This window comes from Medicago truncatula, chromosome 6 (genome assembly GCF_003473485.1).
Source record: "Medicago truncatula cultivar Jemalong A17 chromosome 6, MtrunA17r5.0-ANR, whole genome shotgun sequence".
In the NCBI taxonomy this organism is placed as follows: Eukaryota; Viridiplantae; Streptophyta; class Magnoliopsida; order Fabales; family Fabaceae; genus Medicago; species Medicago truncatula.
Window position 1 is genome coordinate 28,059,989 of NC_053047.1, and position 72,089 is coordinate 28,132,077.

At 36.0% G+C, this 72,089-nt stretch overlaps 2 protein-coding genes and 2 long non-coding RNA genes across 4 annotated transcripts; 1 reads left to right on the forward strand and 3 right to left on the reverse strand.

Moving 5' to 3' along the window:
- Nucleotides 1–6,894: 6,894 nt before the first annotated feature.
- On the reverse strand, nt 6,895–12,437 carry LOC11442434 (probable fructokinase-7). Its single transcript, XM_003620676.4, has 7 exons — nt 12,221–12,437; nt 10,234–10,451; nt 9,668–9,880; nt 9,380–9,577; nt 9,089–9,229; nt 8,225–8,341; nt 6,895–7,276 (listed from the first exon to the last, which is right to left on the reverse strand). Exons 1-7 carry the CDS (start codon nt 12,243–12,245, stop codon nt 7,139–7,141), a joined length of 1,050 nt encoding a protein of 349 aa, XP_003620724.3. The 5' UTR covers nt 12,246–12,437; the 3' UTR covers nt 6,895–7,138.
- A 6,244-nt stretch (nt 12,438–18,681) lies between these two features.
- Nucleotides 18,682–30,208, reverse strand: LOC120580836 (uncharacterized). The gene is made up of 3 exons (XR_005646600.1): nt 30,069–30,208; nt 29,699–29,725; nt 18,682–18,968 (listed from the first exon to the last, which is right to left on the reverse strand). It is a non-coding gene; the product is annotated as an uncharacterized lncRNA (long non-coding RNA).
- Nucleotides 30,209–32,184: 1,976 nt separating this feature from the next.
- LOC120580843 (uncharacterized) lies at nt 32,185–35,504 on the reverse strand. The gene is made up of 3 exons (XR_005646612.1): nt 34,059–35,504; nt 32,929–33,088; nt 32,185–32,799 (listed from the first exon to the last, which is right to left on the reverse strand). It is a non-coding gene; the product is annotated as an uncharacterized lncRNA (long non-coding RNA).
- A 6,041-nt stretch (nt 35,505–41,545) lies between these two features.
- LOC120576077 (uncharacterized) lies at nt 41,546–47,135 on the forward strand. The gene is made up of 4 exons (XM_039827048.1): nt 41,546–41,908; nt 42,066–43,004; nt 43,299–43,398; nt 43,513–47,135. Exons 1-4 carry the CDS (start codon nt 41,546–41,548, stop codon nt 47,133–47,135), a joined length of 5,025 nt encoding a protein of 1,674 aa, XP_039682982.1.
- Nucleotides 47,136–72,089: the final 24,954 nt, after the last annotated feature.

Consider the following 72,089-nt stretch of genomic DNA (forward strand, 5'->3'; position numbering starts at 1 on the left):
GTTTAAACATTTCAAGCGCTTCATTTTTATTTCTCATTAAATACACATATGTGTAATTCGAGCAGTCATCTATAAAAGTGATGAAATATCTTTTTCCATTTCTAGTCAAGTTTCCATCTAATTCGCATAAATCAGAATGAATTAATTCGAAAGGTTCAGTTATTCTGGTTACTGATTTATGTGATTCTTTATTTATTTTTGCTTGACTACAAAATTGACATTTTTCAAAATCGTTTAAAGATATTTTAGGAATTAATCATAAACCGCTCATATTTGAAATAATTCTTTTGTTAACGTGACAGAGTCTAGAATGCCAAATATTAAAATCACACAACATATAAGCAGAAGAAGAAATTTTATTCATATCAATGTTCAACTTAAACATGTCATCAGTGGCGTACCCTTTCCCAACAAAAATACCATTCTTAGTGATGGTGTACAAATCAGCCCCTATGCTTTGAGTAAACCCAGCCTTATTCAAAAGAAAACCTAAAACTAAATTCTTCCTAATTTTAGGAGTGTGCAGCACATTCTTCAGTATCAGAGTCTTTCCAGAGGTGAATTTCAGCTCTATATCTCCGATTCCAGCAACATCAGTGGAGTGGGAGTCTCCCAACAACACCTTCTGATCATCACAAGCAGTATATGTTTTGAACATATCTCTATCATAGCAGACATGGCGAGAAGCACCGGTGTCTACCCACCAGCCATCAGAACCTGCAATCATATTAATCTCAGTAATCAAAGCCACGTAGGGCTCATCAGGTGCAGCAGCAGTAGCCATGTGAGCCTGTGCTGGTCGGTTGGTTCTGTTTCTGCACTTGCGTGCCATATGACCTGCTTGCCCACAATTGTAACAGTTGAAAGATGGAGCAGCATCATTCTTTGGTGGCTGTTGAATCTGGGGTCTTGGATTGTTCCCAGTCTTATTCCTGTTGGAATTCTTATTCATAGGGCGGTTCTGATTCTTAAATGGTTTGCCAGCAGGCTTCAGAACAACACCTACAAATTTCTTTTTATTGTTGTTGTTAGAAACAACAAACACCTCTTCATTCTGGTCCTGCTTTCTCGCTTCTTCTTCAATACGAAGGCGAGTGATCAGACTTTCAAGAGAGAACTCCTTAGTTTTGTGTCTAAGAAGACTCTTGAAGTCCTTCTAGGCAGAAGGCAGCTTATCAATAATCACAGCTATTTGGAACTGTTCGGGAAGTGCCATCCCTTCAGCTATGATCTCGTAAGCAATTTGTTGCAGCTCATGTGATTGTGCCTCAACGGACTTATCATCACTCATTTTGAAATTCAGATAGCGGCTTACGGCGTATTTCTTAAACCAGCCTCTTCAGTATCATACTTCTTCTGAAGTGCTTCCCATAATTGTTTAGCAGTATCACAGAGTCTATAATAATCATACAGAGGGTCTGTGAGTCTATTAAGAATATAATTCTTACAGAGGTAGTCATTTTCCTTCCATATAGCAATATCTATGGCTAGCTGTTTATCTGGGTCAGCTTTCTCAGGTTCAGCTTTCTCAGCAGCAGTAGGGTCTGCTGCCTTACCACTATTATTCGCTCCAGCAGGAGTCGAACTCGTAGGTGCTACAGGCATAGCGTCCTTCAAAACGTAGGAAACCTTTTTAGTGGTCAAGAAGAACAACATCTTTTGCTGCCAATGTTTGAAGTGGCTACCCGTAAACAGAAACGGTTTGTTAAAGTCATCAGCTGAAACCGCGGTAAATTTTTCAGAACTCATCGTATCGTATTCAAAACGTCTTAAAAATGTTGTATTTGTAATTTGAAAATTACGACAGAGCTTTGAAACTATTACCGGGGTGAGTCACGACCAGGTCGCTTTCTTTAGGATGTTTCGCGGCACTACCTAAGTTGTGCAAGGTAGACTAGCAACCGCGCCGTCTCCAGGATAAAACAACCCAGATTCTAACTGTACGATTAAAGGCTGCACTGCCAGAAATCGCTCGAGAATAACACCTCAATATGGTTTTCGAAAAGTTTCGAAAAACCACTCTAATATGGTACGTAGACCACTCGATAAACCAAAGAAGGAGGAAAGAAAGAACGGTTCGTCAACACAAACCGCGGGAGGGAGAAGAGAGGAGAGAAAACCAGAGAAGAGTATTCGATTCTCAGTTTTGGAGTGAAGAATACTATTCCCGAGCTCTCAATTTATAAGGAGGATTTCTACTAGAGTGTGTGATCTACCCGATGTGGGACATAAAATTTTCAATTCACACTTTACACTAGTTTCTCCATCCTTGTGTTTACATTCCAAAGGCTCCACAAACTCACTAGTATACTCCAAGTTTTTTTCATTATACACTAGTGTTCCAACAGGTAGCTTGTCATCTTTGATCAATAGCATTGTTCTTGGTGGCTGGACAGGTTTTTTATGCGCTGAGGGGTGCCTTTGCTTGCTGTCCTGCGTTTTTGCTGATGTTGATGTGTATCTGTTACTCTTTTGGTTGTATTTTAGGGCATTTAGCACAAGTGGCAGTTGGATTTTTGTTCCATGCGTCTGTGTTACAGCGTGGAGTTTGTTCCCACTTGCTGTTAGGCGCTGGTTGGGGAGGAGTTATGGGTTTCAATTTTGGTGCTACTAGCTAGAATTCAATGTCATACCTTTGTTTTTGGTGGTTTTTCTTTTTTGTTAGATGTTACGCTTATATGCTGCATCTTTGTTTTTCTCCACCGCCTCTAAGCGTCTTGCTAGAGGGTTCGGTTTCAATAATATTTGCCGATTCAAAAAAAAAAAAAACATTGTTCTGGTTTAGGCTTGCTGTGGTGGGTGGCGGCGTCGTCGCCGGTGATTTTGGGAGGTTTTAGCAACACAAAACGCGGTGGTTTTCATAGTTTCTTCCTGGTGGCTGGTTTTTTGGGGGTGATGGTTTGCTATTCAGGGAGGTTTTGTGGGTGGTGGTGCTTTTCGTGGAGGTGTTAGTGGTGGTTTGTGGTGGTGGATTTGAATTTGTAACCATATCCGGATCTGGATCTGCGTTGTTTTTGAATTGATGACCAAGGGAGACGTTTCGGCTGGTGATGTTGAAGTGGTGGTGTTGTTTAGTGAGCTACTGTTTTTGGTGAAGTTTTGAATGGAGGTGATGTAGGGAGCAGTGTTGCTGTCTTGGGTGATGTCCAAGTGGCGGTGATGCAGTCTACGTGTGGTGATCTCAGATCTAAGGTCATGGATTATTGAGTTGATGGTGATGGTTGTTGGTGATCGGTATCACAAGTGGTGGTTGTTGGTGTTTAGCTGGGAGGCGAAATGTTCACTGTCTCTTTCTTGTGTGGTGGTGAGTTTGGGGGTGTGGCGATGATCATGATGATGAGCTTGTGGGTTGTGTTCTGTTGGGAGTTTTGTGATTTTCTTCCTTGCGGGTGCTGAGTTTGCGGCTGTTAGAAAAACACAGGTTATCTGGTGTTTATGTGTGGTGGTTGTTTCCTTCCGATCCAGATCTATGTGGAGGAGGTGATGGTGGTGCAAGGTGGTGATGTAGGCCACGTTTTTGGTGGTGTGAGGAGGTGCTGGTGGGTCTTCAACGGTTGGGTTCGATCATAACCTTTTCATCCGGTTCGACTACTCTATTATCTGGTGGTTTGTCGATATGGATCGATGGTGTTGCTGCTGTGAAGGTGGATTTTGTTGTTGAGCTGGTTGTTGTTACAAAAGTGGATTCGTTAAGATGACATCAATTGTTTTTGTGGCGAAGGTGGTTGTCGTTGTTTCAATCGTTATACTTACAGGTTGGTTTTCAAAGGTTATTGGTTGTTGTGTTGGTTCTTGACGTTGTTGTTTGGGGGTTGTGTGCGAGCAACAAAATGTAGGTGGTGGAAGTTGTTTTTTTGGCAACTTGTGACATTGGTTAAGGTGTTTTTTTAATGTATGGTGGGTGAGGGTTTTGGTACAACTTTTGTTTTCTTTTGTATGTTGCTACTTTACAACTCTTAGTCTAGCATTCCTTGTACTGGATATGATTCATTGTGATTTTAATAATTTCATTTTGGCTTCTTCAAAAAAATTATTTTAAAGGATCTTGTTAACGAGTGCCTCTGATGCACTCTTTAAGGATTCCAAAAGAAGAAATTATTTTATAAAAAAATCAAGGTTTAAATATGCCTTTAGTCCTTGCACTTTCATTAGATTTTGGCATTGGTCTCTACACTTTTTTTTGTTTGGAATTGGTCCCTGCACTTTGTAAAAATATTTGTATTGGTCCCTCTATTAACTTTCTGTTAAAAAAAAAACACAAAACTATAGGTATTGGTCCCTGCACTTTGTAAAATTATTGGTATTGGTCCCTGCACTTTGTAAAAATATTGATATTGGTGCCACGTGGCGTGAAATGATTGGGCCACGTGGCACTCGGTTGGTTTTGTGTTTTTTTTTAACAGAAAGTTAACAGAGGAACCAATACCAATATTTTTACAAAGTGCAAGGACCAATGCCAAACAAAAAAAAGTGCAGGGACCAATGTCAAAATCTGATGAAAGTGCAGGGACCAATGACACATTTAAACCAAAAATCAAATATTTCAATTTTCGATGCATTGATTACACATATTTTTAATAAAAAGTTACCATTTAAAAGCCTTAACGAGTGTCCGGGGCACTGGTTAACATTTTGCTATTTTAAAAGGTACATGAAAAAACTAACCTATTATACACAGTTTGAATATCTTAATATATATCGATGTTGTTACTAGGTTGAGACACGATTATGTTGCTCTCTTTAACACGTTTCGTGACATTGCTCAAAATTGTGCAAGACATACAATCAATCACACCGCCTCCACGATAAAACAAGTACAGCTACAACTGTGCGGTTAACCACTGCATTGTAGAAAACCATTCAAGTAACCACTTTAATACTGAAACCACTCTTTAAAACTGAAACCACTTTAATATGGTGTCACCACCATTCTAACTTTAAGTTCTCCAAACTATCAACATGATACTACAACCACTCAAATATGGTGATACCACCAATTCGACTTTTTAATTTCTCCTTAATTAGAAAAATATTGAAAGAATATTTCTATACTGTTAAGATCATTCTTAATTTCGACGGGACATTATTGTTTCAAAAGGGACTATGATCTTAAAAGTACTCTTTATTCCGAAGGGGCATACATTATTGAATGAACTATGTTTTTAAGACCTTTCTTAATTCTTAAGGGACATTATACCGAATAGGGACTAAGGTCTTAAGAACACTCTTAATTTCGAAGGTGAAGGAAAGAGTTCTCGACAAGTCAATAGAAACTCTTTGGTGTGATTTTTGAACTTAGTGGAATCCTCTGTTTATATAGAGATTTTGTAACTGTTTTAGCAAAAATTGCGGCAACAATTACTCTAATAGATAAGATCAAAATGGAACTTATCCATGAATAGTTCAACGACACTTGTTGAAAGAAACAAATCTACAAAAGTGGAGGAAACAAACTCATTGGATTTGAATGAAGGAAAAATAAGAAATTCAATTGAATTCTTATTCTTATTCTTATCACAACCATCATAAGCTAAATATATGGTAAGTGATATTCACGAATAAAAATTCATTATCAAGTTTTTATAATTAAATACGGCAATTTAAACACTCTAGATGTGTGTGTTCTATTTTATGTGGGACCTCCAAACTATTTTTTCAATTCACACAACATTAGATCAAAGTATAATTACTTGGTGTTTAATCTTCCAATTTTTCTTCCAACATCACACCAATGTTCTATAAGGTTGCTAATAAACAAAGGTGTTGCCTACAACATGAACTTTTCATAGCGGATAATATTCTGATTTAACATGAGTTGCTTACAACATTGAACTCTATCTCAGACATAGAACATGCACACAAACCTTTCCTAAGGTTTATTCTAAAAGCCCATGCATTTATGACCCTGCACATCTATCCTAGTTTTAACGAACGCTCTAGGTATTTTTCCCCGAATTCCATAGGAACCGGCCTGAGTTCGACATTCGTATAGGCGAGTTTCAAGAGTACTTCGTGTAGCTATGTACCCCACTCCACATAGAGTATAGATCTCATTAAGAGTTTCTATTATCTCATCATCCTGTCGCTGCAAGATTTATGCTTTCTTAATTTTCTCATAGCACGTTCTATTACTCATGACTTTTTCTTACCCATTAATCCTTTGGATCTCTAGTCATTTAGGTCGGGTTACCATCACTTGTGATCTTTAGACATTAGTCTAATACTATTGGATGTGTTTATGACTTTCTTTCTTTGGTAAGGGGGAAAGTGCCTCACTCATGAAGTAATTAAGGGAGGTGAATGTTTTTTTTTTTTTTTTCAAAATAGAGGGGGGTGAATGTTTTTTAATAGAAAAATGATAGGTTGACATCCTTTTTATGTACCACTCATGTACACTCTCAGGTGGAAAGGGTATTTTAATAATTTTACATCACACTTTTTGGATGAATTTCACTCCTTTTATAAATCGCCTTATGGGGCAAATTTCTTCACCCTCAACTATACTTCCGATGTACAGTTTAAAAGAATGTGAATTTTATGCTGCCTAAGTATACTTTCAATCGTCCTGGAATACACTTCCAAAAAGAACTGTTATTTTTTAAGAATGTTGAGGGTGAGGAAAATTCTTCCCTTCAAATGAAGACATTTTGATATATGCCCTCAACATTAAAAAATCTAGCTCAATAGTATTATGTGCTCTTAACATTATAAAAGCTAGTTACTTTTCTATCTTATTCCTTGAGTATATATTGATGAATACAACAACAAAGCATTTTCCCATTATGCGTAGAAAAAATTACGCCATAATGTTTTATCATAATTACGTATTTGGTCAATCATAAAGATTCGACAAAGTTTTACGTTGGTTGTCGAAGCCTGACACAACCCACTATATTGATGAATACCTTGATTTTATTGCTACTCTCAACTCTAGAGCACCTTCAAAAACTAAAAGGTTAATTCATGTGCTCATATGTTACAACAAGAACAAAAAATTTGGCAAGTGCGAATTTATAACAAAAAATCACATGACCATAATTTTGGAAGGAAAAAAATTGGAGAAGCTTAGCATAACCTAAGCTATATTAATAGCTTAACAAATCATAAAAACTAAAATAAAATAAAAATGTCAACTCTTTTATATTACAGCTGCTTCTAGTAAGAATTGTAAAACAGCTTCCTTTGTAGGAAGTGAAGGAATTGCACCTCTTTCTGTAACTGTTATGGCACCACATACATTAGCAAAATACAAAGCTTTTCTCAGACTTTTCTCATTCTGCCAAGAAAATATAAATTTCATAAGAATGATTAAGATTTGATATAATTGTTAACTAAATAAGTCATTTAAATAGAACTCAATGACACATGAAATTGATTTTGTAAAATTGAATCTTGCGAAAAGTGAATTAAATTTAAAGTGATTTATGCTTGCATGCATTTATATACAAGTGGGTTAAACAATAAATTCGAGGCTAAAAATTAATTCTAGATGCAAAAGCTACAAATTTTAGCATGAAGCTAAAATCAATTATGAAAGCACAAACATGCTTAAGCGTTTTTTCAGTTCCTTTATCTTTATTTCCTTCATCAAGAGTTGATTCTATAAACCAGTAAAAATACTCTTCTTTATGAGGACGGTAAAATATTCATGGTTTTTGTTCTGGACTGGCCAGAAGGCCAAGCCAACGCTGACACGTGGACCAAGCGTCCACCAGACCAAGGCGCATCGTCTGAGGGAGCACACCAACAGCAATGCATGCCACCTCACTGAAGCACGCGTCCGCGCATCAGACACCGGCACACCGCACACGTGTCCTCCAATGGGTTCCTGATGATGCGCCACATCTCACGGGGACGGTTATTCTCACACACACCTATATAAAGGTGACTTAGCTTCACCCTCAAGTTATGATTCACTTTTCCCACACTTTTCACACATTCCATTTCATTTCCCATACTGACTTGAGCGTTGGAATGCTAACGCACCTTTCGTTCCACCGCGAAGACTCATCGCCACCGAATCGGAGCACTTTCCGCCACCATTGCTTCCATCAGTTCCTCACCGGACAGATCGATTTTTAATCCCCAGTAAAAATATTTTTTGACTAAGGTATATATAACTTTCAACATCAATATTAATGAAAATTAAGCAGAAATGAGCAAATACAAAGGTAAGGAATTTAGTTTTATCTACTATAAGAACGAGCGAAGATTAAAAACAAACCTGAAAAATACTCGGGTCAGAAGCTATACTGTACAAAAATCCACTAACAAATGCATCACCAGCACCAGTTGTGTCAACAGGTTTAACTTTAACACCTCCAACCCTGCCTCTAAATTCCTGCAAAGAAATTTGGCACCACAATTATTAGGCCTTGTTTGGATAGACAGCTTAATTAAGCGCTTATCGCATGAGCACTTATCATAAGCCTGTTTATGTGTAAGCTATTTTTGTAACAAGATAACATAAATTCAAATTGTTTTCATATAAGTTATAACCTATTTTCATAACCTATCCTGGAGAGTCTACGAAAATATACTGAAATAGCTTATGAACATGTCCTAAGCTCTACAATAAGTCATACAAATGTTTATGCTAATAGGTATGTTCAAATAAGTCAATTGAAATAAACTTACAATAACTATGAGTATTTTACTATCAGTTTCTCACAAAAGATGAAATTAGCTTCTTATCTCAATTTTTTCAAATATTTTCTCATTTAACTTTCCCCTGAAATAGGCATCTACAACCTTATAAAGACTTATCCGTAAGTCAATAATCATAAACTTATTTTCATTCAAAAGCTAATCCAAACAACACCTTAGGCAGCTCTGTTTTAAGATATGATAACTAATAGTAGGACCGACACGACACGGCACTAACACATGTCATTACATTCAATTATTTGCATTTTCGCAAATTATTACTGATTTGGTGTGGTAGTGACATGTTCAAGCTCATTGTCTCTGTCGACTGTCGGTGGACACAAGTGCAAACAGCAGCATAAAACAAGCCAAAGATGAAATCAGAAATTATGCATCCAACAAGACGTGTGACATCATATTCAAACTGATATGGCAGGCATACCTTTGTGTAATATCTACAACCCTTAGACCCTTCAGTAACAATTAAGAGTTTGAGATTACGATGAAAAAGTTTCTTCAAAACAACATCATCATCATAAGGATCATCACCTCCAGTCAAAAATGTAATCTCCTCCTCACTGATCTATACATACATAAAAAAATACAATATCAGGTCTATGATTGAACGCTGCTGCAATTTGTTTTACATTGACGATGCGTACTAATTAAACTCACTAGGAAAAATGATAAACTTATTTATACTGCCACTACATCATGTGTATAATTTCTTTACCTTAATGACATCAGCTTGATCCCATATACTCATTATGCCATTCCGAGCAGCCTCGGCAGATGGCCATAACGCCAATCTTAAATTCGGATCGTACGAGAGAATGCAACCAGAACTTTTGGCAATCCTCATAGCAGCAATGTGTGCTGATTTGCAAGGATCATCAATTAAACTAATTGATCCATAATGGAAAATTCTAGCCTGAAAAATCAATGTTATCATCAAAATCATAAATTAAACCATAGGACTCGAACCACATTTCATGAAATAAAAAAATGAAATTCAAAATACCTTCTTTAAGAGATCTATATCAAGTTCTGATTCGTGAAGAAGCATATCAGCACTTGGATTCCGAAAAAACAAGAACTCGCGCTCGCCGTCGGATCTAAGTGTGACAAAAGCTAATGCAGTTCTTGCATTAGAGTCAAACCGCATTCCAGAAGTATCAACGTTGTTCTGCTTTAGAATATCAGCCAACATGTAACCAAACTCATCTGCTCCAACCTAATACAGAGATAATAAGGAAATAAGATATGATTTTCAATATCAAATCTAGTTTCAAATTGTGAATCCGAAGACCTATTTTTAAGTCATGAATCGAATCTTGTTATGAATCAGACACGAACATCAAAATATTTCAAGATTCAAGTCATAATAAATCAAATGACAAAAGAAAAATGGTTAACTATACAAATTTGACACAAAAAATTAGCTTACTACATTATACAATAGAACTAATCAAGAATCTCAGTTTTGAAACATGAAAACAATCATGAAGATGTGCAAATAGATTGTAACAAGAAAATGAAGAAATCAAATAACAAACTAAATGAACAGAAACTTATTTAAAATTATACCTTGCCTATAAAAGCAGATGAACCTCCCAATCTAGATATACCAACAGCAACATTAGCAGGAGCTCCACCAGGAGATTTCTTGAAAGCCGGTGCCTCGGCGAGCGACACTCCTCCCACAGTTGGCACAAAGTCTATCAACATTTCCCCAAAGGAAACAACCAGTGAACTTGTTTGAGTTGTTTCCTTATGGTCTTCTTTTATAAGATCATTGGATTCAACTGCAAAAAAAGCAGTAGCTTTAACCAGTATAAACAATGGTATACAACATTTTACTAGTAGCAGGTAACCTATGAAACACGGACACAGTATCGAACACCGTATATGCTTTCAAGCCTAAATGTTGGCGTAGCTAGTAACAATCTAATTGCAGAGAGTTCAGAATTGAACACTTCATACTGTGTCACTGTCAATAAGAGTCATACTATAAAACATTTTGTATGCTTACTCATTTAAACTAGAAGAACCAACATAAACATGTTCTCCTATAAACTGTTAGCGAACAGAACAATCAAATGCATCAGTAGTTCAATCAATCCAATTTCCAGATACTCGCATTTCTGCCACTAATGCAGGATCCATGGTCAAGATCATATGAAGTTAATTCACTGACCGGGTAATTTAAACCGTTAGATCTCAAATCAATAGTTAAGATCATTAAAGTTGATTCTGACTGTGTTATTTGAACCTTCTGATCTCAAATAAGTGGTTGATATTGATTAGCGTGTAACTACGTGATATTTTAACTACAGGGAATCTGAGTCCTCCCCCCATCTATGAAGCACCAACACCCTATGTCTATGTGTCAATATTGTGTCTAGTGTATGTGTCATCATTTCATAGCCCCACCCTCCTCTAAAATCCAACGAAATTTTTCATATCAACTGCTAAAAGGATAAATAGTACAAAGAAAGGTCACGTTTATCATGTTGACGTGATCTGGTGTATACCGGATCAATGTATATTCAATTAACGTAAAGTTTATAAGTGGTTTTCCAATGCGACAGAGCTATCCTAGTAGAGGAGAAATTGGCAGAAGTATTTCTCGAGTGAGGCTACAACGATATTACAGGGAGCTTCTAGAGAGAACTTGAGAGAAGAGTCGGTGAAAGTGGTGAAAAATGTGCAACTTGTGCTTGCGATGGCGCACAACCGCCTTTATATAGGAGAGCTCACGTGTAACCGTTTCCATGAAACCCAGCAACGAATGCGAGATAATTGGAGATTACCTCAATTGTCCTGATCGCCAAATATGGGCTTCTATGCGGCCAATTGCATGGGAGATCCTTTGTAGTCTATTATGAATCATGAAATCATAGATAAGAAGATCACAATGATCAAGCTACTAACTCTAACCAAGCTACTAACTCTAGCTAATCTATATATAGATATTAGTTCAATTAACCAACTCTAACCAAGCTACCAACTCTAGTGTAATCCCTAATCCAGCGAGGATTATGGGTTATTGGGCCACTATATATTGGGCTGGTGATATGCAATGGGCCCAATCTGGAAAAAAGGACACAGAAATTGCTCTTTTCCCTTTCAAATTTGTTCATTCCTTTAATTCAGCGTGAACTAACTCAGGTTGGGCATTTTTTGGCGGAAGTTAACTAACTCTTGACACTTTTAAGATCGGTTGAACCAACTTAAAAAATGATTGAACAGGATCTTAAAAGTGTCAGCATCAGCGTGAGTTGACTCGCATTGAAAAATGTCGAGTATGAGTTAACTCAAGGTGAATTAAGGGAATGAGCAAAAACAAATGGGAAAGCAATTTTCAAAGGTCACATCAAATCAGCAGCACAAAACTCTGAAAAAATTCTCAAATCAGATTCTGTGAAACAAATAACAAATTGATCAAAACCATATCAAAAACACCACAAAGATTCAAACTTTATCTTAAATTTCTAGTTCCAACATAGGTAAATAAAATCCTTAAAATTCTCAATAAAAAAAAAAAAACAGTAAAGGAGAAAGAAGAAAAAACCTGATGGGGTAGCAGAGTGAGCCATTGATCAAAAACAAGGTGGTGTTTGATTTTGTAACAAAAAAAAAAACAATGTTTCAGAAAAATAAGAAAAAAGATATAAACAACTATGTTGTTGTTTGAAGAGAGAAGAAATTAATGGACTGAAAAGGGTAGATGAGAATATTTAAGAATGAAAGGAGACATAAATTCAACAACGTATGTTGTAGTAGCACACAGATTTTTACTACTTTATAATTATATTTTTCAACTTTCTGCCTACACTTTTTCAAAGTATTTAACGTAGTACTCCCTCCCTCCTTAAATTAAGTGCTACCGCCCAGGTCATAAACAATGGAAAAGTTAATATAACATTAACAATATTTTAGAACATACGATAGGTGTTTACACATTTTCGAATATCTCTTTATACACTACATTTGAAGTGGTGTAATTACAGTCCCCATTGTCATGCGTTAATAATATCTTCAGACCATCTCTTAATGTAACTCGAGATACTTACTTAAAACTGAGTTGATACTGACACTTAATTATCTGAAATTACATGCATGACAAAAGAAATATTATTCTGAACAGTTTCCATGAATTGAGTAATAAAAAAATTAAAACACAGGGAAAAACTACTATGCTATATAAATATAAGCAACAAACGATCAACAAAGATAAATTTAATCCATGCCAATGCCGTCAATTGAAGATGTATTTTGATGGGAAGCACTTCAGTGCCATAGTGCCATGGTGCCATTGCCCAAATCAGATTTTGACACGTGGCAATGCTAATTAAAATAAAATAAAATAAAACAGAAAAGGCAAGTTTAAATGAAATAAAAAAAATGTGATGCAGAAAAAACAGTCCTCCGCTGGTTTTCTTCAACCCCAAAGGCGATGCCGCAGAAAAACCTCTCTATCGGTCTCTAGCATAATGTTAAACCAAATACAGTGTTGTACTAAACTTATAGAATCAGACCTCAAACTTATAAAGCAAAAGCTATATGTATTACTTGCAACATCTTCAAAGATGTATCTAAACTTGTAGAACAATTTGATTCATCTATCTAAATGATTCAAAATAGCACCAATAACATTGTTTTAAACCAAGAGTAACCATTGTTATGAAGAAATCATGAGAAAGCATAATACTGACCAAAAAATAAATTGAAAAAAATGATTTTATTGATGGATAAAACTTAATTTCATATACACATTGAGATCCAAATTACATAACAGATTACATGATAGAGACTTAATCTAATACTAGCGTCCAGACGGGCACGGGTGCCCGTCTGTCTGCTTTTTCTACTGCGCTAACGTGTGCAACGCATGAACATTATGTTTTTGTTAAATGTTGGTTTTTTTTTTTTTATATATTTCTTGGACAAAATCATCAGAGTTAAAAGAAAGATCATACATGTAATTGATATAAAAAATCGAACTTGTTAAAAAATGTAAGATGATGCATGTCCACTTTCATTAGGTTGTCGTAATCCACTAATGAATTTTGATTAATACCGATGTTTTCATCCATCGTTGAATCAAGTTTTGAACTTTGTCCTCTTCAAATCGATAAAAAGGCAATAGCAAAAGATCATCAACACTTATTATGATTCATTTTGTCTGGATGGTTTCAACATCTTTTCTGTTTTGATTTAAATTTTACTCTTATTTTTTCCATTTCTCAACTTTAAATCGAGTACAAAACCAAACCAACATACACTTTAGACTTGAAAAATTGTATAATCAGATGTCAACAAAATTTAAATAAAAATGCTTTGGAATTGAACAACTAAAAAGACCAAGAGAAAGAAAAGAATGAAAACCTAATTGTAAATGCCTCGCGTGACTCCTATATAATGGGTTGGTAAAATAGAAAAAAGTGAACTACTATATAATTGAAGGATACCTTCATGGCCTATGTGACTCCTCCACCACATGCCGGTCCTTGGAAAAAATGAAGAGAATGAGGACCAAACTATGAGATACACCAGCATAACAAAGAAAACCAAAACGCAAACTATGAGATACCTTCATGGCCTATAATTGAAGTGTTGTAACAAATGTGTTTAATAAGGAATGTACAATGAGTTATGTCGACAAAAAAAAAAAAAAAGCAATGTACAATGAAAATCCCTTACATATTCAATGCCTAATAATTATGTTTACCTATCATTATCTCCCCATTGTTCTTCTAAAAACTTTCTCTTGCAAGACCCCATTCTCATAGTCCCCCTACTGCAACAAAAAAGTTAGAAGAATAATTTTCATGAAAAAAATGCTAGACAAAAAGACTCATTGCCTTTATCTATTGTTGTAGATTTATGTCAAATTTTGAGAAAACCCTTTGAGCAAGTGTCAATATGACATTTATATGTAAAGAACAGACAATTCCACTTGGAATGTGACTGAGAGCAATACTTTAATTGTTATTTATTAATAAGCTAAAAAAATAAACAATACTAAATTGGAATGTGACTGAGAGCATCGGATGCATGATAAAGTGTGATGCCAAAAAGAAAATCATTGTCCATTTATACAAATAACAGCGACAAATTACAAATTTCACTTTTAACTATAACTTTTACATATCAACACAAAAAATAATTGTGAATGCCAAAAAAAAAAAATAGCAATGGAAAGCCAATATTTTGATTAATTAACTTTCAATATGTTGAAGTAATGTTAATTACAATTTCATACCATCGCTTCTAGGTCTTTATTCCTCACCATATGACAATCTCAATCTTTCAGTTATTTGCACCTTCTCTTGAAAATTTCAACTATCTAATGCCTCATTTATCAAGTTTGCTCTAATTCAAGAAAACTACTACTTTTTACTTAATAAAATTAAATACCTTTAATACATCAAAGCAAGAAGAAGACAATCAGATAAAAATGAATTTATGGCAAAAATTACAACATCTCGATGATCATTACAATGAATATCTCACTCTCACTATTTTGCTAAATTAAGAGAAAGAAGAAAACTTGTTAGAAAAAAGTATAGGAATATAACTTGATGTTTTCGGAAGAAAGTAAATATTGTGGCAACATTCAATGTTGGTAAGTTGCATTGAAAACAATAAGTAAACCCTTATCTCGGTCTTTGGCTCAACTTTCTCGCTTCCATCCTCTTGTATGATAGCCACAGGAGTCTGTGTTTAGACCGCCGTTGGAGGATGGTCTCAATAGTCCTCTATTTTCTTACCGTTTTCCTTACTCTCTTTTTCTTTTTACTTCCTTCCATTTTCCCTGACTAAATATTTCCTTCAACATTGTAGAAGTTACAAAGGGTCATGAAATTAAGAAGGAAACCAACATATGAAATAAACATTCCCTTAACAACTTAAAATCAAGCACAAAGGGTCATGAAATTAAATTAAATATGTGGTCCATAACCATAATTTTTCTATATTCAGCACCATGTGTCAAACAATAAAGTAGAAGTACATTACATAATTACCTGATTAGATTAAAGCATTTTAATTTAACAGTAGAAACGTTGGTTTCGTATAATTGCATTTTTTTCAAACTAAACATCACCGTATTATATCAAATCAAAAATCAACATAAAACATACAAAATCAAATTTGAAAAGAGGTAATGGAAATTTGTGGTTATCAAAGTCAGGAATTCTTCCTCATAGTAACTTCCATTTATCTTTGTGCAATTAGACTGCCTATTTGAGAACAAAGCCATAGACTATTACACACTGAACTTTTTAAAAAAGAAATATAGGAATTAAAAAAAATGCAAAACTGTGGTAAACATTTGGATTAAGGAGACATGCAACTGCTCCATAAAGCTTGTGATTGATATGGCTATAAGAGTTATCCATTTAAATCTATGACAACGGGAAACCACACTTACCTCTAAAGAAAAAAAATGAAAACAAAGGAAGGTTAGAAGATTGAAACATAATAGAAGTTACATTATTTTTTCACACTTAAAAAGGGATTAAAATATAAAGGAAATTGCATGAATATTAAGGAAAAACAAATGAATAATAAATCAATGCAAGGGAAAATTGAAGAAAAAATCAATGAAGGATATATTGAAACAAAAAAAAAATTACAAATAAAATCGTTGACTAAATAATCCATTCATACTGAAATTGAAATTAAAAATAAGTGTAAGATGAAAGTATGTACCTGTTGTTACCAGATGGATGAAATGTATCTTTCTCTATGTTCTGAAATCAATGGATGATAAAAGAGATAAGAAATATAGATGTTTGGTGAAGACATGAAAATAAGGTGCAAATAACCAAATGCAGTAAAATAACACCACGGTTTGAAAGAAAATAAAATAGAAGAATTGGGTAGAAAATGGAGAAAAAGAAAGTAAGAGATAATAGAGAAAAAATATGGTTTACCCATTTATTTTCTTGTAGAAGTTGTAGAGAATCAACCCACTTCAAAATAATAAATCTGTGCAATATACAAAGAAGAGACATACGTTCAAAATAGAAAAGAAAACAAAGATGCTTACAAAAGACAATTTCTAATGAAATGACCTAAATATTAATCCCAATGGTTTTGAAAAGTGATATCGGAGCACCCATGAAATCCATCTGGCAATTAGAGAGAGAAAAATCAACAACCACTTCAACTTAATATAATCAAGAATTTTCTAAGCAGAAGATAACAAAAAAAAAAAAAAGTATCTAATCACAACGATGGCATGCCAGAATTTATTTACGTAACTGTTTGTTTGGAGCAGTTTTATTTCTAACGTTGTGGAGCAGTTTAGTAAAAGTAAAAGCCAAAAAAGTAAAACAGGGTATTTAAAAAAAAACCGCAAAGGACAAAACTGGAAAGATAAAAAGGCTACACCAAAATAAAAGTATTGCCTTTATTAATAGGTATAGATACATGTAATCTAATTGATCCCAATAGCAGCTGTCCAGTCTTCTTGTTCAAAATCCTTCAAACAGATCCAACCCTCCTGCAACCCTTCTTTAGAGACTAACCTTCCCAGTAGCCGGTGACATGACAAATTGATGTTCGACGGTGCGGCGGAGGGCGGTGGTTGCAGGTCATGGCAGCAGCCGACGTAGAAAACCAGTGGAGGTGCCTTTGGGGTTGAAGAAAACCTGCGAAGGGGAATGTTTTTCTGCTGCATCGCCTTTGGGGTTGAAGAAAACCGGCGGAGGACTGTTTTTTCTTCATCATGTTTTTTTTATTTCATTTAAACTTGCTTTTTCTGTTTTTTTATTATTTTAATTAGCATTGCCACGTGTCAAAATCTGATTGGGGCAATGGCACCATGGCACTGAAGTGCTTCCCTATTTTGACATCTTTTGTTGGATTTATGCATAGGAGAAGTGTGAACCATAATGATTAATAAGCGAGAGCTGACATGTAACCCTTAAAGGATTTCGACCTAAACAAAGGAGGGATGTTGATGCCAATTGAACATGTTTGCTTGCCAATTTGCTGAGAAAAATAAATGTATTATTATATATTAGGTAATATTACAAATGTTACATTGGCATATTAGCCTCTTCCTGATTCACTTTGGCACACTAATATCATATCATAGTTGTTCTAAACCTTGCAGTAAGTAATGGTACAAACTCCGATATATATGTCTCAATTTGACTTGTAAAAATACCATAAGATCAGATATCATCCCTTGATCATAAACATGATGAGTGAAAAATGCTACATAAGTTTTGTTAGATCTCTTGTCAAATTCTAGATACTAATCTCAAACTTAATACTCCTCTAACTGTATGAAAGTTTCTCTTGCATACCATGTGGTTGTCCTTATTAGAGTCTCGTCATTTTCTGTTTTAATTAGAGAGACATGTGTCTGTCCTTATTGCAGTTTCAACCCGAACTAAATGAACGTCCCTCTTGCATAACATGTGGATCTAATTTGACCCTTGCAACACCTTATGATCATGAGATTTGGCAGCAGCAAAATATGACGACAGACTGAAAACAAAAAATGCAATCCGTTAAAACCGGTAGATGAAAATAAAAAAAAATAAAAAAATCATCATTGGAACAATCCGAACTAATAAATCATTGACAGAGAAGAGAGTTATTTATCTATAAAGTGTACAAATGAAAATCACACCCAACATATCCCAATTGAACCTACGCATCAAAAAATGACTATATTAAACAGGATCAACAATTAAGTGACTGGCTATCCAGAGAATCATGCCACTATTTTATTTTATAACATAATACATTCAACTGATCCTTCACACATTCCAAAAACTCACCTTTATGGTCCAATCATCCTTCAAGTTTGTAAAAGTGGAGGATTTGTAAGGCATATCAAAACTATACTCAGCTCCTTCCTATACAGCCAAACAAAGGATTTTACCTACAAAGAATGATTTTTTTTTTTTTAATCTTAAATGCTATGATGAAATTTCAGAATAGATCCATAAATACACTATAGTACAAAAAATAACTCAATTACTAATAAAACTATTCCCAAAAAAGACCAACCTGCAAAGTTATCAGGAAAATAACATTTACCCTTGCCAAAGCTTTTATGCTGATATAGTGCAATCAAAAATAAAATGAATATGAAAAATTGAATGGTAAAATTAGAAAATAAAGTGCATCAATAGCACAAAATCAAAATACATAAACTAAATACATTAGTGAATAAGTTAAGAGAAGAATCAAAAGTTAAACCAATGGAATACTTTTATTAGTAAACAAAGATGATAATGTGAGAGCAGAGATGAGTATGGGACAAACAGTTGAGAAAAAAGTTGCTTAAGGACCTTGTCGCGTCATTTTTCGGAGATCAAGGCTATTTGATTAGCTTTTGACTCACTAATTTCTTTCACGACTGAACATTTAATTTTTAAGGAAAAGGGGAAAAAAGTTCAAAACACCCCATATTGAAAAGATTTAGGGTTCGGGGGTTAGTTACATAAAGGGAAGGTGTTAGCACCCTTTATGTCCGAAGTACTCTACGGGAACCTCTTGGTTTTATTTAATTTAATGTGCTACAACTTGCTTGCTTTTGAAAAAGAAGTTAATGTGATGATTAAAAGAAAAAGAAAGTGAGACCTAATTTATCTACATTTTTTATTGTTTGGAAGGACATGGTCCTCTGCCTACGTACCCGTGAGGGATCAAAACCTCGTAGTTCGGGGTAGAAAACAACGTTTGATTGGTTTTGTGTTTTTTATTAGTTTTTGAAAAAAAGTTTTAAAAATAAAAGCCAAGTGGCAAATAAGAATTTGTTTGTGTTTTTTATTAAAAAAAAAAAATAACTCGAAGTATGATTAAATTGATTGATATTTGATTAAGAAAATAAAATGAGAAAAAGACGATCACTTGATTTAGGATCAAGGTTTATTATAGAAAAATGTTTTTTGTGATTTTTTGGTTATTTGCATGTTTTTGTGATTTTTGAATAAATATATAAGCTAACGGAGCATAAAGAATAAAAGCGCGGCTACCCTAAGTTAGAACTATAAAATCTATGACTATTACATAAAAAGCCTATTTACATTCTAAGGTCTGCAATAAAATTAAAATGCTAAGAAAAAATAAATAAATACGAAAAAGAATAAAAAAAAAGTAAAAAAAAAAAATGGTCCAAACACAAGGTGGGGTGCAGTAGTAAACAGGGGTGTGCAGGAAGCAGAAAAGGAATTGGGCTTAAGGAAACGAACCGGGTCGCGGGTCATGGGTCATGGGTTGACCCGTTTGGGGGATATATAAGGACTGTTGGGTCTTTTTTCTTTCATTTTTCAATTTCTTTCTCTCTCTTACTCACCGGTCTCTCTCTTCTTCTCTGTTCTCTCTCTTCTTCTCCGGCGGAGGGGATGGGGGTTCCGGCGGTGGTTGGCCGGCCAGTGCGGCGGCGCCACCGCGCCGGAACCCTAACAACTTATTTTTTTTGATTTTTTTGGTTCTTTCTGCTTGCTTTCTTCCCCTCTACACGATTCTAAACTTAGATTTTCTATAACACACACCCAGAGACCTAGATCTAAAGGAGAAGTAATACTACCTTTTGTTGAGCTTTTGATTCGGATTTTGATTCGGATTTGGGTATGGATGTCCCTGTGTGTTGCTGTCTCCCGTGTGTGTGCTGTTGTGCGTGTGTGTGCTGTTGTGGCGTGTGTGTGTGCTGTTGTTGTTGTCTTGGCTTCTCTGCTGTTTCTTTCTGTTTTTTCGTATGTTCTGCTGCGTTCTGCTGTCTTTTTCTTTGTTATGCAGGTTATGTATTTATAGTGCTGTTTGGGGACAAGGATTTGTTACAAAAATTGCAGATTTTAGGAGATTGAGACGGAGATAGGCGCGTAACAGACTGGATGAGGATGAGGATGATGGTTTGTGATTTGTTACGCATGAACCTGGACTGTTCTTGGGACTCATGGACATTTTTGGGACTTTGGACAATTTTGGGATTTAATAAAAAAGAAAAATTAATAATAAAAGGATAATATCTATATTTTTTGGTTTTAAATAAAATAAATAAAAAAGAAAAATTTAATCTAATCTTGGACTAAAATTAAAATTAGAATTTCTAAAATAAAATAAATAAATAAAAAAAATAAAAGATGGAAATAAATAATTAAAGACTGAGAGAAGAGGGCCCGATTCGGAACTTTATGAGGTATTTCAAAATACCTCCCTGCCGAATTTTTCACTGAAATGTGAGTCTGATCTGAGTTCGGAGACGTGTGTCAGTGGGGCCTTAGGTCAAAATTTGGGGTATGACAGATGCCCCTATTTAAGTTTCTTCGCTCAGAGATTTGAAGGTAAAATCTTTGACTCGACGAGCTGAAGAGACTTAAATACAAAAAGTGCACCAATTTTGACCTAAGATGTTTATGAATGCTCATGATTTAATTATGAATGCATGATGACAAAGACGGCTCGACTGGAATGAAAAGACACTGGGATACCCAAATTCTTCGAAGAAAGGGATCCGACTTTACTGGGGAATCTGGTTTCACTGGGGAAAATGGTTGTTCCTCATCGTCTCGATATCTCGAAACAAAGTGCAATGGTTCAGACTCCAATGTCCATTTGTGGACTTGGTTTTGAAAATGAAATAATAGAAGGATACAAGTTATTTGTTGGTTGAAATTGGCCACTTGTTGCAGGCTGTTCGTTAGTTGGAACTGGTCGCTGGTCATAAAGATAAAAGATTGACACGAGTTGTTCGTTTGTTGGAACTAGTTGCTCGAAAGAAAAAACATAGGCTATTCGTTTGTTGGAATCGATCGCTGGGCATAAAGATAAAAGATTGACATGAGTTGTTCGTTTGTTGGAACTAGTTGCTCGAAAAGTTGGATTGGTGACATCTCTGGAACAGCTATGCTGGGGATGATACTTAAAGTTGCAGTTGACATCGAGATTAACTAGCGCCATGACTAGTACGGCTTTCCGCCGGGGATGACACTTCGAAACTAAAGTTGAAATTGACGTTGATTAGTGACATGACCTAGCACGGTTTTTCACCGGGCATGACACCTTTGAAATTTGAAATGGAAGACGCTTTACTCGTAGAAACTTGCGGCTTGATGCCATGGTAAACTAAGACTGAACCGAAGTGACATGACCGAATCGATTGATGAGTTTATGTATGAATTGATGTCGTGCACATGTTGTGTACGCACGAATGCATGATTATCAGTAAATGCATGATTGTTATGAGTTTGTGGTTGTATGAGTGCATGGAAGCGTTGATGTGATGAATGCAAGATAATTTGACTCGAATGAGAAATGACAACGGATATCCAAATTCTTTGAGAAAGGGATCCGACTCTGCTAGGGGAATATTGTAGTTTTACTTGGGGGAAAAAGGTTGTCTACTATCTGTATGGTAGATGTAAGAAGACAAGAGTTGTATTACCTTACTACCCGTATGATAGTTGTATGAAGGCAAGATGAAAGAAAACATTGTCCACTATCTGTAAGATAGCCGTATAAAGACGAATAAATGAGATTACCTACCACCCGTAAGATAGTCGTATGAAGGTAAGACGAAACAAGACATTGTCTACTATCCGTAACATAGTCGTATGAAGACAAATGACATAGATTACCTACTACCCGTATGGTAGTCGTATGAAGGTAAGACGAAACAAGACATTGTCTACTATCCGTAAGATAGTCGTATGAAGACAAATGACATAGATTACCTACTACCCGTATGGTAGTCGTATGAAGGTAAGACGAAACAAGACATTGTCTACTATCCGTAAAATAGTCGTAGGAAGACAAATGACATAGATTACCTACTACTCGTATGGTAGTCGTAAAAAGGTAAGACGAAACCAGACATTGTCTACTATCCGTAAGATAGTCGTACGAAGACAAATGGAAAAAACAAGATAAAAGGGTAACCTCAAGCGGTCCGTTGGTGGACTTTGATAGTTTGAAATGAGATAAAAGGGTGAACTCAAGCATCCGCTGGTGGACTTGGTGTCTTGTTATAAGGTAAAGAGATAAATGCAAGCTGTTCGTTGGTTGGAACTTGTCACTTGAAATAAGGTAAAAGGGAGATGCAAGTTGTCCGTTGGTTGGGACTTGCCACTTGAAATAAGGTAAAAGGGAGATGCAAGTTGTCCGTTGGTTGGGACTTGCCACTTGAAATGTTTGATTGGTGACATCTCTGGAACAGCTACGCTGGGGATGACACTTTTGATAAAGAAAGTAAAACAAGACGTTCATTTGTTAGAAACTTGCGGGTTCACAAAACGATAAGTTAAGACCGAACTGAAGAGACACGACCAAAACGAAATTCTGGATGATTGATGCAATTATGTGTGAATTGATGTTGTGCATATGCTATGTACGTATAAACGTATGAATATGTGAGAAGATTGATGAATGCGTGATTGTATGATTGTATGGATGTGTGACTACATGACTGTATAGACCGTATATGCCAGATGACTCGATGAACCGAGACAAGACGGGTAAGATGGGAGTCGGACCGACATTGCATTACAAACACTCGGCAACCTTCCTTGGAGATGATATTATTGTGAGCAAATCGAGCCGTTGATGGTGTAAGAACCTGGCACTAGGTAGCCACCGATGCCTCCTGGGGGGTGAGCCCATTGTCGATGAAAGAAGTCTGGAAGAAGTCGCCATTTGTAAACCGGCACAGAGTGTCCTTCCATTGGTATGCTTCAGTAGTCGTGCTTTTTCTGTTCTATTTTCTTTGAGAATCCCTAACTTTTGCCTGGACCGTCCTTTCGGGTTTTCAGTCCACCGGGAATATATTCTTTTTTCTTTCTGCCCCTAATTTTTGCCTGGACCGCCCTTTCGGGTTTTCAGTCCACCGGGACGCTCTCTATTGCCTAAGCCGCCTTTTCAGGTTTTCAACTTAGCGAGCTTTGATTTTTTTTTTGTATTTTTCGACTGTGACAGCATTTTGCTCAAAGTAGAGGTCCTCTCCACAATGCTTAGCCATGATTCTCTTTCAGAATATAATCGTTCTCGAGACGGATGCTGGTGTATGCTCCATCTACTCACGAGTTCAAAGAGAATGTGTTTGTTGTTCACACTTTTCAAGAGATGTAAAAAAAGTTTTGTATTTTAAAATTTTTTTGCTTTAAGAAGAAATTATGCAAATAGAATAAATGAGAGTTCCAAATAAATGGGCACAGGCTCAAGTTTGATGAATTGAGTGGTGACCTGCCAAGGGCATGGCTCCACGGATTTTTTTTTTGAAAATTTTGGAAAAATGGTAAATGTAATGGGGAGGGTACATTGAACACAGTAACCATTATTCTCCCTAACAACTTTGAATGCCCCTGTTCCGAGTCTTTGATCTGCAGATGCTTCGAGTCGGAGGTCTTTTGATAGCTGGATGCCCCAAGTGGATTGTGCTTGACCGGATGCAGTTACTTTGTCTTTTTGATCCTTAACTTTTGCATAGATCGCCCTTTCGGGTTTTCAATCTATCAGGATAATCGTTTTTGTTCATGTCTCTAACTTTTGCCCGGACCGCCCTTTTGGGTTTTCAGTCCACCGAGACGCTCATTTTTGCCTAAGCCGTACTTTAAGGTTTGCGACTTATCGAGCTTTATTATTTTTGACAAAGTATTTCTTGACCGCACCGGCATTCATAGGAAGTGCGAGTTTGTCATCCATGGTTGGAGAAGTTATTGCACGCGATCCTTCATAGTTAGGCGTCCACTTGCCCTTGGAGTCTGATTGGAAATATAGTATCCTTTTGAGCACAAAGTCTCATTCTTGAATTCCACGGGGACGAACCTTCTTGTTGGAAGTTTGTTTTCAAACTTTCTTGACATGATTGTACAAGGTCGTCATGCATTTTAAGTTTGTTCAAGCTTTGACATAACTCCTATTGTTGGGACTTTGATCGTGCGGGAAGCATCACCTCCCTGTTGTATACTTGAGGGAAAGAGGGGGGATGCCCCTGTTGAAATGTGTACTGAAGCACGATATCCGAGCAAAGCGAATGGTAGCACCTCGAACTAGTCTTTGTAAGTGAGTGCCATCTTCTGGATTATCTTCATGATTTTTGTTTGGTAGCTTTGATGGCTAGATGCCCCAGTAGGCGAGAGATCTTGTCATGAGTCTCTTCATTCATGCCTCTTTCAGCTTCGGATACAAGGAACTCAAAGTTGGAAGAGAGTACATGGTAAATGTGTTCAACGGGTTTATTAATGCATGATTTATTGTTGATTTTGACAAGTAAGTATAAGTTATGATTATGCAGATATTTGAGTATGATTAAAGAAAGATTTTTTGGTTTTTGTGTTACCATTTTCCAAGAAAAAGCACAAAATAAAAGCAAAGTCGGGATCAAGACGACCTTTTTTATAAATGATGACAATTCTTAAAGCAAAAAGCCCTACACCAGTTCACTTTCATCTCGGGCGGGACGAAAGGATGTTTTTTTTTGAAAAGGTAGTAAAAAAAACAAACATATCACTAGAAACAAATCGAGTAGCAGAAGAAGACATAAACATCAACCCAATTGCAGTTACACGCTCGGATTCAAATTCTTGAAAGGTAAAACATCATCGTCAATCAGTTTCTGGACTTCAATCTTCAAGGAGAAACAATGCTCAACGTCATGACCTTGTGCCCCTTGATGGAAGGCACAAAAGAGGTCAGGTCTCCACCTAGCCGGTAATTTCTTAGGTATCGGCGGAGGTGGTCTGGTCTGGACAAGGTTTCTTTCAAGCAATGAAGGAAGCAGCTCCGCATATTTCATAGGAATCGGATCATACTGCGGTGTTTTCTGAGCCTGATGAGGTGGATTTAATTGCGGATGAGCCTGTCGTCGAGGATGACCTTTCGCCATATTTACTTCTTGGTCTTTCTTTTTTGAACTGCCTGCGGGGACACTTTCATTGACCAATCGTCCTTCTCGGACCCCTTCTTCCAACTGTACACCCATACCAACCATCTCAGCAAAATTCTTGGGCGTACTTCCGACCATCTTCTTGTAGTAGAACTGATTGAGAGTTTTTAAGAAGAGCTTGGTCATCTCTTTCTCTTCTACACGCGGGATGACTTGGGCAGCGGTATCCCTCCATCGCTGGGCATACTCCTTGAATGTTTCCTTGTCTCCCTGAGTCATTGCCTGAAGATCGCTTCGGTCTGGAGCCATATCCACATTATAACTGTATTGTTCCACAAAAGCTTCACATAGATCCCGAAAAGTTTGGATTTTTGCTTTGTCTAGATTCGTGTACCATTTTGAGGCGGGGCCAGTCAAGCTTTCTTGGAAGTAGAAAATTAGGACCTGATCGTCCCGAGCATATGCATACATCCTTCTTACATACATTTTCAGATGTTCCTCAGGGCAGGAGTTCCCTTTATACTTCTCAAAATCTGGAATCTTGAACTTGTGAGGTATCTGGACATTCGGCACCAAACAGAGATCATAAGCGGTCTTTCCAAATTTTTCTTTCCCGAGGAGAGCCCTCACTTCTCGATGCATTTCATCATATTTTTCCCGCAAGTCATTCACTCTATCGTCGGGCTCCATGTTCCCTGAATGGAAGATGGGTTCTTCATTTTGTGGAACGGTATGCATCATAGGTGTTGAATAATTCATGACAACTGGAGGAGCTCTTACAGGAAGCGGAGGAACATGAGCTGCATATTGATGAGTAGGCATCTGAGTTTCAGAAGCAATAGGGCAGAATACTTCACTGAGACAAATAGGGACACCCCAAGGACGACCTTCTGGCATTGAATTTGGTGGAGTACTGACAGGTATCGTCCATTCAGGGACAATAGAGACAGTTGCTTCGGCCTGAGTACTGATAGGAGGAGGAGGTGGTGGTTGATTATGTGCAGCCGTCAATGCTTTCATTAATTCAGTCATTTCATCCATCTTAGTTCGCATGGATGCCACTTCCTCACGGAGCAATTGATTTTCTTGTTCGAGGAACTCCATCTTTTCCTCATGATTGTTCGAGTGTTGTAAATGCGAGTGGGTTTCAGACGAGGACGCCATGACTCTTTTGAGATGGATTGACCTCTTTCAGAAAAGACACAGTGTAAGACTCTGACTTGAAACTATGAATGCAAATGATGCATGCTTATGCAAAAACAGACACGTTTCTTCTTGTTTTTTTTTTTGAAGGACTTGTCAAAGTAATTGTAAACTTGATAAGGAACATTGTTTTATTTAAAAATTGTAAAGACGTTGCAATTGGTTCCCTTTCAAAAGTAAGAACGAAACCAAGGAAAAAAAAAGTTCTTAACAAAAGCTAAAACTTAGTTAAGGTTTTTGAGTTTGTATTTCTTGGTGTTCCTTCTTACAAGATCCATATCTTTGATGTTTACAAGAACTTATCTAAGTCCTTTGATATTAATGAGAGAAAAAAAAGTTTTTATGAATGAATGCATGTATGCATGATTATGCTAAAGAACATGGAATGCATGGTGATGTTAGGTCCATAATGATGGAGCTTAAAGGTAACAACGACATTTGGTAAGGACTATGGTTTCATTTGTACCTGTATTTCGGGTTCTACCAAGTTCCCAAAGTCATTAACTACCTCCGAATGTTATCAGGTTACAAGACTACTCTTGATCCAATAATATGCGTAGGAACGTTTCATTTGAGTGTAGTATCGCGTATCAACTAATTCAAGACTACTCTTGATTAGCCACCGCACTACGTCCTAAAAGGCCAAGATGGGTTTAAGGTAACTAAAGGTCCTCAACTTCGACGGTCACTTGAAAATACAATGCCAACACGACTACTCATGTCAACATAAAATTACTTCCAGGATTCCTCCATTGAGTGGGGTTGTACCACATGAACCCAAACACGAGACTTGACTCTCGGAAAGGCACTTTGGTTATACCACCGTCCTATCTTATGTTTCTCTCAAGCCCGGGTGTAGGACTTATCTCACCACTCATGTTAAGAGAAAAGAGGAGAAGGAAAAGAGAAAGTATGTACAACTATTTCCATCTTTTTGTTTTTTTGTTTTTTTGTTTTAAGCAAGTTATAGCATAGAGAATTAAATAAGGCCAAGTTAGGCTCAACCCTCTTTAGGGGGCGTCCCCAGTGAAGTCGCCATTTCTGTCGCGTCATTTTTCGGAGATCAAGGCTATTTGATTAGCTTTTGACTCACTAATTTCTTTCACGACTGAACATTTAATTTTTAAGGAAAAGGGGAAAAAAGTTCAAAACACCCCATATTGAAAAGATTTAGGGTTCGGGGGTTAGTTACATAAAGGGAAGGTGTTAGCACCCTTTATGTCCGAAGTACTCTACGGGAACCTCTTGGTTTTATTTAATTTAATGTGCTACAACTTGCTTGCTTTTGAAAAAGAAGTTAATGTGATGATTAAAAGAAAAAGAAAGTGAGACCTAATTTATCTACATTTTTTATTGTTTGGAAGGACATGGTCCTCTGCCTACGTACCCGTGAGGGATCAAAACCTCGTAGTTCGGGGTAGAAAACAACGTTTGATTGGTTTTGTGTTTTTTATTAGTTTTTGAAAAAAAGTTTTAAAAATAAAAGCCAAGTGGCAAATAAGAATTTGTTTGTGTTTTTTATTAAAAAAAAAAAATAACTCGAAGTATGATTAAATTGATTGATATTTGATTAAGAAAATAAAATGAGAAAAAGACGATCACTTGATTTAGGATCAAGGTTTATTATAGAAAAATGTTTTTTGTGATTTTTTGGTTATTTGCATGTTTTTGTGATTTTTGAATAAATATATAAGCTAACGGAGCATAAAGAATAAAAGCGCGGCTACCCTAAGTTAGAACTATAAAATCTATGACTATTACATAAAAAGCCTATTTACATTCTAAGGTCTGCAATAAAATTAAAATGCTAAGAAAAAATAAATAAATACGAAAAAGAATAAAAAAAAAGTAAAAAAAAAAATGGTCCAAACACAAGGTGGGGTGCAGTAGTAAACAGGGGTGTGCAGGAAGCAGAAAAGGAATTGGGCTTAAGGAAACGAACCGGGTCGCGGGTCATGGGTCATGGGTTGACCCGTTTGGGGGATATATAAGGACTGTTGGGTCTTTTTTCTTTCATTTTTCAATTTCTTTCTCTCTCTTACTCACCGGTCTCTCTCTTCTTCTCTGTTCTCTCTCTTCTTCTCCGGCGGAGGGGATGGGGGTTCCGGCGGTGGTTGGCCGGCCAGTGCGGCGGCGCCACCGCGCCGGAACCCTAACAACTTATTTTTTTTGATTTTTTTGGTTCTTTCTGCTTGCTTTCTTCCCCTCTACACGATTCTAAACTTAGATTTTCTATAACACACACCCAGAGACCTAGATCTAAAGGAGAAGTAATACTACCTTTTGTTGAGCTTTTGATTCGGATTTTGATTCGGATTTGGGTATGGATGTCCCTGTGTGTTGCTGTCTCCCGTGTGTGTGCTGTTGTGCGTGTGTGTGCTGTTGTGGCGTGTGTGTGTGCTGTTGTTGTTGTCTTGGCTTCTCTGCTGTTTCTTTCTGTTTTTTCGTATGTTCTGCTGCGTTCTGCTGTCTTTTTCTTTGTTATGCAGGTTATGTATTTATAGTGCTGTTTGGGGACAAGGATTTGTTACAAAAATTGCAGATTTTAGGAGATTGAGACGGAGATAGGCGCGTAACAGACTGGATGAGGATGAGGATGATGGTTTGTGATTTGTTACGCATGAACCTGGACTGTTCTTGGGACTCATGGACATTTTTGGGACTTTGGACAATTTTGGGATTTAATAAAAAAGAAAAATTAATAATAAAAGGATAATATCTATATTTTTTGGTTTTAAATAAAATAAATAAAAAAGAAAAATTTAATCTAATCTTGGACTAAAATTAAAATTAGAATTTCTAAAATAAAATAAATAAATAAAAAAATAAAAGATGGAAATAAATAATTAAAGACTGAGAGAAGAGGGCCCGATTCGGAACTTTATGAGGTATTTCAAAATACCTCCCTGCCGAATTTTTCACTGAAATGTGAGTCTGATCTGAGTTCGGAGACGTGTGTCAGTGGGGCCTTAGGTCAAAATTTGGGGTATGACAGACCTCTACCATAACAAATCTTGCCAACGGCTGCAAATCAAACAAAAATGGTGTTGAATATCTAAGCTAAAGCAGAAATTACAAAAATAAGTAATTAATTGCTCCTAAAATTTTCTGAAACTCATATAATAATAGAATGATATCGTTGAAGTGCGAAGATATTCAATTGAATCTATGTAGTTTTTTTATATACAAATTTGTAATTGAGTATCTGATATTCAAAGAGCAAAGTTATATTTTTACAGAGATAAACATAAAAATCAACTTTTAGAGGAAAATTGAAGGGTAAATCGATTTTCATATATGGAGGCGTGAGAATAGAGTGACGAAGATGAAAGTGAGAGCAAGAAATTAACCGTTTACAATTGTTTACCTGAAAAACGTGATTATAGGAAAGTCATTCATCCGAAATCCAATTACATTTACAGGCGTATTCTCTTTTCTTCTCAGAAACTTTGAGATCTGATTTGAATAGTCAATTGATAGGTATTAAGATCAAAGATGATGCTGAAAAGGGAAAACCCAGAATTGGAAGACCCATTGATAAAGAGAAAAGAGAGAGAGAATATCAACGATTCTGATTTGAGCAAGAAGAAAGTGTTGGGTTGGAATCAAAGACAGCAGCGGCGGAGCTGAAAGGCTTGGTTGTGAGGAAATGGTCAGAGCTGGTGCTGCCACGGGTGATGGTGGTGATACGACGGAGCTCCGATAGGGTTCTGGTGTGGGAGTAGATGGTGGCGTTGGGAGAATGCTAGTGAGAGAAGAGAGAGAGATGGGTTAGGTCAGAGTCATAGTTTCCAATAAAATAGATATACAACACCAACACCAAGTATTGAAAACATAACACTAATGATTTATCATTTACAATGCAATTTGAATTTCAAGGCGGAAAATTTTGAAATTTTTCAGTGTTGTGAAATGTGCTTCCCATCATCAAGATTTGATGTAGGGTTGATAGACTAATGGCGCAAAAAAAGGTTAGATCCAAGGGCTAATATTGATTGGCGCCTAAAAATTTTAGAATTAGGGTTTTAAGTGGTAATTGGAGTGTTAACTAGGACTAGAACTTTTACCCGTGCTAACGCCCGGGACATTAAAAATGGAGAAGCTAACAAAGTTCTGATATTATTCATTACATAAAAAATAAAATAAATAAACATAAAAAGTATTTAAGGGCATACAAAATATTGGGTCACACATTTTCGAATATCTCCTTGTAAACTACATTTGAAGTGGTGCTGATACAATCCCCATTGTCATCTGTCGTTAATAATATCTTCAGAGTACGGGTCATAAACAATGGAGAAGCTAATATATTGCAATATGATCCATTACATTAATAAAATGTAATGATATCTCTTATTTACGTACGGGTCATATCGGCTATAATATATAGAAATCAAATATATCATTTTATTGATTTGAAAAGAAAATAAGTTGTATGATACGTACAGTTCACTTAACATTAACATAATTAATTATAAAATACGAAATACTTCTCTATAGACTACGTTTGAAGTTACATTAGTATCTTTACCGTATCGGTTATCGATATCTCAACATTAGTATCTTTACAGTATCGATTACACTCGTATCTTTACCGTATTGGTTATCATAAATTCCAATACGGAAAAAAAAGTACTACTTAGGGAAACATTTTAATCCCTACTTGGAGAATAGATTTATATTTTTGGCATTGATAATTATCTAATCTTAACAAAGTACAGTATAATATTTTGGAAGAGCAAGAATAAACCTTTATATAGTGGAAGCCAAAGAACTATAAAGTTTTACCAAAGCAGCTGAGAAAATCGGATACTAAATTTTAATCTTCCAATTTATATTTCAATTATCAACTTAACGCAAATCACTTGATCCATCATATATTTCTACTGGAAATTACAAAACACAACACAGGAAAAAACTAAAGAGATTACAAATAAAGATACATAATACAAACATCCCAAGTCTTTAGACTAATTACAGACCCTAGCTAACACTATATATACACTGTTAGTTCCCACACAGCATATGGATATCCATAACAACACCAGTAGGAGAAATTTTCACCAAAGTGAGAAGCATATGACTTAGAATGGTTAGAAGCATAGGCTGCTTCAAAAAATAAACTTGTAAAGAATGGCAAGAATCATATTTCTTCTCAGCACCAGTAGAAGAAATGCAACAAAATCAGACCCATGTCGACTTCTTGGAATGTTAAATCTGGAAAAATAAAATTCAACATAAGAGATGTTTAACTTAGCAGAAGTGATAAACTTTAGAAACATTAGTTGCTAAAGTAATGGTTAATGAAAAGGCTTTCAAATGAAATTTAAAAGTCTATCAAGTTTGGTAAATTAGAATATAAATACAACAATGTCAAGAGTTCCAAAAAAAGGCTTACAAAAGCTCATGGACACACATTAAGCATCTGCTACAAAAGCTCGTTTGAAAGTTGTAAATTCTGGTTTAAGTTAAAAAGACAATAATAATGAATCCCTAATATATAGATTGTTGTACACTATTATATAGATTTACATGAGTTTAAAGTGCTGTTACAGAGAGAGAAAACTGAAGCTAATAATAGAAGGTTGTTACAGGGCTATAGAGCAAAAGACAGATAAGGCTAAAACATATTTACAACTTACGAATCCAAAATTATTAACATAAAGATAGAATAGCAGTAACTATATTGTGAGAACTACAATAAAAAGCAGTGATAATAGCAAAATCCATCTGCAAACTATGGACTTAATTTGAAGTGGGGACAGGAACCTGATGACAAACTGTTTGGAGTAGTCTGTCCAGCTCTATACATTCAAATTTGGTGCTTAGCTTAAGTAAGCAATCACCCAAAACTGGCCATGAAAACTAATTCCTTTGTTTCATGCAGCATTGGAATCTAAAATTACGTCATTTGAGATGCCTAAAGTAAGTAGCGTAGACCATCAAAAGCGTTGAATGTGTGCAAGACTGTATAAATGTGCTTCAGAAATTGGAATTAGCTAGCTAACTCCTCCATGAACATATAGAACTTATCTTTAACATAAATTTCACCTTTTCTCCCTACAAAGCTCATAATGATCAATACACGTCCCAAAATCCTGCTAATTCTTAGCAACATCAGTCAATTGCAATCAAAAACTATTAATAGGACCCTACTTACACATTCAGTCAGACATAGGACAATTGATTGTATTAGCAAAGTATCTTAGTGAGAATACATTACATACCATTGCTACCGAATGCCCCTTTAGCATAACCGTGGCTTGAACCTCTCAATATAACACATTGTGTGGCTGCTGTAGGAGAAACAATAATCAAAGGGTACATAGACTTGTGCTCTACTTAAACTTTTTATTAGGCTTCTCTGAAAATTTGAGCAACTAATTTCTGAAAAGTAACAAAGAAATGGCTAAGAAAGTTATACTTACTGAGTATTTAATCGAAACAAACTAAAAAAGAACATTAAAACCTTTACATAACATTGTTTTTCAAAGATAGAAGAAGAATAAGAAGCCATCTAAAGAAAAAACAACCCAATGCAAAAATCAACAAAATCATGTAAAAAAAGAAGAGATAAAAATCAATTGAAAGCAAAATAGATCTACACACATCAATATAGATATTTTTGTCCTAAACAAATAATTCAATTCGAGTCCACACATATCTGATGTACATGAATAACGAATAACAAATTACAAATGACAAAGCCATAACCCCCTTAAACTTGTGCCTATTCTCAATAATGCTCTTAACAATTCTAACCAAGAAAGCTACACCTGCAACAACTATTAACCGCCTACTGCACCAGACATATAATGTAACTAAACATACCAATTACCACAAATTGAGACATGACCAAGAGCCTAAAAAAATTCATATGGCTTTCCTTATAAAAAAGTATCAGCATTACACACCTAAAGTATCAGCACGACACATCTATGACAATTAATTTTTAAGAATCAATTGATACATACACAAACGTTGTCAGACCAATCTACATGTTCTGTAATGAATTATTCACTACACGTGGTTAGCATTCACTGTGCTCTTGCTATACCTACTTTTGCTTCACAACCAATATGATCTCTACGATACATACATTCACATCATAAGTGTTTTATAATTATATCAAGCATAGATAATGTCATTTGTAATCTTTATGTCAGTTTATTGCCCAAACATGGAGAATGTCGCCATCTGCCACAATTATCCAAGGTGAACAATACTGTAAAGTATTCAACAGTCAAATGCTTATTGTCCAAATGTAAAAATAAAGTCATCATTTTCCCAATGTCATTGACACTAATGTTTGATGAAGAAAAAAAGAGAATTGATTGCTAGAATATTCTTTAATTACCTTTAGGTGAAGCTTGCAAGTGTGTTTGGTTGCAACTGATACTATTTGTATTGGAGCAGAAAGTTATATTCCTTGTTCTTTATAATTGTCAAGTTGCTTCATCTCTTGCCATTTTTTGTATGACAATTTAAGTAGGTAATTTCACATGAACTAACAAAGTAAACATTGAAAAAAAGAAGCAAACCATAGGCTTTAACAATAGATGAGCAATCAACATCTTAATACTGTGACAGTCAAAATAATGCCATAGCATTCATAATGCTTCAGATTTGAGAGAAATGTTCTACCACAATATCTTCAAAAAAAAGTTGTGAGCTAATTTACTTATGTTAACAATATGCAATTCAAACAAATTGATGTTTCACATCAACATATAGTGATAAGCAAGGAGGGTTGGACCTAAATGAATCCACATCTCCATACAATACTTACACACATACCTATATAGACATATTTTCAAATTTAAGGTTTAAGTTATCATAAGTAGATTAGATAACACTTAGATTACAAAAACCAAAAGAAGCATGTTAACTTTGACACCCATTGATTTTGATTTTAAGAACATTTAAAGTTAAGCAATCAACAATCTCAGTCTGATTATACTTGTCACCAACTACCTGTTATGTGTCAGCTAACATCATATACACCTTTTCTTTGCGTCATTAATAAATTACTTGTAAGTAAATCAAATATGCATACATATAACATGAACTTTTTAGCAAACACCTTATAAAATATGCAAACTAAAATACATCAAATTCTTAAAGAACGGTTTAAGACAATTTCAAGTATGGAGTTGCATAGTCTGTTGCATAGTCATAATCCTGGAATCATGTAATGTGCAGATCTTCCTACTGAAAAATAAAATCTCAACGCGGAAAAATCAATTATGAAGGTTATTATTAGAACACATGTCCATGTGTTTGAAACTTAGATTATCTGCATTCATTTCTAAGCTATAAAAGACACCATTTTTCTATCTAAACTCTTAAAGAACTATAAAACGACACTATTTTTCAATCAAAATTCTTAAAGAAGAAAAACACATGATTAGAGACACACTTTAAATTAGTGATTGAAACATAGTAATTGAGGTATGGAGAAATTAACTCATGAATCAAATTAAATTCAATTCAGGTTTAATATACATTTACAGATTGGAAATATAAGCCTCACCTGCAAAATATGAAAATTGTGATTTAAGTTAGGCAAAGGGTAGAATAGAAAAATTTACCGTGATTGGGAATGCGATCGGAGTTTTCCGGGTGGTGTACCGGAGGTGGCCGGAAGTGGAAATCTGGACGGGTGAGTTTTTTTGTTGATGAACAGCGACAGCCTCAGGAGGATGAAGAGCATAGCTGAGAGAGTGTGAAAGAGAAAAACAACAGTGAAGAGAAAATGAGAGAGAAGAGTAGTGATTCTGATTTCACTAAAAAAAATTGAAACGGTGTGTGTTCCAATACAAATGAATTAGTTGTGTTGAAAGTATCAATCAATAAATGCTCATTTTTCAAGAGTCTCCCATAAGCACATTACACTATAAGCTATATGGGAATTTGGTGCATAGGAAATATACATCAAATTTAAAAGTTTGACTCAGATTAGATCAAAGGATGAGATGCATGCTTAGCCAAATGATGAGATCCAACGGCCTCCCTTGTTTGGAGCCAAAACCATTTAGGTTTAGGGTTTGCAAAGTCATTAGCAATGTTAACAAAGATTAGATATAAGTATGATTAGGAATAAGTTAGATAGATACTTGGCTATTTCACACAGATTAAAAAGTGTAAAGATGAAAGAAAGAGAATAGTATTTTTACTGAATTGTCCTTATTATTATTTGGCTTAATTACCTTTTTGGTCCTCTAACTATTTAGTTGGTATCGGATTGGTCCTTTAACTAAAAATTGATTTATTTCGATCCTCTAAGTTTCTCACCGTTACTACATTTAGTCCTTTCTGTTAGTTTTATTCAAATAAACGTTAGGGTTTGTGTTATGTGGGTACCTGACCTCCTGCTTCACACATACATATGAACCATAACAGTTACCAATAATATCAGTCACTATTTAATCATAATACCTTAACAAGGAATAGGACCAAAATGATACTAATAAATAAAGTTAGAGGACCCATATAACACAAACCCTAACGTTTATTTGAATAAAACTAACAGAAAGGACTAAATGTAGTAACGGTGAAAAACTTAGAGGACCGAAATAAATCAATTTTTAGTTAGAGGACCAATCCGATACCAATTAAATAGTTAGAGGACCAAAAAGGTAATTTAGCCTTATTATTTTTAAACATTCACTTTTAAGTGATAATTACTTTCTTTGCTACGGTACAAATTTACACCTACTACTCCACATGCCAAAGCTACTTAGCTGAAACAACACTAACGAAGCAATACATGCCTATTATTTTTGTCAGATACCAATAGCCTTTGCTCAAAAATAAAAAAAGAAAGATAGCAATAGCCTATGCCATGGAAATTGTGCAGGCAAATTTAAATCAATATCCAATAGAACTCTATTATTGTCTTCAAAGTCTTCATTATCTTCTTCAACCTCTCTCTCTCTAAAGAGTCTTCCACTATCTCTTCTTCAAAACCTTCATTATCGTCTTCAATATCATTATCCAAATCTAAAGAATCTTCATCTCTCTCTTCTTCCATCATTTCATTGTCTTCTTCAAATATCACTCTCCAAATCTAAAGAGTCTTCCACAAACTCTTCTTCCAAATCTTCATTATCTTCTTCAATATCCATATCCAAATCCACAGAATCTTCCACTATTTCTTCTCCAAAGTGTTCATGATCTTCATTTCCAGCACTATCTATCTCTAGTTGAGTTGACATAAGTATTTCTTATTTTGTGTGATGAGTATTTTTTGCAAAGATTATGATGAGTATTTCCAGCACTATTTCATTGTCATTGGTTAATATTTGCATGCTAGACATGCTTAATTATGAGATACAATTTTATTGGTTACTTGCTGTCAAGCTATTAAAAGTATCTTTTTTTTCCTTTTTTTTTCAACTGACCCACATCTTTTGCAACTGACACACCAAAAAAAGGCTTTATAAGGGTAAACTTGTCAAGTTATATATGCTTAAAAATTGAGAAGGTCAAATATTGTGGGATATTTTTTTTTCTTTCAAATAGATCAAGTATTGATACTTTACATTTTTAATCCCTTTTAGACACATGGACATCTTATGCTTTAAGGAAGGCTAGTTAATTACTCTCTCCGTTTTAAAATGAGTGTGCCAAAAAAATTTGTTTCAAAATGAATGTCACTTTACATTTTCAATACAACTTTAATTTTTTTTTTTCCTCCAACTTTACCCTCTCAATCTTTTCTCTCACACAATTTTCAATGCAACTTTAAGTTTGTCTTTTTCTTATAAAGTAAGGGTAGTTTAGTGAAAGTGTTATGTCTAATGATTATTTCATTTCATTCCTTAATCTGTGTACAATTGGTTAAACCGACATTCATTTTGAAACGGAGGGAGTAGTAAATAGACAATTCCTCTTCTAAAATTAACAAAACTTTGATTACTCTCTGAAATTGCATAACGTTAGTCAATTTGCCCTCTTCGTCAATTTTATCTGTTAGTCAACATGACGTGGCATTTGACTGTCTACATGACACAACCACGTGTCATGCCACGACACAAGGGTAAAAAATAAAAATTACGTTATGTGCAAATACCCCTTGAAATCTTACACTTATTTGCAAAATGCCCTTTGAAACTTATAATAATCAAGCAAATTCGTCCTTGTGACGAAAAAAATATTTGTCCTCAATTTTTTTATCTTTATCATGATCATCATCATAGGCCTTTGTTTTGAACCATGTTGCAGGAATCAATCAAATAAATTGAGGATATTGTCAAATTTCTAAAACAATTTGAACCTGATTTTATCATTTTGATTTCAAACTTTTCTAAAACAAGTATTCCAAGCTTATAGAATACATTGTTCTGCTTAAGTTCAAAACTGAACATTTTTTCATTTAGATGATGATTTAACTTTGTATTATTTTTCACAGGCAGGACACAAGAATGAAGAATTTGTCACACTTGTAAATCAAGCAAGCCAAAGAACAATAGAGATATGGTCCATTGCATTATTTCTTTGATTTTGATACTCAGAAAGGAAATAACGCAGGGATGAACAACAACACATAACAAAACTTCTAAAAACTGCAGTAAAAAAAAAAAACTAAACATAGAATATCATCGATTTTGTCTCTCTTTGCTTATGGTTATTTCAAGTTTATGGAATACATTGTTCTGCCTCAGTTCAAAACTGAAAAGAAATAACCTTGGAATACTTGTTTTAGAAAAGCTTGAAATCAAAACGTAAAACCAGGTTCAACTTGTTTTAGAAATTTGACAATATCCTCAATGTGTTTGATTGATTTCTGCAACATGATTCAAAACAAGGGTCTTTGATGATGATCATGATAAAGATAAAAAAATTGGGAGCAAAAGAATATATTTTTGTCACAGGACCAATTTGAGATAAATTCTCTCCAACTTGTAATGTTGTTGGAGGTCTCTTGAATCTCCATTTCATGTCTTCACAAATCTTCATGAGGTGTCTAGCTTTGTCGAATTACATGATTTTTGAAAAGAATACTTACAAAACACCTATGAATCGCTTGCTTTAGAGAAGATTTAGAATTACATGACTCGATATGAAGACATTTTAAAATGTCCCTTAAGTCACAAACAACTAAATCTCCTCTTATTTGGCTCAAATCACTGCTAAAATGACTAAAAAATATGCTGAAAATAACACAAGACAACCTGCCATCAACAACACATAAAGGCACCATTACAACTACCACCCGGAAATGCACATGGGCCGGTCACATGCACCTCTTCTCCTTAATCACTCATTAGGTTATGAAGACAATAAAGACTTGGGGGCAACTGTCATGAACCAGACCAAACCCCACAACAAAGACCCAAAATATATGTGAAGGTCCATTAACCCAAAACCATCAACATGCAAGGGAATACAAAAGACCAATCTGTGTGTCTCACCGCACAGGAGCACTCGTTGTCAAATTTGGACCGTCGATCAAATCTCCAACTAACCCATGCGTCCTGCATTGGGTTTCACGGAGTCTGTTACATTGAACTCGACTATATAAATTTGACCTCGCACGACACTTAAGCTACAATCACATTTTTGAACATTTTATCTTCCTCAACCTCTCACTAACTTGAATATTGAACTGCTATCTTTTGTAGTTCTCATTCCTCCCGACGGACAACCTCCTTTGCACTAGAGTTCTTCAGCCCCGAGCACACGATTACATACATTATTATATTTTTTATAATATTTGTACAATAAAGGACTAAGCATTTTTGTCTCAAGATTAGATTGTTAAAATACCCATTTTTATTGAACTTATAAACTTCACCTTTTAAACCATTGTGTGAGTTTTCTCGGTGCTAGTTGGGGGTGAAAGAGTCCAATTTTGAAAGGATTTACATTGTAAGATATATCTGTTGCATGAACACTTTAAGATTTGAAACAGGAAAATATGTTGGTTTAATCAGAAATGAAATTGCAGAAGAAATACAAAGATTGGGAGAGAAAAGCAAGGGCAAGGAAATCATTTTGTTTCACAAAAGAATATCCAAGAGAAAGGGAAAAATGGGGGAAGAAGAATAGTGAACACATTGGACTTTTAAGGTTGTTGAATGAACGCATGGGACTATGAGGCAGCTGATTCTATCATCAAGATTTCAAATTTAAGGTTGTTGTTTCACAAGTTTCTCAAATTGTTAATGCATTCTAAAAGTGAAATTTCTGGTTTCAAATTACCTTGGGACAAAACTGATCTCCCAGTCCTATTGTTGGTGTTGCCGATATTGTTGGTGCTGCTCCGGAAGTTGCAGCTATTGGTGCTCCCGGATTTGCTCTAGTTTTTGTTGCTCTTGTTCGTCATCCTAGTGCTGAATCCGTTGGTGCTCTCGGTGCTGCTCATGTTGTCGCTCCTCGTGCTTTGGAAAATTTATTGAACGTGGTACTATGCTCCAACTGAGACGAACCTATTCAAGTTCTCAGACTCGTTTAACTTTATGAGATCCGCTAGGTGAAATGCCAAAGTTATAAAAGGTTTTGTACTAGCTCTTGACAATTGAGTTTCTCTCTGAAGTCACTAAGGTCTTAGAAATTCTCCTCTGCATGTGCCTCTATTATCTATCAACTAGATCATCGCTGATACAAAGCTAAATACATTTGTGTTTTCATGTCAGTGCGTATCACACCCTGATGTATATGATGAGAATACATGAGAAATTTTACCCTAAATTCCAGTTTTACCCATTTTACTATTTAACCTTTTAAACCTAAATTTTCACCCTCATTTTCAACATCTCTTAATTCAGTATGAGTTCACCCCCACCTCCAGGTACGTATTTCAGTTAGTTTTTCTTTCTCTAAAACGTTTCCGAAAATATTTCAGAATACTTGAATGCTAGCTTCTCGAATATATACACCGGAAGTCACGAACTACCTTTCCGGTTCATGCTAGTTATGTTTAAATACAAAATAATTTTATTGTACAAAACAAGGAACCAGCAACATATAACTCTCTCCGAATTCTAAACATTTATCAATTAAGATGAATCCATGTTTTCTCTCCTGGGTTTCCGTCTGTTTTTCGTTTGACTAAACGTTGACCTTGTGAGTGCTTGTTCCTCGATGCGGTTGAGTGTTGAATCAATCTGATCGTTTGTGTGTCCTTTGTTCTTTTAGTTCCTGTTCGTTTGATTGTGTTTTGTTCCTTTCCTTTTGCGTTCGGTTGTGAGATCCCTGATTTCCTCTTACGATTTCCTTTTGGTTGGATCTAATTATGAAGGGGTTTTAGTCTCCTGTGCGTTGAATTTTTTGATGATTCTATCCTTCAATTCATCAGATCTAGTTGGCTTCTACCTTGGTGTTTATGGGTCAACATCATATTAAATGAGAAGATACTATCTTGTTGGAGAGTGGTTCATATGGAGGCGGCATATGTTGGGCTTTATAATCATGCTTTTCAATTCTCTTAATAACAAGATTATGGAAGATAGGATCACTGCTAAAGTCAAACAAAGCTTTCAAGTTTGGAAATTATGCTTTACACAAAATTCAAAAAATCAATGGTACGTGTTTCATCACAATATACATGATTTTGAAAATTGGTATCCCAATTTAAAGCGGATCTCATTAGTGTCTGAGCATTACTTCCCTCTAATACTATCACAAGTACTGAAGTCTAGAAGATTTGGTGGGATTTTTCATTTCTGTGACTTGAATATGAGAAGATTTGTTAGGATTTATCAGTTGTATGGAGTCAACTATCAGCTGCTTTATAAGGAATGGTCTTTACGGTTGAGAGAACATCACTTTCAGCTCATGCAAACAAAGTTCATACCACTTCTGTTCATTGTTGTTTGTGTGTGTTGTATCACATATACCATGGAAAATTTCAATGTTGATATTAATGATTCACCAAATGCTTCCTCAGCTGGATCCTCTGATTTGTCACAAGAGGCTTTCTTTGAGCTGTGCGTTGTTGGGAAGCTGTTGACGGACAAGCCAGTGCGGTTCCAATTCATGCAGGAGAGGCTCTCAAAACTTTGGTGTCCTGGCCAAGGTGTTACCATTGAACAGGTTGAAGACAACAAGTTCATATTCCAATTTTACCACCAATGGGATATGGAAAGAATCCTACAAGAAGGGCCATGGACGTTTGATGGCTTTCTGCTAGTGCTTAAGAAGGTCAACATTGGCGAAGCTATTGCTGACACAGTCCTAGATGAGGTTGAAATATGGGCTCAGGTATTTAATATCCCCTTTGGTTTTATGCATGAGGACCTGGCGTATCTGGTTGGATGTCATATGGGGCACTATGTCTCATGATATCAATAATTATTATGGACCTTGGCGGATGTACATGCGCATTTGTGTGGCTCTGAATGTCAATGAGCCACTGAAGACATGTATGGTGTTCGAGAAAGAAGACGGTAATGCTGTCAATCTGTCATTTAAATATGAGAAACTTGGTGTATTTTGTTATTGCTGTGGTATCTTGGGACATACTAATCAATATTGTCCTAAGAGACTAGAACCTGATTTTGTGGATGGTGTGCAACTTTGGGGCAAGTTCTTGAATCCGAGTAATCGTTCTGTTGGCGGAGGCGTAACTGTGAATAAATGGTTGCGTGGTGGTAGGATGGCTGGTCGTGGTGGTCGTACTGATGAAGGAAGAGGTACTGGTAATAGTAATGGCGTTGCTGATGTTAATGCAAGTCCTTTCAATGTGGTGGTGATGGGCCCTTCCAGCGAGCATGCCCTGTTTGGAAGAGTTAAAATCATACGTGGTAGGGGCTTTACTTTTCACAAGTTAGTCACAAGTGTTATTGGCCCTAATGGGGGAGGTGAAGGTCAATGGGTTCCTTTTAATCTGAACAATACAGACATTCACAACCAAGTCACTATCAGAAGGCTAGTTAATGGTATGGCTGCTGCTAATGCTAGAGGCGCTTCTGCAAGTTCTCTAAATACTAATGCTAACCCAACACATCAGCAAACAACTCTCATGCTAACAAGGAATACAGGTGATTTTGGACAAACTTCTGAACCAGGGTGGGTGGTGTGCGCAAGTAAGAAGAAGCCGGTAATGACAAGACATATTGCTGCTGGACCATTGGTGATAAGGGACGGTCCTCGTGATTTACAGGCTGTGCAGACACAAAACACACAATGTGATGGTAAAGGTAAAGCAAAAGAAGCATTTGGCCCTGCTATAAAAAAGAGAATTCGGCCAAGTACAACTCAGGTAGATAATGTAAGTATGGTGGCTGTACTTGAACAGGAAGCAAGTGATATGGTGCTGGACTATGTGAATGAAGGTAGTGCTGCTGAAGTGAACTCTGTAACTCTGCAAAACAACTCTTTATTTACTGAAACAATTGTAATGGCGGAGGCTGAAAATCAGCCCCGCCAGCAGCCATGAAAATAATTAGTTGGAATTGTAGGGGGTTAGGTAGTCCCCGTACAATTCCTAGTTTAAAATACCTTGTCCGTGTTTATAAATCGGATATCCTCTATCTTTCATAAACCGGATATCCTCTATCTTTGTGAAACTATCTCTACAAGTAATAAAACTGAGGAATTAAAGTATGTTTTGGGGTTTGATTTCTGTTTTACTGTGAATAAACAAGGTCAGAGTGGTGGTCTTGTTTTGTACTGGAATTCGTCGGTTAACTGCTCAATTTCTAATTACTCTAATAATCACATTGATGCTGAGATAACAGATATTAATAAGGGTAAGTGGCGTCTTACTGGATATTATGGTTTCCCTAATAATGGCAGAAGACGGGAGGCATGAAATTTTTTGAGACAACTTGCAAGTGTTTCGAATTTACCATGGTGTATAATAGGGGACTTCAATGATATTCTTTCTCCTCATGAAAAGAAGGGTAATAATGAAAGGGCGAATTGGCTTATCAATGGTTTTAGAAATGCTGTTTGTGATTCTGGGCTGGCTGATGTACATACAGAAGGTTATCTTTATACATGGTTTAAAAGTCTTGGCACCACCAGAGCTGTTGAGGAACGTCTTGACCGTGCTCTTGCTACTGAGAGTTGGCAGATTCACTACCCTCATGCAGTTCTAGAGAATCTGCCAGCACCTTCTTCAGATCACTACGCTATTATGCTCTCATGTGAGCCGATATCCAATAACAGAAGAGTGTTGCCTCGGTTCAAATTTGAGAATGCCTGGTTAGCTGATCCCGAATTTAGCAGTTTTGTCACTGATAAGTGGAGTTCCTATGGAGTTTGCCCGATTGTTGATAAGTTAGAATATTGCGCTTCTGATCTCACAGATTGGAGCAGAAACAATTTTCATAATTTGAAGCGTGAAATCAATACTTGTCGACAGAAAATTGATAGAATGAAGAGTCAGGTTGATAGTGATAATATTCATCAGTTTAATGAGTTGAGGAGTCGTATGACTCAGCTGTTAATTCAAGAGGATGCTTTTTGGCGTCAAAGAGCAAAGACTCTTTGGTTACGGGATGGAGACCTTAATACTAAGTTCTTCCATGCTGCGGCTTCTTCAAGACGAAAAATTAACAAAATTCATTCGTTGTTGGATACAGATAACAACAGGATTACTGATGAAAATCAATTGTGTGATGTTGCTCGAAATTATTTTGTTGACTTGTTTCAAGAACAGATTAGTGACACCGAGCCGGTCATTGAGGCTATTGAAGCTTCAATTTCCATTGAAGATAACAATAACCTCTTAGCCCCTTTTGTTGTTTCTGAATTTAAAGAAGCTCTTTTTTCCATGAAGGCAGATAAGTGTCCGGGGCCAGACGGATTCAATCCGGGTTTTTTCCAAAAATTTTGGCCATCTTGTGGCGAAGAATTATTCCACCAGTGTTGTCAATGGTTAGATACAGGTAGTTTCCCTCCAACTCTCGATGCGACCACCATAGCTCTTATTCCGAAGGGTAAGTCTCAAACTTCTATGAAAGACTGGAGACCTATAGCCTTATGCAATGTGATTTATAAGGTGGTAGCGAAAGTGTTAGCAAATCGACTCAAAGTTGTTTTAAATAAGTGCATTTCTGATAGTCAATCTGCATTTGTTCCGGGTCGATCTATCCTAGATAATGCTATGGCAGCCATAGAGATCATTCATTATATGAAGTCGAAAGTCAAAGGTACATTGGGAGATGTTGCTCTTAAGCTTGACATAAGTAAAGCGTATGACATAATTGATTGGAGTTATCTGAAAAGGGTTATGATAAAAATGGGTTTTTCTGATAGATGGATAAATTGGATTATGATGTGCATCGAAACTGTTGATTATTCTGTTCTTGTCAACGGTAATATTGCTGGTCCGATTATATCAGGTAGAGGGTTGAGACAAGGTGACCCTCTTTCACCTTATCTCTTTATCATATGTGCAGAAGGGTTATCAGCTCTCATCAGGAAGGCAGAGGCTAGAGGAGATATTAATGGGGTAAAGATTTGTACAAGGGAACCAATTGTTTCCCATTTACTGTTCGCGGATGATTGCTTCTTATTCTCTTGTGCAAACACTAATCAAGGCGAGAAAATGAAGCATATTTTGGAAGTTTACGAAAAAGCATCAGGTCAAGCAGTTAACCTACAAAAATCAGAAATCTTTTGCAGCAGAAATGTTTCGACCGTGGATCATAATAGTATAGCTAATATTCTTGGAGTTCAAGCTGTATTGGGCACTGGTAAGTATCTTGGTCTGCCATCTATGATAGGAAGAAGCAAGAAAGCAACTTTTAATTTCATTAAGGATAGGGTGTGGAAGAAGATTAACTCATGGAGCAGTAAATGCCTCTCCAAAGCAGGTCGAGAAGTTTTAATTAAATTTGTCCTTCAGTCTATTCCCACATACTTTATGAGTCTATTTACTTTACCGTCATCTCTTTGTGATGAGATTGAAAAGATGATGAATTCATTCTGGTGGGGTCATTCAGGAGCTCAAAATAAAGGTATCCATTGGATGTCATGGGACAGGTTATCTATGCACAAAAAAGATGGAGGCATGGGATTCAAGAGTTTAGGGACTTTTAATCTTGCTATGCTTGGTAAGCAGGGGTGGAGAATTATGACCAACCCTCAAACGCTTATAGCTAGAATGTACAAAGCAAGATATTTTCCGCATAGTAATTTTTTTGAAGCTTCATTGGGGCATAAACCAAGTTTTGTTTGGAGAAGTATTTGTAATGCTAAATTTATCCTTAGAGCGGGAAGCAGATGGAAGATAGGTGATGGGTCCTCAATTCCAATTTGGAATAATAACTGGCTTGTTGGTAATGGATACCTTACACTTCAAAATCACGGTTCAAAACCTTTTGATAATCTCAAAGTTTCGGATTGTATTACTCCGGAAGCTAAAGCTTGGAATGTTCCTTTCTTACTTTCTATTTTTGATCAACATATAGTGAATCAGGTGATGAATACGCCTTTGTATCCCTCAGTTCATGATGATAGACTTGTTTGGACGAAGGAAAATAATGGTGAGTATTCTGTTAGAAGTGCATATAAAATGTGTATGCAAGAATTACTTGATGTCAATCATTTTAAGGCACAAGGACGTTGGGATCTGATCTGGAAGCTTAAAATTCCTCCCAAGGTGAAGAACTTCATATGGTGTGTTTGTCGCAACACTTTACCAACACGTTTACGCCTTAAAGACAAAGGGGTTAATTGTGATCTGACTTGTGCTTTATGCAATATGGTGGAGGAAGACAGTTTTCACCTTTTCTTTCGTTGCCCTGGTAGCTGCAATATTTGGAGCATGTGTGATTTCTTTAGTACTGTGAATAATGTGATAAATCAAGGTCAGGATAGTGCAAGTGTTATTTTCCAATTGTTGCAGGTGTTAAATGGTGATGAGGCAGCGCTGTTCTGCTGCATTCTTTGGAGTATTTGGAAGCAACGGAACAACAAGGTCTGGAATGATGTGATTGAAGCGCAGGTTGCTGTTCTGGAACGTGCAAAAGTACTTTTACAAGACTGGAGAGCAGCTAAATCCTACCAGCAACATTCTTCAAGGATACAAAATACTGTCGATACTTCAAAGTGGAAGAAACCAGTTGTAGGTCGATATAAATGTAATATCGACGCCTCTTTCTCTAAGCACTTAAACAAGGTTGGTATAGGAATATGTATAAGAGATGACACAGGTACGTTTGTCTTAGCTAAAACTGAATGGTTTAGTCCGATATGTGAAGTTCGTATAGGAGAAGCTCTTGGTTTATTATCTGCTCTAGAATGGGTTCACGAGCTTAATCTTGGTCCTATGGATTTTGAGATGGATGCGAAAAAGGTTGTTGATAATTTCTTATCGACAAATCATGATGCAACTGAGTTCGGAAATATCATTCAAAATTGTCAATCTCTTTTTAGGAATTATTATGAAAACTCTAAGGTTGAGTTTGTGCGGAGACAAGCAAATGAGGCAGCTCATGCTTTAGCTAAGGCGGCTACATTGTCAGCTAGTTTCTAGTTATTATTTGTAATACCTGATTGTATTGAACACATATTGATTAATGAAATGTTTTAAGCTTCTTCCCTTCAAAAAAAAAAAAAAAAGGAACCAGCAACATTTATGGTAGTATGCTAGAAAAAGAGGCGAGATGTAATAGAACAGATATACTAGAAAAAGAGGTGAGATGTAATAGAAGGGATATACAACAATTGCTAACATTGATAAATGATGAAAATTATGTCAGTTGGAGTAGAAGAAGATATGACTCGAATGTAATGAGAGATATATTGTGGGCGTATCCAGATTCCATCAAGTTGTTGAACCTGTTTCAAATTGTGTTGATTATGGATAGCACATACAAAGCTAATAAATATAGATTGCCGTTGCTCGAAATTGTAGGTATGAAATCTACAGAGTGCACATTTGCGGTTGCATTTGCTTATATGGAATCTAGGCAGAAATAAAACTTTTGTTGGGTATTAGAGAAGCTGAAAGGTATGTTTATTAAGGAAGGCTTATTTCCCCAAGTGATTTTGACTGATAGGGATCTTGCTTTGATGAACGCCGTTGAAACTGTATTTCCAAATAGTTTTAATTTGCTTTGCCATTTTCACATAGACAAAAATGTTGGAGCAAAATACAAGAAATATATTTCAAAGGATATGCAAAATGTGGTGATCAAACTGCGGAAAGATCTTGTACAATCGCCTAATGAGGTTGGGTATCAGCAACGATTGCAACAGTTTGAGAAAACATGCATTGGTTGCAATACGTTTGTCGTATTGTGAAAGATACTTGGTTAACTCCTCATAGACAAAAGTTTGTTGCAGCATGAGTCGACAAAGTGATGCATTTGGGTCACAAACGACGAATAGGTATGATTAAATTGAAATTTTATTTTATATACTTTAATTTTTAATCTGAACATTCTTTTTTTTTATAACATTGGATTGACTTATCCTTATTTATTAATTTTGTTACGTCTGCAGCAATTTAACCTAATTTTTTTCCGCTCATTTACTTTATTAGGTTTGCAATTATTTAACCTAACAAATTTCATCTAAAAAAATGCATCACATCAATTTCATTCCTATTCTCTTGCTTTTTTTTTTTTTGAAGAAAATATTTTTTACACTTATTTGATGCTGCACGTTTTTTCTAGTAACTATGAACATATCAATGATCACGTTTGATGTCATCTATTTTATACTTTTTTGTTCTAGAAACTATGAGCATATCAATGATCACGTTTGATGTCTTCTATTTTATACTTTTTTTTCAGCTACCCTAATTTCCATGTAAACTTGGTTATATATACCCGAATTATTGATAGGATTACCAAATTTTCTTTTATAATATTTTCAGATTTCATACATTTTATGAAGTGTTTTATTTTGTCTACTATTATCAAGTGTTATTTTTTCACTGTTATCTATTATATATTGCATTTTATTATTCATATGTCAATCTCTTTACAATAAACCCGAGCGGAGCGCAGGTCAAAAATATAGTATATTATATTTTTCTTTCATATTAGGGTAGAATTTACTCATTGGAAATTGAAGCAATATTGAAAATTGCAGCAGCAAAGATACATCTAACGGTCATTGCTACAAGTATATGTTAAATGGATATTTGGCTACTTCCTTGTTATAATTCCCTAATTATGGTCACAAATTACAATTATATCACTTAGTCAAATTTACTAGCATAATATAATTGTTTATGTGCTGTGAAAACAAGATGAATTCTATAAAAAAAATCAACATTTTGTTTCCATGACATTAGATCATAATAGCATAAAGATGGAGAGATTTTACCCCTTACATCTAATATCTTTTTTCGTAGGCCTAAAATACTTCTTAAGAGCGTCATTTACAACACAAGCTGAAATCATCACTACTTTGTCATCTAAAGAATAACATCAATGCTTATTCATCTAAAATCAACATCTCATTCAACACTTATCATATTTTCAATCACACGTAATTATATTTTGACCGACATTCCAATTTCAATAGTCATCATATACATGTGGCATACCAAAAATTCAATTCAACAACTTTCAAGTATACATTACATAACATCATGTTTATATCAATCATTGAACAATTAATCAATCCAAATAATTGCGGCAAATCAAGCATGAACACACAAAATTTATCCATGGCATCAAATACCACGCATTCACATAATTTAAATCAAGCAACACATTAATAATGTTTCTAATTCATCCTTTAACCTCCCACGTCTAAATTTGTACATTTATTTATTATTCCCTCAAATGGCTACAACCGTCGTGGTGAGCCATGAATGAACATTGGGAAATACGACATTCCTGTTCATCTCTTTTAATTTACACTCATGATCTCGAACTCTTTTCTCTCACCTCATTATTGGATTGAAGCTTTCAGAAGATATAACAACTTGCAGCATAAACAACTCCAAATAGCTTAGCATCTCCTTTTTTTTATCGGCGTAACTACAGAAGCTGCGTGACCCCTTTTTGACCCCTTTAGTAGATACGACATACACACACACACACACACAGATATATATATATATATATATATATATATATATATATATATATATATATATATATATATATGGTGTATCAAATGAGAGGACTTCTTAAATGAGAGGGTGAGAGGATTGATTGCTAGCCACTAGATTAAGATGAACAGTTAGGATTAAACTGGTCACTAAAACACATCACGGGCTTCGTTTTTCTTCTCTATTCTCTCTTCGTCCAGTTTTTCCAGAATTTGTCCAACAATTTCTTCTACTTGCGAAACCCAACAACAGTGCTGACACAAAAACAGTATGTGTAATTTGGTAAATCGATGGTGAATTAAGCATATTTTATATTTATTAATCAATTTTTCCCCAAAAAATTATGCACAAAACTCCAAAAACACCCTCCATGAATGTTACTTGTAAAGAAATATATATGTACAAGGAAAGATGAAACAATCATTCGTTTAATTTTACAAAGAAAGATGAAGCCAAATCGGTGCTGATTTGTCAAACGAAAATAATAGTATCGTCGCGATTTAGAGAAAGCAGAATCAAGGGTTATGATTTTGTAAACGGTGGCCGAAAATAATAGCACCGAAATTCTTCATCTGGATCGTAGAGTTGATTTTGCAAATCATAAACTATATCTGAGGTTTTGGGAGTAAAAGAACGATTGAAAAGGTAAGGAATTGGAAAAGCCTGTGAAAGAAGAAACATAACGCGTAAGAGAGAATGGAGAAGAAAAACAAAGTGCGTGCTGTGTTTTGGTGACCAGTCTAATCCTAACCGTTCATCTTAATCTAATGGCTAGCAATCAATCCTCTCACCCTCTCATTTAAGAAGTCCTCTCATTTGATACACCCCATATATATATATATATATATATAGGATCCGTTGACACCTGGTGTCAACGAATTCGTTGACACCAAATATTAACCGTTGATCTCTTTTGATCTAAGGGTTTGTATTTGTTAATTTAAAATATAACGTGAACTACTCTTACAGGATTATTCTTCGGTCTTTCCCTGAGATCTCAATTTGTGTTCATCTTCCATTCTATCCATTTCTTCTCTAATCATGAAGAATACTATCCCACTAAAACTTCAGGATTCAGATTAATGTAATTAAAATTCATACTAATTTTTTTTAGAATAAATATTATCAAACAAGAGAAAACCCTAACGCCACAACAATGGAGAAAACCCTAACGAAATTGGCTAGGATAGTTGGTGAATCTTTATGATTCTATTGTCTTGATGAGAGCAATAATCATAACCGAAATTAGAATAGGAAGAATCAATAGATTTTTGGAGGAAAAGAAGAATAAGGGATTCCAAATTAAAACTTGTGATTCTTCGTCATTTGAAAGGGGGAAAAAAGGCATTGAAAGATAATAGGTTAAATATAAAACTAGTTGAATTGTGGAGTTTTGAATTTTTATGAGCACATTAGAACATTAGATGAACCAAACGGTGAACGAAGTGGAGAAGGAGATGAAGAAAAACCACAAAGAACAAAAGTAGACAAGAGATTGTCAGAGGAGGTGAGGCTTACGTGCAGTAATAAGTAAAATAATGAGAGCCTTTGGATTAAATGAGATAAAGGGTTGTGATTTGGTGTCAACGAATTCGTTGACACCTGGTGTCAACAGATCCTGACTCATATATATATATATATATATATATATATATATACACACACACACTTGTGGTTAGGTAACGATAGACTCTGTAGACTTGTTGGACAATTGGGCTTCGTGCACATATACTGTTAATTAGTTCTCCATATCTCACTACTAACATCATTATTATACTATATTTTATTTTATTATAAATAACCCACATAACATATTCATGTTAAAATAAATTATTTATTAGAGATAATAATAACAGTAACCTAGTATTCTTAAACCAACGACAATCTATAAAAATAGATATATAAACATAACTATACTTTTTATAATATAATAAATATATTTAAATAAAAGGTTAATAGTGCTTTACCCCCTTTGATACATGTCAATTCCGGTTTTGCTCCCTATAATATTTTTTTTTTGATTCCGTCCTTGTAATTTGAAGATTTTTTGGTTTTAGACCTTCATGAAAAAGTTTACCCCCTGTAATTTGAGAAAATTTTGGTTTACCCCCCCTGCAATTTGAATAAATTTCGGTTTACACCTCTGTTAATTTGAGAAAATTTCGGTTTTCCCCCTGCCATATTATCGATTTTGTACATTAAAAATTCATGAAGGTCCAAAACCAAAAAACTTCAAATTACAAGGACGGAATCCAAAAAGAAAATTTTACAGGGGGAAAACCGAAAATGACCTATATTATAGGGGATAAAGCACTATTAACCCTTAAATAAATAATCTAAATAAATTAATTAGGTAACTTATAACTGGAATTTGTAGCAAATTATCACACTGCATCATTACACACATACAGTACAATTTGGCATAATGTAAATAAAATTCATCTACGAAATTTGGGGTGTTACAATACGCGTTTTCTGGAAAACAATTGGAAAGCTTTGGTGATTACAATTTCGGTTAACGATCCAGGAAGCCATTTCATCACATCGTATTTCCAGAATCGTCATTTCATCACATCGTCGTTTTCAATTGACGATTCCGGTAACCACTAACTCAAAAAACCTAGCAAAACATAATTACAGATTCCAGTGAACCATTAACAGAACAATCACATGAAAATATGGTGAGAACAAACACATAAATGATTAAGAGAACAAGGAAAAAAAGCTTACTCTTTGTGGAAAGTAGAAGCAGAACAAAGGTTTTTCCAGAAAATGGGTGAACGCGCGAAGTGTTTTTTTTTTTCTTCTGAAAAGGTGGGGTGAAAAGTGAAAGGGTATTGTGTTTTGTTTTAAATAAAGGGTAAATTTGGTAGTTTGTGTCAAATATTGGGGTGAATGTATAAATGTAGGCGTGTGGAGTATAACTTCCTGGTTGATGTAGTATTTAACATAAATTGGCCCAAGCCCATTGTCCTTAAATCTGATGGCCCATCCTCTCTTTTGTTGCTCATTCAATATAAATGTGGCTACATCGACAATATTTTTCTCATTTATTTCTTCTTATTATTTTCAATAATGCTTAACCTTATCCATGAAAAAAAAATCTTCAACTTTATCTCTTCGTCATCTTTGTTCTCGATTTTCTTTCTTGATTCTTCCTATATTTTGTTTTTATTTCTTTTGTTCTTTGATATTCTTTATTTATTAACCATTTTTCAAGATCTCGACGCCTCTTTAAATCCACAGTTGATTAGGTCTTAAATTCCTATCAGAAGATCATAAATTTTACTTACATCAAGTTTAACGATCACAACACCCATTGATAGAATTTTCGATCTAATAGTTTGCAAAACTCTAATAAGAGTTTTGGTTTTGCTCAAACTTTGTAGATCAATCGGTCCAGTTTGATTGTTGTAACAACGGATGAAAGTGAATGTGTAGATCAAGATGAAGACATTCAAATAAAAATATTTATAAATCACATAATCAAATCGAGGAATTAACAAAGGTATGCCATCAATAATATATGTTTTTCTTATTCATATTATTTGAATATATCCTTGCATCATTGTAAGTTTATTAGGATGCCCTCGAAGGATAAAATGTATGATTATATTATTTTTAATGCTTATTTTTTTGCACATTCTCTATTCAATTACCAGGTTAATTTTGAGTTTGTAGAAATAATTTTTTGTTGTTTAAAAAAATTTACGAATAAAAATAATTGATATAACATCATTGATGTATTGATCGTCTACATTTTTTTCTTTGTCATTAGTACAAGTTTTTTGTTTTAATTTTCCATTTTTATTTGTCATTAGTATAAGTTATCTCACTGCTTTAAATATTATTTAAAATAGTGATCGTAGCCAATATCATGTTGATTCAAGTGAAACAGGGGTCAAATTCTTAAGGTCCAATATTTTATTTTATTTTATTATGAAGTTATGCAGTTTTGGTTGACCCATTCTTGTGTTTGGACAAGTGCAGATGCAGTTTGGGTTGTATTTTTAAGATTGCCGAAAGTAACAAGATTCCCATGTTGAGTGGATATCATCGTGAACGATGACTCATTCTATTCATAAAAAAGGAACATAAGGCTGCAAATATGAATGAAAGGAGCAGAACTTAAGAAGTGGAAGCAGAAATAGGTGCAAAATCAAAGAACAACGAGGCAACAAGAGCAAAATCACCACATTGTGGGTAATACATAAAAAGGTAAGGGTCTCAAATTCATTGGATATTTACTGAGAATATTATGAGTGATAATGTGACATCTAGTTATTAGTATTTCTTATTTCGTTTAAATTTCATTATTTAACATTTGGTCGTGTAGCTAGAAGCTTCTATTTGTATGAGCTGTGAATTTTGGTTTAAATTTCTTGTCCTAGGTAACAAGTAATGAATTTTATGCACACATCTTATATGAATAATAATAATTAGAATTTAACCCCCTTTAATTATTATGAGAAAATGTCTCACATCGGATAATATGAAAAATATGCAAAGGCTTGGTCATATAAATAAAAGCCTTGTGTGTTAGTATTACTTGCACCAATAGTTAATGGGTTTTGCTATACCTAACATTACCTCGATTATTTAGTATCTCTAATTATCAATTACATTATACAATTCCTTTCTTTATGTTCTTTATATGGTATTAGAGCTTGTTTTTTTTCCAGCCCCCTCTCCCTCTAAATCAGAACACCGTTCCTAACCCCAGCTGCCACCCTCGCCACCATAGCCACCGACAACTATACCTCAATCACCAACCCATATGAACCATCCAAACCACTCGCCTGCATCACCCTTGGCAGTGTAACCAAACTTCTTCCCACCAATTACCTTAATTGGAAACTCCAAGTTGAAGCATTACTTGATGGCTATGATCTCCTCAAATACCTAGATGGATCGTTACCGGCGCCGTCCAAAACGATCACCACTACTGCCGAGACTCAAGTGACAACAGAAAATCCTACCTATCAAACATGGCGACGACAGGATTGCCTCATTTATGGCGCCATCCTCACCACCCTCTCAAATGAGGTCGCCTCCCTGGTGTCCCAAACAAAGACCTCACACGATCTTTGGAACCTCCTCAAGAACACCTATTACAAGGCTTCTCGCAGCCGTCTCAAGCAACTAAAGGAGCGCCTCCTAACAACATTTAAAGGTACTCAATCCATCACCACCTATATGCACTCCCTGAAGCAAACAGGAGATCTCCTTGCCTCGCTTGGATCACCTGTCTCCATTGAAGACATGACTGATTATATCGTACGTAGCCTCTACGACAGCTATTGTGCTGGCATTGATGGAGTGAATGCAAGGGATAACTCAATTACCTTTGATGACCTTCTTGAGAAGCTTCTCATCCAGGAACTCTCAATCACCGTTGTTCAGCAACATACCCCTGCCCGACTCACCGCCTTGAATGCTCAGGCGAGACCCAACTACAACAACAACAAACCCACCCTGCCCAGCTCCCTGGACAATCAAATCAACGCCCTGGAAATCGCAAACCCTTCCTCAGCAAATGTCAGTGGTGTAATGTCAGCCATATGCTTTGGATGTTTTGCGTTTTCCCTAGATTAAGCCATATGCTAACCATAAACTTGCACTACGTAGGTTACTCGGTTGATCAACATGCATACTTGTGTCTCGATCCCGCAACGGGAAAGATTTACACCTCTCGCCTTGCCAAACCAAAACAAGCTCACTCAAATCATTCAAAATCCCGCAACTCCAATCCGAAATGAACTCGCCCAGATCACTCACCTGTCTACACCCTCATCACCAATGCCCAATGACCTCGCCCACACCACTCTACATAAGTCACCATCCTCACTAACTTTTAGTGAGGTCTACCAACCAACTCAAACATCTTCACCCTCTTCACCAAACTCCAATGAGGTCGCCCAAAACATTCAAATGTCCTCGCCCACGTCCCCAATATCCAAAGAATTGGCTCACATCATTACATCGCCAACGCCTCCACCACTGCCCCCACCCACGCTCTCCCACACAAAAGCCAGTCATCCAACTTCGGTGGGATAATCATCCGTTCTCAAAACAACATTATTAACCCATAAAAAAGCTTAACCTTCATGTTCGCCCCTTATGCCCCATTAAACCAAGAAATATCACTAATGCCCTTTGTGACCCTGATTGGCGCTCGACTATGCAAGCTGAATTTGATGCCTTACACAACAATAACACCTGGGGATCTTGTTAGCCGGTCCTCTGCTCAGAATTTGGTTGGGTATAAATGGGTTTTTCGTTTCAAACGAAATTTGAATGGGTCCATTGATCATTACAAGGCATGACTAGTCACCAAAGGATTTCATCACGTCCTGGTTGTGACTACACGGAAACATTCAGTTCAATTTTTAAACCAGTGACTATTCGAATTATCTTGACACTTGCAGTTCGTCAATGATGGTCTTTTCGTCAACTAGATGTCAACAATATGTTCCTTCAAGGCACGTTCAAGGAGGAAGTATTCATGTTCCAACCACATGGATTTGTCAACAAAAACTTCCCTGATCATATTTGTCGCCTCAAAAAGGCACTTTACGGGCTAAAGCAAGCACCTTGCGCCTGGTATACAAAGCTTCAGGTATTCCTATTATCCCTTGGCTTCGTCAACTCCACTATTGATGCCTCATTATTCATCCACCACAAACTAGGTGTTAAACTATACTTATTATTATATGTTGATGATATCATTGTCACTGGGAGTTCTTCTGCATAGGTCTCCACACTAATCGCAACACTCGCCGCTCGCTTTTCTTTAAAAGACCTTCGATGTCTTAATTATTTCTTGGGGGTTGAAGTGATTCCCTCTACTGTGGGTATATTCCTTTCCCAAAGGAAATATATCACCGATCTACCAAATAAATCAGGCATGTTAGATACGAAACCAACATCCACTCCATTGTTTGCCACTGATAAGTTACTCAAGGATTTCGGCGATCTCCTACCGTCCGCAACCGAGTATCGAGCGCTTGTTAGAAGCCTCCAATACTTGAGCCTTACTATCCCAGACATTTCCTTTAGCACAAACAAACTCTCCCAATTCATGCAGAACCACATAATGACGCATTAGACTGCACTCAAAAGAGTGCTCAGATACTTGGCGGGTTCATGTGACAAAGGCATCTTCATCTCTACGACCGCCCCACTAAATCTCCACGCCTACTAAGATGCGGCTGGGCAGATGACAAGGATGATTATATCTCAACCACTGGTTATCTGTTATATCTTGGCAGCACACTCATCTCTTGGAGCTCTCGAAAACAACATTATGTTGCTCGATCTTCCATAGAAGTAGAATATAAAGCCTTGGCTGACACGGCGAGTGAGCTGCTATGGGTCCTTTCCCTATTCACTAAACTTGGCCACACTCCAACGGCCATTCCAGTCATCTATTGTGACAACCTCGGTTCTACCCACCTTAGTGCTAATCCTGTATTTCACTCTCGGATGAAACATATAGCCTTAGCCTATCATTTTGTCTGAGAAAATGTTCAACATGGAAAGTTTTGAGTATCCTTTGTTTCTACCTATGATCAACTTGGTGATATTCGAACCAAAACCCTACTTGGTCCTAGGTTCGATTACTTATTGTCCAAGTTGCATCTCTCTTTCAGACCATACAACTCGCGGGAGGATATCAATAATAATAATTAGAATTTAAATCCCTTTAATTATTATGATAAAATGTCCCACATCGGATAATATGAAGAAATATGTAAAGGGTTGGCCATATAATAAAAGCCTTGTGTGTTAGTATTACTTGCACCAATAGTTAGTGGGTTTTGCTATAGCTAGAGTTACCTCTACTATTTAGTTTCTGTAATCAGTAATTATCAATTGAGAAATGATATTTGTACAACCACTTTTTGACAACTTTTGAAACAACCCCTTTTCTCATACTCACATGTGTTTTTATTCTCTCTTTATTGAGTTTTTCCAATAAGAAGATAGAGAAAGTGGTTGTCACAAAAGTTGTACAAAATTAGTTCTACAAATACCACTCCTCTTATCAATTACATTATACAATTCCTTTCTTTATTCTCTTTATATCTTATGTATTTAAAGTCACCACCACGAAACATGGAATGCTTTCTTGATGCACTTAAATTTCCCGAATTGCAATGGTTTTCAAGCGCAAAAAGATCAATAAAAGTGGAAAAAGAAAGTGTTGATCCACCTATTGTCATAATCACAAATAGTAATGTGATTAACCCATTAACTATCTATAAATACACTCAGGCTTCATATCAACATCAGAGATAATTCTATCATCATCACCTCTGAAGCCTACTCAACTTGATGACGTCGATGTTCATCAACTATGAGAACATACATCTTCATGCATGAGAGCACCATAGTTGAATTTGATGCTTTAAATGTTCATGTCATTCATTCACCACCTAGATCATGTTCCTATGTGATACACCTTCCATTTAGATCAATAATATTTTTCATGTTCAAGCTGCACATTATTTATTGAACCAATATTATTATCCTTTAAACGATGATGTTTAAAGATATTGAAAGAATCTTCAATAGGGATTCTATTCTGAGAATGGACAATTAGAGGAGCCTTTGCATCATCATCCCATAGTTATACATACAATGGATTTTCAAACACAATTTTATCAGAATAGGAGACCTTCAAGTTATGAGAATGTTGTGCCTTCTGTTGTTCATGGTATACCACCAACATTTGCTTCTGATTCGCATGAGAACATAAATCAACGTGTTCGTTTTTTCCTTCCCTGATTTAGTGAAGGCATCAAGACTTTCATGCCAAATCCACTTACTTACCACGAGGTTAATACTTTTTACATCCTTTTGCATGGAAATGTTATATATTGTCAATGTTTAAATTTTATGCAGAGATATTGCGATAGAGAAATTTACAACAAACATCATAACGCTAATAATATATTTGAGAGAAGAGAGAATTCAAAATTCAATTCAAGGGAAGGTCTTCTAAACTCGGCTAGTTTCACAGTCAACCAAAAAAATTGAATTCTAATTCGAGGTGAAGATTTCCCAGCCTTGGTCGAAATCATTACAGAAGAAATGAGAAGTCATATATCTATATGGATCCTTCTTTGTGGTCAGTTTGTCATATGAAATTGATTCATTTAGATTTGTAACTAACTTTTTCACTTTACCTTTTTGATAAAGATATCATTATAAATATATAACTATCGATGATAATCACGAGCTTTGCTTGTGCTTGGTTCTTTTATAGGGTAAATAAGAAGATCCTTGTGAATTAATATTTAACTATTGACTATAATCAATAGATATATATTTATAATGATATCCTTATGAAAAACTTAAGTGAAAAAGTTAGTTACAAATGTAACTGAATCAATGTCATATGACACATTGGCCACAAAGAAAGAGCCATCTTGATACAAAATTTCTCATTTCATCTGTAATGGTTTCGAGCAAGGCTGGAAAACCTTTACTTCAAATTAGAGTTCAAAATTTTTGGTTTCCTGTGAAACTAACCGGGTCAGGAAGACCTTTCCACTGAATTGAAATTTGAATTCCCTTTTCTCTCGGATATATAATTAGTGTTCTGATGTTTGTTGTAAAGTTCTATGTCGTACTATCTCTACATAAAATATAAACATTTAAAATATATTATGCTTAATTGAATTAGCAAAAAGATGAAATATAACATTTACAACTAAAAGGTGGAAAAAAGTATTAACCTCATGGTATGTAACTGGGTTTGGCAAGAAAGTCTCAGTGCCCCAACTAAATCAGAGAAGAGAAAAAGGAATGCGTTGATTAATGTTGTCATGCAAATCAGAAGAAAATTTTCTTGGATTACTAGGAACTGCGGGAGGCACAACGTTCTCAAAACCTGAAGGTTTCTTATTCCGATAAAATTGTAATTGAAAATCCATTGGATGTACAACAGTGGAAGCATGATGCAAACACTCATGTCATTTTCCATTCTCACGTACAATATCGCCCCTATTCAAGATTCTTCCAATATCTTTAAACATCACCATTTAAAGGATAACAACATTGGTTCAATAAATAATGTGAAGCTTGAAAATGAATGATATTATTGTATCTAAATGGAAGGTGCATCCTATAGGAACATGATCTAGGTGGTAACTGAATGACATGAACATTTAAAGCATCGTATTCAACAGTGGTGCTCTCGTGCCTGAATAAGTCTTTGCTCAAAGTTGATGGACAACGGACATTATCAAGTTGAGTAGGCTTCAGAGGAGAGGATGATAGATTGGTCTCTAATGTTGATTTGAAGCCAAGAGTTAATTTACAGATTGTTGTTGGGTTCATCACATTACTATATGTGATTATTATAACATGTGGATCAATAGTAACGTTTTTCCACTTTTAATGATCTTTTTGTGCTTCGAAACCATTGCAATTCAAGAAACTTGAGTAAATCAAGAGAGCATGGCTTGTTTCATGGTGGTGGAGGAGAAGATGCATTTTTTTTTTCATGTAACAGGGATTTGGATATCATGGATAGAATCCAGTCATACCTTACTTCTGTTTGGAGCAACAGTGAAAGAATGAAGCTCATTAGACAAGTGACTATAACATAACAATGATAATGAGATAACAACTTTAAATGAGATGATAATACAAATTCAATAAAGTGTCTCACTATTTCATTGTTCATATTAACTTTGAATACATAAGATGTGTGCATAAAGTTCTCTATTTGTTACCTATGACAAGGAATTCAAATCAAAATCTTCCTTACACAGTCCCATATTTGAAGCAATTTGTGATTGAATTGCATTTGCACCTGTCAACTATAGTCCCATATATGAAAAAATCACACTCTTCCTTACATAGTCCCATTTTCACCGATGGAGGAATTGTTGCCGACTTTCACATTTTGAAATATCTTCTTTTGCACGCTACCATGTATAACAGTTACTACAAAATCCTCTATATAACTGCAAGTTACATTTATCTTGGTTGCATATGATCTATTTGGAGTCATTATCGATGTTAAAATTTTTACTGTTTTATCCTTATTTTAGTAAGAGATCTATATTTGCTAAGACCCTTTGATTTTATCTGTTGTGTTCGATGGATATTGGGGAAGCTTTGTGTCTCTATCATTCTATATAGTGGGTGTCGTGTCATTTTTCGGAGATCAAGACTATTTGATTAGCTTTTGACTCACTAATTTATTTCACGACTGAACATTTAATTTTTTAAGAAAAGGGGAAAAAAGTTCAAACTACCCCATTTTGAAAAGATTTAGGGTTCGGGGGTTAGTTACATAAAGGGAAGGTGTTAGCACCCTTTATGTCCGTAGTACTCTACGGGAACCTCTTGGTTTTTATTTAATTTTCGTGCTATAACTTGCTTGCTTTTGAAAAGAAGGAATTAATGTGATGAAAAAGAAAATAAAGTGAGACCTAATTTATCTACATTTTTTATTGTTTGAAAGGACATGGTCCTCTGCCTACGTACCCGTGAAGGATCAAAACCTCGTAGTTCGGGGTAGAAAACAACGTTTGATTGGTTTTGTGTTTTTTATTAGTTTTGAAAAAAGGTTTTAAAAGGAAAAGCCAAGTGGCAAAATAAGAATTGGTTTGTATTTTTTAAGTTTAAAAGAAAATGACTTAAAGTAGATTTAAAGTTGATTGCAATTTTGATTTATGAAAGAAATAAAATAAAGACGATCACTTGATTTGGATCAAGGTTTGTTTATGAAAACGTTTTTGTGATTTTTGTTATATTCGGAATAAGATAGAACTAACGGAGCATAAAGAATAAAAAGCGCGGCTACCCTAAGTTAGAAATATAAAATCTATGACTATTACATAAAAAAGCCTATTTACATTCTAAGGTCTGCAATAAAAATTAAAATGCTAAAAAAAATAAATAAATACGAAAAAGAATAAAAAATAAAAGTAAAAATGGTCCAAACACACGGTGGGGGTGCAGTAGTAAACAGGGGTATTGCAGGAAGCAAAAAAAAAAAAGGAATTGGACTTAAGGAACCGAATCGGGTCGTGGGTCATGGGTCGAACCAAATGGGTCGAACCGGTTTGAAGGATATATAAGGGTTGTAAACCCTAAATTCTCTCATTTCCTTTCCCTCCTTCTCTCTCTTCCGTCTTCTTCTCTCTCTAGCTCTCTGTCCTCTCTCTTCCCTCTTCTTCTCCGACGGCAAGGTGAGGGGTTCCGGCGGTGGTTGGCCGGCCAGTGCGGCGGCGCCACCACGCCGGAACCCTAATTTTAATTTTTTTTTTGCATTTTTTTTTACTTATCTTCTCCTACTCCCTTTTCTTTCTTCAGTTCTAAACCTAGATTTTCGAAAACGTACACACAGGGACCTAGATCTAAAGGTAAAAGAAAGTACTACCTTTTTTTTTATCTTGTGAATCCGGTTCTGTTATGGTGCTGGCTTGCGATGTAGTGTGTGTGTGTCTGGTTCCGTGTGTGTTTCTTCGTGTGTGCTCTGCCGTGTGTGCTCTGCCGTGTGTGGTTGTCCCGTGTTCTGTTATGCGATGTCGCGTGCTTCCTCTCCTTCTGTTGTTTTTCCGTGTTCTGCTGTGTGATCCAGTGTGTTGTTCTTGTGTTGTGCAGGGCTCTATTTATAGTGCTGGGTTGAGGCTAGGGTTTGTTTAAAATCCGCAGAAATTAGGTGATTGGGATGGAATCGGATTTGGATGAAAGATGGAGACGCGTTTGTGTTCCTGGGTTTTTTGGCGGATGAGGCTTGAACTGGATTTGGATTGAGATTGAGCATACAGACTGTTTGGATTGGAACGCGTGATAGATCGCAGCTTTGGGGACGCGTTGAACTTGGACCATTTTGGACATTTTTGAGACTTTGGACAATTTTGGGACTTAATTAAAAAAGAAAAATTAATAATAAAAGGATAATATCTACATTTTTGGTTTTAAATAAAAGGAAAAATTTAAAATGGGAATAAAAGAAATTTAATCTATCTTGGAATAAAATTAAAATTAGAATTCTAAACTAAAAATTTAAAAGATGGAAATAAATAATTAAAGACTGGGAGAAGAGGGCCCGATTCGGAACTTTATGAGGTATTTCAAAATACCTCCCTGGCGATTTTTCATTGATAAGTCAGGGACTGATCAGGGTCAAATGACATGCGTCAGTGTGACCTTAGGTCAAAAATTGGGGTATGACAGATGCCCCTATTTAAGTTTCTTCGTCTAGAGATTTGAAGATGAAATCTTTGATTCGATAGGTCGAAGAGACTTAAATACAAAAGTACACCAATTTTGACCTAAGATGTTATGAATGCTCATGATGTAATTATGAATGCAGGATATCAAAAATGACTTGACTGAAATGAGAAAAGACAACGGGATATCCAAATTCATTGAGAAAGGGATCCGAATCCACTAGGGGGAATGTAGTTTTACTGGGGAAAAAAAGTTGTCTACTATCTGTATGATAGATGTATGAAGACAAGAGTTGTATTACCTTACTACCCATATGATAGTTGTATGAAGGCAAAATGAAAGAAAACATTGTCTGCTATTTGTAAGATAGCCGTATAAAGACAAATGAATGAGATTACCTACTACCAGTAAGATAGTCGTATGAAGGTAAGACGCAAAAGACATTGTTTACTATCCGTAAGATAGTCGTAGGAAGACAAATGTCATAGATTACCTACTACTCGTATGGTAGCCGTAAGAAGGTAAGACGAAAAAAGACATTGTCTACTATTCGTAAGATAGTTGTAGCAAGACAAATGACATAGATGAAGATAAGACACAAAAGACATTGTCTACTATCCGTAAGATAGTCATAGGAAGACAAATGACCTAGATTACCTACTACTCGTATGGTAGCCGTATGAAGGTAAGACGAAAAAAAGACATTGTCTGCTATCCGTAAGATAGTCGTACGAAGACAAATGAAAAATACAAGATAAAAGGGTAACCTCAAGCGGTCCGTTGGTGGACTGGTGACTTGAAACAAGATAAAAAGCTAAACTCAAACGCTCGTTGGTGGACTTGGTGACTTATTATAAGGTAAAGAGATAAATGCAAGCTGTTCGTTGGTTGGAACTTGTCACTTGTTGTAAGGTAAAGAGATAAATGCAAGCTGTTCGTTGGTTGGAACTTGTCACTTGTCATAAAGTAAAGAGATAAATGCAAGCTGTTCGTTGGTTGGAACTTGTCACTTGTCATAAAGTAAAGAGATAAATGCAAGCTGTTCGTTGGTTGGAACTTGTCACTTGAAGTGTTTGATTGGTGACATCTCTGGAACAGCTACGCTGGGGATGACACTTTGATGATAAGAAGGTAAATGGAAGATGTTCATCTGTAGAAACTTGCGGCTTGACACAATGGTAAGTTAAGACCGAACCGAAGAGACACGACCGAAACGAGACTCTGGATGACTGATGCAATTATGTGCGAATTAATGTTATGCGTATGTTATGTATGCATAAATGTATGAATATGTGAAAAATATTGATGAATGCATGATTGTATAGACTTTATGTGATAGGTGACTCGATGAAACGAGACAAGACGGGTAAAATAGGAAGGGGACTGACATCGCAATACAAACACTCGGCAAACTTCCTTGGAGATGATACTATTGTGAACAAATCGAGCCGCTGACGGTGTAAGAACCTGGCGCAAGGTAGCAACTGACGCCTCCTAGGGGTAAGCCCATTGTTGATAAAAAGTTTGGAAGAAGTCGCCATTTGTAAACCGGCACAGAGTGTCCTTCCATTGGTATGCTTTAGCAGTCATGTTCTTTTGTTTTATTTTTTGTTTGAAAATCCCTAACTTTTGCCTGGACTGCCCTTTCAGGTTTTCAGTCCACCGGGAATATATTCTTTTTCTGCCCCTTAATTTTTGCCTGGACCGCCCTTTCGGGTTTTCAGTCCACCGGGACGCTCATTTTTTGCCTAAGTCGCCTTTTCAGGTTTTCAACTTAGCGAGCTTTGATTTTTTTTGTATTTTTCGACTGTGACAGCATCTTGCTCAAAGTAGAGGTCCTCTCCATACTGCTTAGCCATGTTTCTCTTGCGGATGCTGATGTTCAATTCACCTACTCACGAGTTCAAAGAGAGTGTGTTTATTGTTCACACTTTTCAAAAGATGTAAAAAATTGTTTTGCATTTTGAAAATTTTTGCTTTAAGTATTGCCATCAAAAATAGAAGAAATTATGCAAATAGAATAAATGAGAGTTCCGAATGAATGGGCACAGGCTCAAATTTGATGAATTGGGTGGTGACCTGCCAAGGGCAAGGCTCCGCGATTTTTTTGAAAATTTTGGAAAAATGGTAAATGTAATGGGAAGGGTACATTGAACACAATAACCGCTATTCTCCCTAACAACTTTGAATGCCCCTGTTCCGAGTCTTTGATCTGCAGATGCTTCGAATCGGAGGTCTTTTGATGGTCAAGATGCCCCAAGTGGATTGTGTCTGACCGAATGCATTTACTTTGTCTTTTGATCCTTAACTTTTGCATAGATCGCCCTTTCGGGTTTTCGATCTATCAGGATAATCATTTTTGTTCATGTCTCTAACTTTTGCCTGGACCGCCCTTTTGGGTTTTTAGTCCACCGAGACGCTCATTTTTGCCTAAGCCGCCTTTTCAGGTTTGCGACTTATCGAGCTTTTATGTTTGACAGAGTATTTCTTGACTGCAATGACATGAGTTTGTCACCATTTGTAGTCACCAGAGGGAGTCATTGCACATTGAGCCTTCATAAGTAGGCATCCATTTGCCCCTGGAGTCTGGTTGGAAAGATAGTACATTTTTAGGCACAGAGTCTCCTTCTTGAAAATCACGGGGACGAACCTTATTGTTGGAAGTTTGTTTCAACCTCTTTCGACATGGTTGTACAAGGTCGTCATGCATTTTAAGTTCAATCAAGCTTAGACTTTGGCAGAACTCCTATTGTCGGGACCTCGACCTCCACAGGAAGCACAAACTTTATGTTATATACTTGAGGGAAGGAGGGGGTTTGCCCCTGTTGAAATGTGTACTGAAGCACAATATCCGAGCAAAGCAAATGGTAGTACCTCGAGCCAGTCTTTGTAAGCGATTGCCATCTTCTGGACTATCTTCATGATTTTTGTTTGTAGCTTTGACGGCTATGATGCCCCAGTATGCGAGAGATCATCTCGGGAGTCTCTTCATTCTTGTTTTCTCCAGCTTCGGATACAAGGAACTCAAAGTTGGGGAGAGAGTACATGGTTAATGTGTTCAACGGGTTTATTAATGCATGATTTATTATTGATTTTTGACAAGTAAATGAAAGTTATGATTATGCAGACATTTGAGAATGATTTTTTTTGGTTTTTTGTATTACCATTTTCCAAGAAAAAGCACAAAATAAAAGCAAAGTCGAGATCAAAAACGACCTTTTTATTAATGATGACAATTCTTAAAGCAAAAAGCCCTACACCAGTTCACTTTCATCTCGGGCGGGACGAGAGGATGTTTTTTTTTTTGAAAAGATAGTAAACAAACAAACATATCACTAGAAACAAGTTGAGTAGCAGAAGAAGACATAAACATCGACCCAATTGTGGCTACACACTCGGATTCAAATTCTTGAAAGGCAATACATCATCGTCAATCAGTTTCTGGACTTCAATCTTCAAGGAGAAACAATGCTCAACGTCATGACCTTGTGCCCCTTGATGGAAGGCACAAAAGAGGTCAGGTCTCCACCTAGCCGGCAATTTCTTAGGTATCGGCGGAGGTGGTCTGGTCTGGATAAGGTTTCTTTCAAGCAAAGAAGGAAGCAGCTCCGCATATTTCATAGGAATCAGATCATACTGCGGTGTTTTCTGAGCCTGATGATGTGGATTGAATTGCGGATGAGCCTGTCGTCGAGGATGACCTTTCACCATATTCACTTCCTGGTCTTTCTTTTTTGAACTGCCTGCGGGGACACTTTCATTGACCAATCGTCCTTCTCGGACTCCTTCTTCCAACTGTACGCCCATACCAACCATCTCAGCAAAGTTCTTGGGTGTACTTCCGACCATCTTCTCGTAGTAGAACTGATTAAGAGTTTTTAAGAAGAGCTTGGTCATCTCTTTCTCTTCTACACGCGGGATGACTTGAGCAGCGGTATCCCTCCATCGTTGGGCATACTCCTTGAATGTTTCCTTGTTCTCTTGAGTCATTGCCTGAAGATCGCTTCGGTCTGGAGCCATATCCATATTATAACTGTATTGTTCCACAAAAGCTTCACACAAGTCACGGAAAGTTTGGATCTTTGTTCTGTCTAGATTCGTGTACCATTTTGAGGCGGGACCAGCCAAACTCTCTTGAAAGTAATAAATAAGGACCTGATCGTCCTGGGCATATGCGGTCATCCTTCTCACATACATTTTCAGATGTTCCTCAGGGCAGGAGTTCCCTTTATACTTCTCGAAATCGGGGATCTTGAACTTGTGAGGTATCTGGATATTCGGCACCAAACATAGATCGTAAGCGGTCTTTCCAAATTTTCCTCTCTCGCGGAGAGCTTTCATGTCTCGGCGTAGTTCATCATACTTTTCTCGTAGATCGCTTACTCCCTCGTAAGCCTCTGCATTCCTTGAATGAAAGATAGGCTCTTCAGTTTGCGGAATTGTATGCATCACAGGTGCTGAGTAGGTCATGGTGGCTGGAGTGACCCTCATGGTAGGTAGGGGTACTTGAGCCGTGTGCTGGTGAGTGGGCATCTGAGCTTCACAAGCAATAGGACGAAATACTTCACTGAGACAAATAGGGACACCCCAAGGACGACCTTCTGGCATAGAATTTGGTGGAATACTGACAGGTATCGCCCATTCAGGGGCAATAGAGACAGTTGCTTCGGCCTGAGTGCTGATAGGAGGAGGAGGTGGTGGTTGATTATGTGCAGCCGTCAATGCTTTCATCAATTCAGTCATTTCATCCATCTTAGTTCGCATGACTGCCACTTCCTCACGAAGCAGTTGATTTTCTTGTTCGAGAAACTCCATCTTTTCCTCATGATTGTTCGAGTGTTGTAAATGCGAGTGGGTTCCAGACGACGATGCCATGACTCTTTTGAGATGGACTGACCTTTAGCAGAAAAGACACAGTGTAAGACTCAAACTTGAATGCAAAATGATGTATGATATGCTTATGCAAAAAAAAATAGACACGTTTTTTTGAAGGACTTGTCAAAGTAATTGTAGACTTGATAAGGAACATTGTGCAATTTGTGAAAATGTTGCGATTGGTTCCTTTTTCAAAAGTAAGAACGAAACCAAGGAAAAAAGTTCTTAACAAAAGCTAAAGCTTAGTTAAGATTTTTGAAGTTGTATTTCTTGGTGTTCCTTCTTACAAGGTCCATATCTTTGATGTTTACAAGAACTTATCTAAGTCCTTCGATATTAGTGAGTGAGAAAAAAAAGTTTTTATGAATGAATGCATGCATGCATGATTATGCATAGGTTAAGCTCACCATGTTGGAGTTTAAAGGTAATAACCCCCATTCGGTAAGGACTATGGTTTTATTTGTACCTGTATCACGGGTTCTATCCAGTTCCCAAAGTCATTAACTACCTCCGAATGTTATCAGGTTACAAGACTACTCTTGATCCCATAATATCCGTAGGGAAGTTTCATTTGAGTGTAGTATCGCGTATCAACTAATTCAAGACTACTCTTGATTAGCCACCGCACTACGTCCTAAAAGGCTAAGATGGGTTAATGGTAACTAAAGGTCCTCAACTTCGACGGTCACTTGAAAATATAATGCCAACACGACTATTCATGCCAACATAAATTACTTTCAAGATCCCTTCATTGAGTGGGGTTGTAACACATGAACCTAAACACGAGACTTGACTCTCGGAAAGGCACTTTGGTTATACCACCGTCCTATCTTATGTTTCTCTCAAGCCCGGGTGTAGGGCTTTATCTCACCACTCATATTTAAGAAGAAGGGAAGAAAGAGAGAAAAGAGAGGATAAAAGATATATACAATTACTTCCATCTTTATTTTTGTTTTTTAAGCAAGTTATAGCATAGAGAATTAAATAAGGCCAAGTTAGGCTCAACCCTCTTTAGGGGGTCCCCAGTGAAGTCGCCATTTCTGTCGTGTCATTTTTCGGAGATCAAGGCTATTTGATTAGCTTTTGACTCACTAATTTATTTCACGACTGAACATTTAATTTTTTAAGAAAAGGGGAAAAAAGTTCAAACTACCCCATTTTGAAAAGATTTAGGGTTCGGGGGTTAGTTACATAAAGGGAAGGTGTTAGCACCCTTTATGTTCGTAGTACTCTACGGGAACCTCTTGGTTTTTATTTAATTTTCGTGCTATAACTTGCTTGCTTTTGAAAAGAAGGAATTAATGTGATGAAAAAGAAAATAAAGTGAGACCTAATTTATCTACATTTTTTATTGTTTGAAAGGACATGGTCCTCTGCCTACGTACCCGTGAAGGATCAAAACCTCGTAGTTCGGGGTAGAAAACAACGTTTGATTGGTTTTGTGTTTTTTATTAGTTTTGAAAAAAGGTTTTAAAAGGAAAAGCCAAGTGGCAAAATAAGAATTGGTTTGTATTTTTTAAGTTTAAAAGAAAATGACTTAAAGTAGATTTAAAGTTGATTGCAATTTTGATTTATGAAAGAAATAAAATAAAGACGATCACTTGATTTGGATCAAGGTTTGTTTATGAAAACGTTTTTGTGATTTTTGTTATATTCGGAATAAGATAGAACTAACGGAGCATAAAGAATAAAAAGCGCGGCTACCCTAAGTTAGAAATATAAAATCTATGACTATTACATAAAAAAGCCTATTTACATTCAAAGGTCTGCAATAAAAATTAAAATGCTAAAAAAAATAAATAAATACGAAAAAGAATAAAAAATAAAAGTAAAAATGGTCCAAACACACGGTGGGGGTGCAGTAGTAAACAGGGGTATTGCAGGAAGCAAAAAAAAAAAAGGAATTGGACTTAAGGAACCGAATCGGGTCGTGGGTCATGGGTCGAACCAAATGGGTCGAACCGTTTTGAAGGATATATAAGGGTTGTAAACCCTAAATTCTCTCATTTCCTTTCCCTCCTTCTCTCTCTTCCGTCTTCTTCTCTCTCTAGCTCTCTGTCCTCTCTCTTCCCTCTTCTTCTCCGACGGCAAGGTGAGGGGTTCCGGCGGTGGTTGGCCGGCCAGTGCGGCGGCGCCACCACACCGGAACCCTAATTTTAATTTTTTTTTGCATTTTTTTTTACTTATCTTCTCCTACTCCCTTTTCTTTCTTCAGTTCTAAACCTAGATTTTCGAAAACGTACACACAGGGACCTAGATCTAAAGGTAAAAGAAAGTACTACCTTTTTTTTTATCTTGTGAATCCGGTTCTGTTATGGTGCTGGCTTGCGATGTAGTGTGTGTGTGTCCGGTTCCGTGTGTGTTTCTTCGTGTGTGCTCTGGCGTGTGTGCTCTGCCGTGTGTGGTTGTCCCGTGTTCTGTTATGCGATGTCGCGTGCTTCCTCTCCTTCTGTTGTTTTTCCGTGTTCTGCTGTGTGATCCAGTGTGTTGTTCTTGTGTTGTGCAGGGCTCTATTTATAGTGCTGGGTTGAGGCTAGGGTTTGTTTAAAATCCGCAGAAATTAGGTGATTGGGATGGAATCGGATTTGGATGAAAGATGGAGACGCGTTTGTGTTCCTGGGTTTTTTGGCGGATGAGGCTTGAACTGGATTTGGATTGAGATTGAGCATACAGACTGTTTGGATTGGAACGCGTGATAGATCGCAGCTTTGGGGACGCGTTGAACTTGGACCATTTTGGACATTTTTGAGACTTTGGACAATTTTGGGACTTAATTAAAAAAGAAAAATTAATAATAAAAGGATAATATCTACATTTTTGGTTTTAAATAAAAGGAAAAATTTAAAATGGGAATAAAAGAAATTTAATCTATCTTGGACTAAAATTAAAATTAGAATTCTAAACTAAAAATTTAAAAGATGGAAATAAATAATTAAAGACTGGGAGAAGAGGGCCCGATTCGGAACTTTATGAGGTATTTCAAAATACCTCCCTGGCGATTTTTCATTGATAAGTCAGGGACTGATCAGGGTCAAATGACATGCGTCAGTGTGACCTTAGGTCAAAAATTGGGGTATGACAGTGGGTATTTAATCTTCAACCGCATAATATGGATTTTGTTCAAGATTCAAAGCGAGTGAAGGATTATTTTTAGTGAGATAATAATGATATTATTGAATTTGGAATAATTATGTATGGTTGTAAACAAAATTGTAGTTTCTTTTTTCAGAATTCTCATATGAAGTTTACTCGGGGGATGTCCAACTGGGTCGCTCACTCTTTAGCGAAGGTAGTGTCATCCTTGTCTTAATAGTGGCGAATCTTCTTGGGAGCGAAAGGTAGCTAGAACACCCTTAAAAAAATTGATTTTTGTTATACTGATGTAGATACCCTACATGATCATTTCCCTTACAGTCCACACAAACTCCTTCCGCTGCCGATCTCTCCCATTTTCGAATCCAACCATGTCACTGATGATTCTAATTCTGAAATGTTAACTTAGTTAAAATAGTTGGATACGAAAATGTTAAAAAAATTAACAATTACAATAAAAAAATTATAAGATTAACTAAGTTGGGATACATAAAAAAAATAGGAAAAGTATAGATTATGATTTCCGGAAATGTTAAATGAAGTTTTCTGAAAAATTTATCAAATCAAAAAATATTTTTGACTAATGAAACTGTAACGTGAAAGTGATAATAAGTAATAGAAGGGTTAAATTGACATTTTTATGATTCGTAGGGTGAAGGTAACGATGTTGTGGTACAAGGTAAAGTTTCCTTCCCACTCTAAGTATTCATTGACCACAATTTCTATAAATCCCAGATGTGCCCTTACATTTTTAAACCCTACAACCCGGATTAAATAAACAAATGGAGGAAAACAAAGAAGTTAAATTTCTCAAGATGAAGTTGGGAGATTTTAATTTTATTTTACAATAAATTTTTTTTACAATAATTTTAATTTTATTTTAGTTTAAAGATATTGGAAGAATCTTTAATAGGGATTGTATTTTAAGAATTGACAATTAGAGGAGCCTTTGCATCATTCTCCCATTGTTATATATACGATGGATTTTCAAACACAATTTTATCAGAATAGGAGACCTTCAAGTTCAGAATGTTGTGCCTTCTGTTGTTCATGATATACCACCAGCATTTGTTTCTGATTCGCATGAGAACATAAATCAACGTGTTCCTTTTTTCCTTCCCTGATTTAGTTGAGGCACAAAGACTTTCATGCCAAATCCCCTTACTTACCACGAGGTTAATGCTTTTTACATCCTTTTGCATGGAAATGTAATATTTCACATTTTTTGCTGATTCAATTAAGCGTAAT

Excerpts from the sequence above, each read along its gene's own strand:
- LOC120576077 (XM_039827048.1), top strand. The coding sequence starts at position 41,546 with ATGGAAAATTTCAATGTTGATATTAATGATTCACCAAATGCTTCCTCA. Across the intron at positions 41,909-42,065 it reads AGGTTGAAATATGGGCTCAG|ACATGTATGGTGTTCGAGAA; the intron begins GTATTTAATATC and ends GAGCCACTGAAG. Across the intron at positions 43,399-43,512 it reads GATAACAGATATTAATAAGG|GGGACTTCAATGATATTCTT; the intron begins GTAAGTGGCGTC and ends GGTGTATAATAG.
- LOC11442434 (XM_003620676.4), bottom strand. The coding sequence starts at position 12,245 with ATGGCTCACTCTGCTACCCCATCAG. Across the intron at positions 10,452-12,220 it reads TCACTCTGCTACCCCATCAG|TTGAATCCAATGATCTTATA; the intron begins GTTTTTTCTTCT and ends CTTTTTTTGCAG. Across the intron at positions 9,881-10,233 it reads CATCTGCTTTTATAGGCAAG|GTTGGAGCAGATGAGTTTGG; the intron begins GTATAATTTTAA and ends TCTCTGTATTAG.